Consider the following 72,089-nt stretch of genomic DNA (forward strand, 5'->3'; position numbering starts at 1 on the left):
GGAAAGGGGGAGCAGGTCCAGGGGGAGCAGGGCCCTGGAGAAGCAGAGAAAGGGGTTAAGGACCTGGGGAGCAGGGCCCAGGGAGGGAAGGGCCCAGGGGGAGCAGGGCTCAGAAGAGCAGGGCTCAGCAGGAACAGGGCCCAGCAGAGCAGGTCCAGGAGAAGCAGGCCCAGGAGAGCAGGGCCCAAGGGAGAAGGGCCCGAGGGAGCAAGGCCCAGGAAAGCAGGACCAGAGGGAGCAGGGCCTAGGTGAGCAGGGCCCAGGGGAGTAGGGCTAGGGGGAACATGGCCAGGGGGAGCAGGGCCAAAGGGAGCAGGGTCCAGTGAAGCAGGACCAGAAGGAGCAGGGTCAAAGGGGAGCAGGGCACAGATGGGGCAAAGCCTGGGGGAAGCAGGGCCAAGGGGAGCAGAGCCAGGAGTAGCAGGGCCTAGGGGGGGCAGGACCAGAGGGAGCATGGCCTAGGGGAGCTGGGCCAGGGTGTAGCAGGGCCCAGGAGAGCAGGGCCCAGGGGAGCAGGGCCAGGGGAAGCCAGACACAGGAGTAGCATGCCCCAGGGAGCAGGGCCAGAGAGAGAAGGGCCCAGGGGAGCAGGGCCCAGGGGAGCAGAGCCAGGGGGAGCAGGACCCAAGGAGAGCAGGAAAAGGGATTTAGGGCCAGGGAGAGCAGGGCCCATGGGGAGCAATGCCAGGGGGAGCAGCGCCCATGGAAGCAGGACCAGAGGGAGCAGGCCCCAGAGAGGAACAGGGCCCAGGGGATCAGGGCCAGGGGGAACAGGGCCAGGGGAACAGGACCAGAGGGAGCAGGGTACTATGAAGCAGGACAAGGGGGAGCAGGACCCAGGGTGTGCAGGGCCCAGGGGGAGTGGAGCACAAGGAGGAGCAGGGCCCAGGGGAGCAGGGCCAGAGGGGAGCAGGGCCCAGAAGGAGCAGCATGAGGGGGAGCAGTGCCCAGGGGAGCAGGGCTAGAGGGAGTAGGGCCCAGGGGAGCAGGGCCAGAGGGAGTGGGGTCTGGTGAAGCAGGACCAGGGGGAGCAGGTACAGGGGGAGGAGGACCAGAGGGAGCACGGCCCAGGAGAGCAGGGCCCACGGGAGCAGGGCCAGGGGGAGCAGGACACAGGGGTTGCAGGGACATGGGGAGCAGGGCCAGGGGGAGCAGGTCCCAGAGGAGCAGAGCTATGGGGAACAGTGCCCAGGAAAGCAGGACCAGAGGGAGCAGGGCCCAGGGAAGCTGGGCCCATGGGGAGCAGGGCCATGGGTAGCAGTAAAAGGTGGAGCAGGGCCCAAGGATAGCAGGACCAGGGGATTAGGGCCAGGGGAACAGAGCCCACGGGGAGAAATGCCATGGGGAGCAGCGCCCAGGAGAGCAGGACCAGAGGGAGCACAGCCCTGGGGAGAACACGGCCACGGGGAGGAAGGCCAGAGGGAGCGGGGACCGGGGAAGCAAAACCAGGGGGAGCAGAGCCAAGGGGGAGCAGGGCCCAGGGAGTGCTTAGCCCAGGGAAGAGCAGGGCTCAGGGGAGCAAGGCCAGGAGGAACATGGCCCAGGGGAGCAGGGCCGGGGGAGCAGTGCACAGGAAAGCAGGACCATGGGGAGCAGGGCCATGCAGAGCAGGACCAGGTGTAGTAGGGCCCAAGGAGAGCAGGACCAGGGGATTAGGGCCAGGGGGAGCAGCGCCCAGGAAAGCAGGACCAGAGGGAGCATGGCCCAGGGGAGCAGGGCCAGGCAGAGCAGGTCCCAGGGGAGCAGGTCCCAGGGGAGCAGAGCCAGGGAGAGCAGTGCCAGGAAAGCAGGACCAGAGGGAGCAGGGCCCATGGGAGCAGGGCCCATGGGAGCAGGGCCAGGAGGAGCAGTTTCAGAGGGAGCAGGGCCACAGTGAGCAGGGCCCGGGGAAGCAGGACCAGGGGGGGCAGGGCCAATGGGGAGCAGGGTCCAGGGAGAGCTGAGCTCAGGGAGGAGCAGGGCCCAGGGGAATAGGACCAGAAGGAGCAGGGCCCAAGGGACGCAGGACCAGAGGCAGTAAGGCCCAGGGGAGCAAGGCGGGAGGGAGTAGGGCCCAGGGGGAGTGGGGTCTAGGGAATCAGGGCCCAGGAGGAGCAGAACCAGGGGGAGAGGGCCCAGGGGAGCAGGACTGGAGGGAGTAAGGCCCAGGGGAGCAGGACCTGTGGAGAGCAGGACTAGGTGGAGCAGGGCCCAGGGAGAGGAGGACCATGGGGAGCAGGGCCCAGGAGAGCAGGGCTAAGGGAGCAGAGCCCACAGGGAGTAGGGCCAGGGGGAGCAGGGCTAGGGAAGCAGGGCCCATGGGGAGCAGGGCCAGGGAGAGAAGGGCTCAGGGGAACAGGGCCCAGGGGAGCAAGGCCAGGGGGAGTGGGGCCAGGGGGACCATGGCCATGGGGAGCATGGCCCAGGGGAGCAGGGGTTGGGGGAGCAGGGTCCAGGGAAGCAGGACTCAGGGGATCAGGACCAGGGGGAACAGGGCCCAGGGGGAGCAGAGCCCAGGGTGAAGCAGGGCCCGTGGGAGCATGGCAAGGAGGAGCAGAGCCCAGAGGGAGCAGGATCAGAGGGAGCATGGCCCAGGGGAGTAGGGCCAGGGGTAGCAGGACACAGGGGAAGCAGGGCAAGGGGATGCAGGGCCAGGGGGAGCAAATACTAGAGGAGCAGGGCCCAGGGGAGCAGAGCCAGTGGGAGCTGAGCCAGGGAGAAAAGGGCCAGGGGGAGCAGGGCTAGGTGGAGAAGGGCCCAAGGAGAGCGGAACCAGGGGGTACAGTGCCCGGGGGAGCTACCGAGGGGAAGCAGGGCAAGGGGATGAAGGGCCAGGGGGAGCAGGGCCCAGGAGAAAGAGGGACAGGGGGAGAAGGGCCTGGGGGAGCAGGGCCCATGGGGAGCAAGTCCAGGGGGAGCAGGGCTCAGGGAAAGAAGGGCCCAGTGGGAATAGGGCCCAGGAATACAGGGCCAGGGGTAACAGTGCCATGGGGAGCAAGGCCAAGGAGAGCAAGGCACAGGGAAGCAGGACCAGGGGGAGCAGGGCTGAGGGGGAGCTGGGCCCAGTGGGAGGGGAGCCCAGGGGGAGCAGAACCAAGGGGAGGAGGTCCTGGGGGAGCAGGACCAGAGGGGAGCAGGATGAGAGGGAGCAGGTCCTGGAGGAGAGGGTCCAGGGAATCAGGGCCAGGGGAGCTGTACCAGGGGAAGAGGTCCAGAGGAAGCAGGCCCAGGGAAGCAAGACCAGGTGGAGCAGGACCCAGGTGGATCAGGGCCCAGGGGGAGTGGGGTCCAGGGAAATCAGGGCCCAGGGGGTGAAGAACCAGGGAGAGCAGGGCCCAGGGATAGAGGACTGGGGGGAGTTGGTCCCAGGGGAGCAGGGCCAGGTGGAACAGGGTCCAGGAGAGCAGGACCGGGGGGAGCAGGGCCCAGGGAGAGGAGGATTGGGGGAGCAGGGCCCAGGAGATCAGGGCTAGGGGGTGCAGAGCCCACAGGGAGTAGGGCCAGGTGGAGGACCAGGGAAGCAGGGCTCATGGGGAGCAGGACCAGGGGGAGCAGGGCCCAGGGAAGCAGGGCCAGGAGGAGCAAGGCCCAGGGGAACAGGATCAGAGGGAGCAGGGCCAGGGGGAACAGGGCCATGGGGAGCAGGGCCTGGAAAACCAGGACCATGGAGAGCAGGGCCAAGGGGGAGCAGGACTCAGGGGGAGCGGAGCCCAGAGGGGAGCGGAGCCCAGGTTGGAGTAGGGCCCAGGAGAAGCAGGGCACATGAGAAGCAGGGATCAGGGGTAGCAGGGCCCGGGGTAGCACCACCCATGTGGAGCAAGCCCATGGGGAGCAGGGCCCACGGGGAGGAGGGACCAGGGGGAGCAGGGCCCAGGGTTGCAGGACCAGGGGAAGCAGGGACCAGGAGAGCAGGGCCCTGGGGAGCAGGGCCAGGGGGAGCAGGGCCAAGGGATTAGGGCCAGAAGGAGCAGGGCCTATGGGGAGCAGGGCATGGGGAGCAGGACCAGGTGGAGCAGGGCCCAAGGAGAGCAGGACCATGGGATCAGGGCCAGGAGGAGCAGGGCCCATGGGAAGCAGTGACAGGGGGATCAGGGACCAAGAAAGCAGGACCAGTGGGAGCAGGGTTAGAGGGAACACAGCCAGGGGGAGCAGGGCCAGAGGGGAGCAGGACTCAGGGAGAGCGAGGTCTAGGGGGACCAGGGCCCAGGAAGAGCAGAACCAAGGGTAGCAGGGCCCAGGGGAGCAAGACTTGAGGGAGCAGGGCCCAGATGAGCAGGGCTAGGGATAGCAGAGCCAACAGGGAGTAGGGCCAGGGGAGCAGGGCCCATGGGGAGCAGGGCCAGGGATAGCAGGGCCCAGAGGAGAAGGGCCCAGGGGAGCAGAGAACCCAGATTCCTAGGATTCCCACATGAATCCCAGCATTTCTGAGAGTACCTGACTCTCCCTGTGGAACCTACCTAACTTGGGTGTCCTGTAATCCTATAAACCCTGCTTCCCTGGATGTCCACATACAGTCTATCAAACTTGTGATACTTACCATTATAGAACATTCATTCCATTGGAATCAATGGCCCTGGGAATCTTACCATCATAAAATCCAATTTGCCTTGCTATTCACAAAAATCAAGCAGTTTTTAAAAACCCTGCCATCATCAAACTCCAGTTGTATTTATCTCCATGTGGATTCCAGGACCCCTGTGGGATGTCTTGTAATAGAATCAATTCCTATCTTTGAACAGAGAGAAAAACAGCCTTGTGAGTCCTCTGATTATATAACAATTGCTTGTGTATGAACATGGAGACAATCAGCACTGAGAGTCCTGCCACCTTCAAACTCCAGGTCATTCCGTCTCCAAATAGAGATTCCATCATAAAATCCCATTTTCTGGCTCTCCAAGTAGGACTGAGAAACATTGCAAGAACTACAATTGTGGAACTCATGTTCCCCAGATCTTCATAAGGATCCAAGTTTCTCTGGATTTCCTATTACTATAGAATCCAGTTGGTTTAGTCTCCTCAAAGTATTCAGCAAAACCAGAAGTTCTGCTCTTACAGAGCATCAATTATGTGGCTCCACAATGGCCAGTATCCCTACTTTGTTGTATCACAGCATGGTGTGTGAGGCTGGGTTGAGAGCATGGGAATGGGAAAAAAAAAAAAGGTCACATAGACATACACAAGCCCAGATAGTGGAGAGGGGAAATTACATAGAAGGGTGACTACAGCTATTAATAATGCACTATGTATTCAAAGGCAAGAAACTATTCTCAATTTATACCATAATATCAGTGAAAATTATTTCAGTTGAAAGGTGTAATTACTAATTAAAACACATACATGTACTTGCAAGGTTAAAGCATTACACATGTGTACAGATGCTGAATTTCTAGATACAATCTAACAGGCAACAAAGACACTTTACATGGGGTAATGTTTCTTTTAGTAATAATATGGAAGAAAGAGAAAAAGTAAAAGTGATAGGCAAGAAAGAAAGAGAAGAAACTACATTACCAGAATGAGAAGACACCAACACCTGAAACCATGTAGCAGGGGAGTCCTGGGGCAACTTTTCAGGGTCCTGATTGGAAAGTCCCAGACAGAGCATCTTCTCCACAGGTGAGACTCTGAGATCTTATTCCCAGTGGGGCTCTTTAAATACAAGTTAGAGCAAAGAAAACTCCATCCTAAAAACCTGCTTGACCTAGTGATCCCCTCAAGGATCCTTCATCACCACACAAGGACTGGCCAGATCCCTGAAGGAAGTTATATAGCCTTGAGAAGAGTGAATGACTGTTCTCATGAGTGAGCCAGAGCCAAACCCATAGAGGAGTCTGCATACTTTGAATGTTCCATGAAGGACATGCAAAGACCATGCAGGCATGTGGACAGGAACTATCTTTAAAATTTTTCTTAGCTATTTAATATTAAAACTTCCCTCTGAACCTCATAGTTAAAATTCTTACATGTCATGAGAGGACATGGTGGAGATGAGCATGAAAGCTCAAGGCATACCCCTTGAAATGAAGGAAAATGGCTGTGATAGCATAACTGAAAAAGAAATTCAAGGATCATACACATTACTACTTCCACAATCCTCACACATAAAATGTATCATCAGATTGCAATATTTATATATCCAAACCAATTTAAATGAATTTAATGTTCATGTATACTTTGTTGACCTAAAGGGTAACACATGGAGAAAATATAGGGTGATTTTTAGTGTTTTAGTTTTTGAACATGATTTGTATAGTCTAGTGGATCATTTGAATAAAAATTTTGTTTTTCTTTGTGTGCTGGCATGTGTTCCTCTAAGACCTAAAACAGAACAGGTTTAGATTATAGTACCTTATAAGGACTAAATTGTAGAGAAGTTTTGGGTGACTATGCCATACACTCTCAATTTGTACAGAATGCAAAAAGTATAAGAACTATTATAAATTATGAAACAAAATTAGAGGCATTGAAACTCAAAAAACATCTAATGAAATAAATTCTGTGGGCATTTTAAATGTCCTATGAGTATGTCCCCACCATTTTACACTTCTTTTGGTATAATTCCCTGCTGGGTGTCCAAAATTAAACAGGTGGCCCTCTGTTGGGATGTTTTTCTAAATTGTTGCAGGTCACTCAAGTCTCCTCAGGGGTTACTTAGGAAGTTTGTTCATGAGAAACTGCTTGGCTTCTTCAGCCTTCTTTTCTCTACCAACCGGACTTGCCAAGAGCCAGGATGGGTTAGTATCCTATTGACCACATGGCTTCCCACAGAAGCACAGAGAATATTTCCCTCTTCAATGTCCCTCCTTTTCACAGAACATGAACTGTTGGCTCCTAGTCACTGGGGTCTTCATAATTCCCATGATTGGAAGAACATATGATCTCCAGATTTGTAGGCTCCACAGGAGGACTCTCACTTTATGAGGTAAGTTGTTAAACTTGAAATTCAAGATATGGAAATCTGGTGCTTATTTTCATATCTCTTTATCATTCCTATAACTTTTGCAATTTCCCCACCATTACAAACAGAAAAAATCTAAAAAGACCTGATTTGTGCAAATAATACTTCCTAAATAAATTAAAGTGAGAATAAAATGTATAAAACAATTAACAGAGATGTTATGGCACTACTTATCCTATAGCATGTTTTAGTGTTTCACAGATCCTTTAATAAAATGAAACAGTATGGTATCTGTGACATGACATGATTCCTTATGTGACAGTGTCAACATTTTAACAAACATTCACTTTTATTTAGTTATAAATTGCATACACAATCTTAAGTAAAAATTCACTGTAAAGCTGTGCATGGTGGCCCATGCCTGTAATCCTTAGCCTATAATCCTTGGGAAGCTAAGGAAAGAACTTCACAAGTTCAGAGCTTGCCTCAGTGACTTGGCCTTCAACCCAGTGAGAGGGTCTCAAAATGAAAAATAATAAAGGGCTAGAGATGTGCCTCAGTGGTATGCATCCCTGAATTCAATACATGGTACCAAAAAAATGGAAATTAAAACATTAACATTCAGTACAAAATCCCCCCAAATAGATTCTTCTTAGATTTTCATGACAATATATTTTGACATAGTATACATACAGGGAGTATGATTTATGCTAATCAGTATCATTCTTGTGGTTTTCTATTATGATTAGATTCATTGTGACATATTCATATATGGATATAGGAAAATTCATTCTATTGTCTTTTCTATTCCCATCTGCTCTCCTTTCATTCACTGCCCTGTATAATCCACTGAACTTCTATTCTCCCTCCAACCCACTCATTGTTTTGTGTTAGCGTCCACATATCAAACAGAACACTCAAACTTTGGAATCCTGGGATAGGCTTATTTCACTTAGCATGATAATCTCCAGATCCATCCATTTACCTCCAAGAGTCATAAATTTATTCTTTATTATGACTAAGTAATGTCCCATTGTGCATACTATACCACATGTTCTTTACTTATTTGTCTGCTGAAGGTACCTAGGTTGGTTCCATAGCTTAACTATTGTGAGTTGAGATGTTATAAACATTGATGTGGCTGTACCACTGTAGTATGCTGATTTTAAGCCTTTGGGAAAATACCAAGGAGTGGAATAACTGGGTCGTGTTTTAGTCAGGTTTTTGTTTTGTTTTGTTTTTGGTTTTTTCTGCTGTGACTTTAAGATTTGACGAGCAATTTTCGAGGATAAAAGTTTATTTGGGTGGCTCACATTTTCAGAAGTCTCAAACTACAGATGGCAGGCTCTATTTCTTGGGGTTAGAGGTGAGGCAGAACATCATGGTGGAAGGATATGGTAGAGGGAAGAAGCTCACATGATGATCAACAGGCAGAGGCCCTGCTTGCCAGATGCAAACTTTATACCCCAAAGGAAAGCCCCCAATGACCCACCTCCTCCAGCCATATTCTACCCAACTTCACTTACCACTCACTGAATTACCATCAGGGGATTAATTCACTGATTGGGTTAAGGTTCTCAATCATTTCTCCTCTAAACTTTCTTGCATCATAATGAGCTTTTGGGGGATGCCTTATATCTAAACCATAACACTCGGCCCCTGACCCGCCAAAGCTCATGATCACCTCACAATGCAAAATACTTTTACTCCATTCCCAAGAGTCCCCATAGTCTCAACATCTTAAAGATTGCACAAAAGCTCAAGTCCAAGTCTCCTTTGAGACTCAGAGAAAGCTCACATCACAACACCTGTAAAATTCAGAAGCAACTTGTAAGTATCCAATATCTAAAGGCAGAGAGTAAACATTTCCATAACAAAAAATGAGGGCATAGGAAGAAGGGATGGGAACAAAGCAAGACCAAAAATCCAGCTGGGGAAACAAGTCCTGTAATTTTGTGTCCAGCATCTGGAGCACATCATGATGTTCTCTTAAAAGGGCTTGTGTAGCTCTGCCCCTGTGGCCTGGTTTGTTGTGGCTCAAGTGGCTTTTCTGTTGGTTTGTCCGCTTCACTCCTATAGCTTTCCACAGAGGATGTTCCATGGTTACTTACATTTCTTAATCTTGGGGGTCTCCATTGCAGCTTTGGTTTCCTCCTCACATCTGCATGCATGGCCCTCTTAGGGGGTACCTACAGGGACTCTGACCCTGCTACACTTTTCCTGACCTCACAGGCCTTCCTTTGAAATCTTGCAGGAAGCCTCCATATCCCCAACTTCAGGATCTTGCATTCCTGCACAACCAGAATGTGGTTGATGTCAAGTCTCCAGGCACCCTGGCTGCAGAAGCCTTGCAGTGCTGAGGTGGCCCATCAAATTGGAAAAAAAAAAAAAAATTCCTAGGACTCCTGGGGAAGAAGGGTGCCCCACTGGTCTCGTCTCAACAGAATTTTTATTTTTACTCCCTAGAGTCTAAGATGGCATGGTCATACCAATTCCTGAGATGCCCTCAAGCCATCTTTCTCAGAGTCTCTGGGCAAAGTCTTCAGCATTTCTTGAGTGGCAGTAAGGTCCTTAACAATTGCAACTTCCTTAGTCCCAGTTTTACTCCCTCCTTTAAAGCCGAAGTTTTTCAACTCTTTCTGCTCTTGAGTGTTACAATAAACTTGGCTAAAAGCCACAGCAATACCCATGCCACTTCCTAAATGCCACGCTCCTTAGTTTTTAGTTTGATACCATCCTATTTATTTTATTTCAAGATTTTACTTCTTACACTTTAGGAGTCTTTTTGAGAAATTCAGTTCCTAAGCAAACATTATGGATAGTTGAGCCTACATCTTTTTCTATTAGGAACAAGACTCTGGTCTATTGCACAGTCCCTAGGCATTAGATCCACTTTGACTTGTATACAAGGTGAGATGGAGGATAAATTTCATTAACCTACATATGGATTTCCAGTTTTCACAGCACGATTTGTTGGAAAGGTTATATTTTCTCCAATGTATGATTATGGTACCTTTGTCTAGTACGAGATAACTGTATTTATGTGGGTTTGTCTCTGTGCCTTCCATTCCTTTCCATTAGTCTTCATCTCTGTCTTGGTGCCAATACCATGCTGTTTTGTTACTATAGCTCTGTGGTATATTTTAAGGCCTGCTATTGTGACGTCACCTGCTTTGCTTCTTGCATGGAGGATTGCTTTAGCTATTCTGAGCCTCTTGTTCGTCCAGATGAGCTTCATAGCTGCTTTTTCTATGTGTATTAAGACGTCATTGGAATTTTAATAGGAATTGTATTCAATCTGTAGGGCTTTTGGTAGTATGGCCATTTTGACAAGATTAATTCTGCATACCCAAGAACATGCGTGAGGTTTCCATCTTCTAAGATCTTCAATTTCTTTCTTTCATGTTCTGTAGTTGTCATTGTAGAGGTCTTTCACCACTTTTGTTCGATTGCTTTTCTAATTTCTTTTTTTCACTTGACTCATCATTAATGTGCAAGAATACAGTTGATTTAAGTACTTTTTGTTTTCCCCGATTCCTTCTGCTAGTCATTGGTCATTCAATATCAGCCACCAGGTGTTAGAGTAGCTTCTGTTTTATCACTGATTTGTAATTTCATTCCATTATGATCTGACATGCTGCAAGGTATTGTCTCTATTTTTCTGTATTTGCTAAAAGAGTCCTTGTGGCCTAAGATTTGGTCTATTTTAGAGAAGGATGTGTGCTGGTGAAGAGAACGTGTGTTCAGTGATTTATGGATGAAGTGTTCTATATATGTCTAATAAATCTAAATTATTAATTTTCCTTTTTAGTTCTATAGTCTCCTTTAGTTTTTGTTTGGTGATCTATCCAGGGGTGAAAGAGGCATGTTAAAGTACCTAGTATTATTGTTGTGATCTATTTGAGTATTGAAATTGAGAAGGGTTTTTAATGCATGTAGATGCTCCATAATGTGAGGTATAAATATTTAGGTTTTTTTTTTTTTTTTGATGTATGATTCTCTTAAGCAGTATGAAATAAACTTATTTGCCCCTTCTGATTGACTTTTCCTTGAATCCCTTCATGTGATATGAGAACAGAAACCCCTGCTTACTGAAAAATCCATGTGAATGATATGCTTCTTCTTACCTTTTTACCTCCAGTCTATGGATGTCTTTGCATATGTGAGTCTCTTAAGAACAGCACATTGTTGCATCTTGTTTTTAACCAAATCAGACAGTCTATATCTTTTGATTGAGGCCATTTACATTCAATGGTATCAAGAAATCATTTTTATTGCCTGTCACTTTTTTCCTGTTATAACTTGAATGTTTCTCCTTTGATTGATATTCTTCTAGCACAGTCCTTCCCTTTGCCGCTTTTCAATCTTATTTTTCCATTTCTTCTTCATGAAGCATTTTACTGAATATGTTTTGTCATACAGGCTTTCTGGTTGTGAATTCTATTATTTTATCATAGAAGGTTTTTATTTCACTATCAATTCTAAAATTTAATTTTGCAGGGTATAGTATCCTTAGCTGGCATCCACTTCCTATCAGAGATTGGTAAATATTATTCCAAGACATGCTACCTTTAAGGATCTGGATTGAAAAATCAGCTGAGAGAATAACTGGCATCCCTCTAAATGTGACCTATTTTTCTCTGAAGGGGGTCTAAAATGTATCCATATGCTGTACATTAGGCATTTTTATAATAATGTGCTTTGGTGTGCTTCTGTTGTAATTTTGTATATTTTGGCTCTTCTATGACTTTTTTATTTGATTTTCCATTTGATCCTTGGAGTTTGAGAAAATTTCAGATTATTTGATTGAAAACATTGTATATTCTTTTCATTAGTATCTGTGATGATTCATGAATCCCAATAAATCTTACATTTAGTCTTTTCATGTTCTCCCATATTTCTTGGAAGTTCATCGTAGTCTTAACATCTTTTCTCCAGGGTCAACTTTATTTTCAAAATTTTATAGTTTGTCTTTTTTGCATGAAACTATCTTCCAAGTGGCCTATTCTGCTGGTGATGCTTTCCATTGAATTTTTAATTTGATTTATTGATTCCATAATTTTGAGAATTTCCTCATGTTTTTAGAATATCTATATCTTTATAGAAGTGATATTTTCACTTCCTGTGTTTTCTCTGATTTCACTCTTTACACTGTCCTATACCTCACAGATCAGTTTAACTATGAACACTCTAAACTCCTTGTCTGACATTTCTTCCACTCTGATATTGAAGAACTCTGCTATTATAATGTCATGCTTTGGGAAAGTTTGTCCCATGCCTTTTCATATTGTTTTGAGTCTCTACCATCGAACAGTACGGATCTGGGTCAGTTGAGTTTCTACACTGTGGACTTAGAGTGTCCCAGAAGGTTTCCAGTACCACATAGTTTAGAGGAAGACAAATAATAACAACCACTGCAAACAATATATAGCACTAAACCAAATATTTACTGCTATAACATCTAGAATGCTAACTGTCACAATAAACAGAAGTTATGTAATCAGTTGTCACCAACATTAAAAGTAGTAAGTTTGCAAAAAGGTTTACAATTTCAAGTGGTGAACAGGGAGGAAAAATTGAAAAAATGTGCAATGGAGTGAGTAGGAGGAAGGAAAGTAGAGAAAAGGAGAGAAAGTAGAAATAAAAAAGTAAAGATGAAAGAGAACTATAGAGTTTGAGAGCAGAAGAAAGGAGTCTCAATGGAAATAAGTAGAGAAAAATATGTAAAACAGAAATAGAAATAAAACTAAAGGAATACAAAACAAAACTGAAATAACTAAGCAAACATCTTAACCCTCAAAATACTTAACAATGAAAAATGACTGCCTTCTGAAATTGCTACAAGAAATAGAGACAACTATGTGTATGTAAAGTGTCAATGAAACACTCAGGTCACATTAAACAGAAAAGAAAAAAATTAAAAATACTTCAGTGGAATCAAAGAATTGTTTCCAATGTAGTTCAAAAAAGTGTTGGCTTTCCTTCTCTGCAGTGTTGGGTGGGGTGAGCTGTAGTGTGATCTTTGTTCCACAGACAAGGTGGGGTCACGGGAATATGAGAGTAGATCTAGAAGGCAGAGACCCTGAAGGTGGACTTTAGACAGAGGTAGAATCCTTGTTCTTTTTCAAATGCTCATTAATCTGAGGATTTTAAAATCAGTTCACCTCCAGGGCTCCAACAGTTGCCAGTCCATGATAGGGGACTGCATCCTAGAAATATCCCATTGGATCTATTTGTATGGCTAAGGAGCTAATCCTTTGTACCCTCTGACACCCACTGGCCCCATGTTTTCGGGGCTCTCAGGTTGGATCTCCATATTTAATCACTCTCACACCTACCCTTTTGAATTCCTGGCCAGATGAATCTCTCCCAGCTGGTCCTGTGAGCTGCTGGATTCAAGGAACAGGGAGAGCTGGGTAGGATTCCAAAACTTATACATATAAATATGGACTGTTATGGTTTAGATACAAGTTGTCTCTGAAATCTCATGTGAGACACTGTGAAAATGTTCAGAGGTAAATGATTCTAAAACTTAATTTTGCAGGGTATATTATCCTTCGCTGGCATTCTGTATTACCCTGTGTAAAGGCTTCTCCACATCTGATTTCGTTCTGGTCACTTAGGTACACTCTATGTCATGCAATGTGGGTTTTCCAGGCCTATATTTTAGGCCTATGTTGGGTTTGCCTGGAACTGGCTCCCCCAGGTGCCAGCCTCCAGTGGCACAGCTACAAAACGAATTATGTCACTGTCCTCTGCAGGCAGCTGGAGGGATGTGGCTTCTTTTCTGCACTAGGATATGGTGCAGCATACCTTTCAAGCTAGTCTAGAAGTGATTATGCTCCCTGATCTTTCTTTACCCAGACATGTCAGTTCTTTTAATGCCCTTATCCCTCCAATTTTCTCATAGAGGTTCTACTTCAGCTGGTGCTGGGAATTGTTTCCTTATTTTATTGCGTCCAACTTCCTGGGTCCTCTACCTCTTTTGAATGGCCAGTATTAATTCCCAGTAATATCCCTTGTTTTCATACTCCTTGCAGAGAAACTACCTTTCTTGGTTTCATGCATGGAACAACCAGAACAATTACCTTCTCTATTCTGACATCTGGAAATCTCCCCTCAAATATGATAATTCTGACATAAATTATGATAATCATGTTTTCTCCAGTTTTTAAAAGTGAGAGCATTTGGTAATGTTTGATTTAAACTACACTAATATGCTTTCAGTGTGGAACCTTATCTGCACGACACTGTTTCTGTATTTCATTGCTTCTATCACAATATAATAAAGTTTACTAAATCTTAAGCAAAACTTAAAACTTATTATCCTTTTCTTTATTAAAGTAATTTTTCTCAATAGCCTTCACATGCACCACGATATGTGCTATAGATAAGAACTTTAGTATACTTCTTATATTTGAAACGGATTTTTCTAAATTACGTTTTCTGTTATCTAAAGTATATATTTTGAACAAATGTCATTCCATATTAGCTTCCAAGAATGAGGCTTCATATTTTGAAGAAATTTTGAAAATTGATTAGTCTTAGACACATTACTTATATTTTTAGGATTTCTACAAAACTATAAATTCTCCAGGTTTTAGTAACGGTTGAACCATGGCTAAAAGCTTTGATAATTTTTCTTCTTTTTCTTTCCCTCCCTCCCTCCCTCCCCCTCTCTCTCTCTCTCTCTCTCTCTCTCTCTCTCTCTCTTGTATAAATTCTCGAGGGACTGAACAATATCTGAGTGAACAACTGTTGGAAACTTTGTCAATTTTTTTTTTACATTTCTATTTCTATCTGCTATGATTCCTCTGGTGTGGAGTAAGTGTTGAACCATTGTCAACTGTTGACAGTGGCACGTTTCACTTGTAGAGGTTCTCTCCAGTATGGATTCTCTGATGTAGTGTAAGGCATGGTTTTCAATCAAAACCTTTGACGTTATTTACAATGGTATGGCTTCTGTCCAGTATGAATTCTCTGGTGATCAATAAGGTATGACCTTTGGTTAAAACCTTTGCCACATTTTTCACATTTGTAGAGCTTCCCTCCAATATGAAATTTCTGGTGTTTGGCAAGGGTCGATCTGTGACAAAAAGCTTTGCTACATTCTTCACAGTTATAGGGCCTATCTCCAGTATGACTTTTCTGGTGTTGAGTAAAGATTGATATGTAATTAAAACTCTTGCCACATTCTTCACATGTGTAGGGCCACTCTCCAGTATGAATGCTCTGGTGGTCAGCAAGCTTAGCTCTTTGACTGAAAGCTTTGCCACATTCTTTACAATTGTATGGCTTCTCTCCAGTATGAATTCTCTGGTGCACTTTAAGTTGTGATGTTTGAGCGAAACCTTTGCTACATTCTTTACATTTGTAAGGCTTCTCTCCAGTATGAACTTTCTGATGGCTAGTAAGGCTTGATTTTCGACAAAAATCTTTGGCACATTCTTTACATTTGTAGGGCTTCTCTCCCGTATGAATTCTCTGGTGTATAATAAGATTTGATCTGTAATGAAAGCCTTTGCCACATTCTTCACATGTGTGGAGATTTTTTCCAGCGTGATTTTTCTGGTAATAAACAAGGTCTGATCTTTGATTAAAAGGTTTGCCACATCCTCCACATTTGTAGGGCTTCTCAACAGTATCAACACTGTGATGTGGAGGAAGGTTTTGAATTTCATTAAAAGTTTTGTTACATTCTTTACATTTGTAGGACTTTTCTCCAGTGTGAATTTTCTGGTGTTCATTAAGATGTGCTCCTTGCTTAAAACCTTTGCCACATTCTTTACATTTGTAGGGGTGCTCTCCAGTATGAATTCTCTGGTGTTGAGTAAGGCCTGCTCTGAAATAAAAGCTTTTGCCACATTCTTTACATTTGTAATGCCGCTCTCCAGTATGAACTCGCTGGTGTTCCTTAAGATATGATCTTTCTTTAAAATCTTTGCCACATTCTTCACATTTGTAGGGTCGCTCTCCAGTATGAATTCTCTGGTGTTGAGTAAGGCTTGATTTTTGACTAAAACCTTTGCCACATTTTTCACATTTGTATGGCCGCTCGCCAGTGTGAATTCTCTGGTGTATCTTAAAATATGATCTTTGTTGAAAACCCTTGCCACATTCTTCACATTTATAGGGCTTCTCTCCGGTATGAACTCTTTGGTGGTGAGTAAGGGTTGATCTTTGACTAAAACCTTTACCACATTCTTCACATGTGTAGGGCCTCTCTCCAGTATGAATTCTCTGGTGTTCAGCAAGCTTTGATCTTTGATAAAATCTTTTGCCACATTCTTCACATGTATAGGGCCGCTCTCCAGTATGAATTTTCTCATGCTGAGTAAGACTTGATCTTTGACTAAAACCTTTGCCACATTCATCACATTTGTAGGGCCGCTCTCCAGTATGACTTCTCTGGTGTGTTTTAAGTTGTGATGATTGATAAAAACCTTTGCCACATTCTTCACATTTGTAGGGACACTCCATTGTATGATTTCTCTTGTGTGCAGTAAGCAATAATCTCATATGAAAACCTTTGCCACATTCTTTACAGTTGTACTTCTTTCCATTATAAGAACCTTGGGGTTGAGTAAAGATTGAAAAATTCTTCAAGGATTTGGCATATTCTTCACACTTGTAGGATTTGTCTCCAGTACAAAGTAACTGGCATTGATTATCAAGTGAGCTTTTTGTTCTGTCACAGCTATGAAATCTGAGACGTTCAGAAAGGGTTGAGCAATTATTAATGGCTGTGACACATTCTTTACACTTGCATGGCTTCTCTCCAGCACAAATACTCTGATGCTTAACCGGGGGTGATCTTTGATTAAAACTTTTGCCACATTCTTTAAATTTGTAGGATTTATCACTGTCATGGTATCTGTGGGGTTTAGAAAGGGTTGAATGATTAAATGCTTTGATACATTCTTTGAACTCATAGGACTCCCTTCCAGTACGAATTCTCTTCTATTGAGTAAGTTTTGCAATTTAATTAAGTGCTTCTTCATATACCTTACACTTGCAAGTCTTGTATTGCCTGTGAATTATTTGGATGGATACTTAAGTTTTAAGCACTGAAGTAAGACTTCACATTGTTCATCTTTGGAAAGGTTCTTTGAAAAATGGAGCATATTAATGATTTATGGCATTGCAATCTATACTAAAATTTGAGTTTCTTTTTATTCACAATTTTTATCACCAATACAAACACACTAGTACTTAATTAGAGTAGTCACCTGGCTAAAGGTGTTTCACTACATATGTAGCATACTTTCTGGAAATCTATGTCTGAATTTCCATGAAGGAGTAAGAACCTCTCTACAATCATTGAAATTGTATGTATGGACACAAGGAGAAATTATTGCTTTATGGCAGAATAATGAACATTTGGAAAAGAAACTCTCAAAAGGACCACTTTTAGAAACTTGTCTTTCACTTTTAAATCTCTTTTCTCTACAAAAGTTTGACTAGAATTGGTCAAGTTAAAAATTGAAGCATGTACTAGGATCTCTTTTCAGATTTTCAACATTTCCTTTCAGAGGAAATGTATGTTTCAGAGACTGCTGTGGGGGCTAGGGTTGTGGCTCAGTGGCAGAGCACTTGCCTAGCATGTGTGAGGCACTGGGTTTGATTCTAAGTACCACATATAAATAAATAAAATAAATATCCATCAACAACTAGAAAAAAAAAAAAAAAGACTGCTGTGTACATATTTTTAAAGACATAGAAAGCCCCCAAAAAGTAACTGGCATAAGTGAATTCTTTTCTGAGATGTTAAATGTTCATAATATCTATTAGAAATGAAGTTTTCATTATGAAGTCACTGCTAATTTGTTTTGTCCTTTATAATATTATTTCTGACCTTCACTCTCACTTATAGTTTCCCATGTTTTTCTTAGTTGTAAGTAGTCAAAGTCCCAATTTCCATACCTTCCCTTCATCATTCTTTGAAACAAATATTTTATTCCCTGCTCTGGTGGAGATTCATGCATATGATGAGAAGTCCTGGCTGAAATAAACAAAAATAACAATTATTATACTTATTAAACTGGGATGAATAAATACATTTTGAAAACATAACATATAAAATTATACCCATGTCAGGACATCAGCAGGAAATCCAAGGCCATCATTACTCCAGAAATAAATAGACTAAGAAAAATGGAGAGATAGAAATACTCTGTGAGTACTGTCCAAAACCATCTTGGAGAACATAGGGTCCAAGATGAGTACATTACTAAGAAGAGTGATATAGTAGTGGGAAGGAAACTGTGTTACTTTTATCAACCAACCCTCCCCTCCCCCATAATATAGCATTGTGCAATTAGAAAAAAAATTATCAACTCCCTTCCCTCTAAGTATTATATGTGAAATATGAAGCACAAGCAAACATTTGTGGCTTTCTTGAGGACTGTCTAAAAACTGGTTTCTCTCTGCCATGACAGAGATCTAGAGAAAAGAGATTTTGAATGACAATACCACAAAGATGTTCAAGAAGGGTAAAAGCCAACAGAATCTCAAGAAAAAATACAGAGAAAATTCTTAGTATTGAAAAACACACACGCTTCAAAAAGATTCACCATTAAAAAAAGCTTGAGAGGCAATTAAAAACCTGGCACAGCCTATGACCATATTACCTGGAAGAAGCCAACACATGGTGATCAAGACATAGAGCTTGTATTTTACATTTTTAAATATTTGTTATTTATAGACTTATTTTATTGACAAATTAAGTTCTAAGTATATATGAAGTATGCCATGTATTTAAAAGTATACATGCATGGTGAAATGACTAAACCTAGTGAATTAATGCATGCATTATTTCATATAAATTATCAGTTTTGTGCTTAGAAATCATTACATTAATTCTATTAGCATTTATCAAGAGTACAATACATTATGCTTATCATGTAGTAAATACAACTATAACTATTGACCTGATGCACAATTAAAAAAAAAAAAATCACAGACTTTGACCAACACTGTGCCAATACTCCACAAATCCCAATACCTGGTGAACACAATTTTATTCTGCATTTCTAACTTCCAGATGCTTCTGCAGCAGACTTTCTGTGTCTGCCTTATTTAACTTAATGCAAATTGTGCATATTCATCTCAGGTCACCTCAAATGACACATTATCTCTTTTAAGGTTAAATATTAATCATGTAGAAATATCAAAGTTTTTCTCATTCAATCACTGATAGGTACATAAGGTAAATCCATATTTGACTATTGTGAACAATGTTTCCACTGAACTTGGCAGTGGAGTAATCTCCTCAACATGCTGATTTAATCTCTTGAGGATACATATTTAGTACTTGCATTTGGGGATACAGGGTCATTCAACTTCTAATCTTTTTATGTACAATGCTTCAGATTAAAGCCATGGGTGCTGCATCACTGAACTACAACACAGCCTATTAAAAATTGTTTATTTTGAGACATGGTGTCACTAAGTTGCTGTGATTTGCCTCAAACCTGAAATCTTCTTGCACAGCTTCCCAATTAGCTGGGATTACAAGCATGCAGCACTTTACTTGCCTCATTTTCATTTACTTAAAACTTCCATACTATTTTAAAAAATGAGTATATAATCTACTGTTGGTTGGTTTTTAAATGAACAAACCAATTAAAAAGACTACAGCACACAAAGAAAAACTTGGTTTTATAAAAGTAACAAAAAAAAATAGGAATTAAACATTAGGAAAATGGGAGTTATTAGTAATTACTAAATGACCTTTGAAAGAGGTTTAGTGAGCTAATCCAGAACACAGAGAATTGAATACAATTTAGACAAAATTTGTTAACAGAAACAAGCAGAAATTGTATACGTAAAGAGTTCCTTTAAAAAACTGTCTGAGAGAATCAGAGGAGGTTGTGCACAGCTGTGATCCCATCAACCTGAGAGTCTGGGCCAGGAGGCCATCCTTAGCAACATAATAAGGTCCTGTCAAAAATTTTACAAAATGAAAACAGCTGAAGATGTTATTGAGTTGTAAAGCACTGCTTAGTTCCATCCCTTATGCTAGTGAAAAAGTTTGAGATATTACAAATATCATAAACAAAACAAATCAAGATCCAAGAAGCTCAATTATCTTCAAGTGGGGGGGGGGGGCAATCTCAAGAATTATTTAATCAAAGTTTTAAAAATTTAGAAGAAATCTTGAGGACACCAAGAGAAAAAAAGATGTGTCTAACAATACTGAAAGGAATGAGGAATATTGCCAAAGGAGTAAAAGAATAAAACTACCAACCAAGATTATTATGTGCAGAAATACTAGATTTAAAAAATAAAGAATTTAAAGATATGTAAACACCCAAAAGTTTATCACCACTAGATCTATCCTCGAAAAAACTCTAAAGGGAATTCTTCATGCTGAAAAATAAATCTGCACAACAAGTCATATGAAACTGTAAAGTTTTCTTGGCAAACAAAAAGTCCCATACAATGCTACTTTACTATAATGATGGGTTATAAAAAAAATTAATTTTGCAATAAAATTTCAAAGACAAAAGTATAAAAATCAACATAAACCTGTTAATGGGAATGTGATATAAAACTGCAGTAACATAATTTTGAAATGATATATAAATATACGGGACTTTTATATTGAATTGAAGTTAATTTGTCACCAATTTAAAATATAATGTAAACTTTATAAAGTTTCAATGTAAATGACAAAATGAATCCCCATAGAATGTGTAAACAGAAGTAAGAGAGGAATGAAAACATGTCACCATGAAAAGCAATGAACCACAAATGAAACCATTAAGAAAAGTAGAAAAAACAATTATAAGAAATATAGAAAACTGCTTACAAAGTAGGAGTAGTGATTTCTAAATATTGAGAAATTTACTTGATTACAAATGCATTATTACCAAACCTCAATCAAAACAAAAAGCTTGAGTAACAGAATTAAAACTACAAAAATACAATGGTATGTAATCTACAGGAGACTCTATATCTAGGACTCAAAAAAAGTGAAAGCAAAAGAATATAAAAATGTTACATACAAAAGTGACCAAAAGAAAGCTGGGTCATTAAGCTATGGTATGCAAAACATAGTTGTAAACAAAAAGTTACATGAGATCAAAAAATAGACTTCAACTTAAAAAAATTAAAAAGAGGCAAAGTAGAATACTGTATAAAGATAAAAGGTACTTTTCCTTTGGATACTGCAATAAGAATAGATACACTTTTCACTCATTTAAATAATACTTCCCAGATAGAAAAGGGTAAGAATGAAAGAAGTGAATAAAGAAATAGAAAGCAACGCTATAAAACTAGGAGACACAAATTCCCATTTGCTGTGAAGTCCAACAAAATGGTAATCACAAAAGACTGAAAAATACTTTAAACCAATGTGACTTATATACTCAAAGGTATTACTAGCAAATGGACCATTATACTAGATAGACTAACTTACAGGGAATAAAATAAAGGTTAATTAGAGATGAAGATATTAAAACTATTTTGTAGACATCATAGAATAAAATTAGAAATCAAAAGTGGAAGGAAAGTTCAAAAATATGTGGCAGTGGATTGAATATACTCAAAGCTATCTGGAGACTCCACGTAATATCTATCAAACTCCCAATGTTATTTTTTGCAGAAACAACAAGTGAACACGGCAGCTTTTTTCAGTTGTTAATATTGACATCAAGTTAGACAAATAGGCATATAGAGTTCTGAGTGGGTGTGGTATAATAAGCCTTCCCATATATGGCAAATAAAGACATTTGCACACCAATGTTTGTTACGATATTACTCAACAGGACCATGATATGGAGGCAAACCAAATGTCCCTTGAAATGAGTAGATGGGGCAATTCAGATTATAGAAACTATAGAATATTTTAAAGTCAAAAAAGTAAGAAATTTTCTAAAATCTATAATAAGGATAAATCTTAAGTACATTATGTTACCTGAAATAAGTCACTACCAAAAAGACATATACTGCAGAACTGTACTGATATAAAATATTTAACCTAACAAACAAAAAGAAAACCCCTTTCTGAACAGAAATGAGAATAGTGTTTGTGATGAAGACAGAAATGAGGCCTTGTTTATTTTTTTTAGTATAATTTTACTTTATTATTGCTCCTAGAAAAATTTAATTACATGTTAAAAATTACATACGAAGCTTGCAAATGTGATTTTTATTATATCTCTATTAGACAGCACCGTTCTACAGATCACCCTGCTTTAACAGTGTGTTATTGAAAACCTCATCCTTTTGGAAAGGAGGGAAAGTATTAATGCAGAGGAGGTGACAGCAGTAGATGATGTGCAAAAGGGGGAGGTTAACTAGGACATGCACTTGTCCGTCCATTTGTCTTTTGTTTGTATGATTCACAAAAAAAAGAAAAAGAAAAAAAAAACCTCCTTGGCAAAATGAGTTTTTTCAGCTCTCTTCATCCCAGGTAAGTAGTATTCTGTAGCTTGCCCATCTCCAGGAAAAACCTGTTCTCAGATTTACTTTAGCTAATATACTGGAAAGGATCTGATAAGACAATTCACACCACATTGCAAATAGCTGGTAACTTTATGTTTACCCTCTCAGAGGGAATTTCCATTTTAAAAGGGAACAATCCCTGAACCCAAAGGAATCCCTAATGGTGGGGTTTCAGTCGTCAGTGACAGATGAGTGAGAAGTAGAATCTGGTTTTATGTGTGTGTTTATATGTATGGCTACACTCTGGATGTGGTTGAGAGTAGGGTCTTTGGATAGAAAGGTGATATGGCTGACCAACAAGCTGAGGAAAGAAGGTAGCAAATCCCCAGCTGGATCAGAAATGGGAAGGGCTCTCAGATACCAACCAGATTCAGTGCTGGCCCTCAAGGGTTTATTAAGTAATAGAATAACACAGTTGATGTCACCAAAGGGTAGGTATGAAGATGGTCTCCGTGGTAACTACTATGGAGTAGCAGAAAGACTCTCAGAGTAGGATTCAGGAGACTTGTTATTGCAGTCCACTGACTCACTGGCTTAACTCTGAGCAAGTCCTTTACCCCTTGGGTCTCATTTTCTTTCTCTGCTGCAAGTCAGAGAAGGGGATAGGCTCGCTGGCCAGCGCTTGGTGGGGCTAGCTGGTAAGAGATGGCAGCAGTGGCAGCTTCTTCCAATGGGTCAGGCTGCTGCTCAGCACAGCCAAGCCTGTGCTGTACTGCCTTGCCAGGTCCATGTACTCATGCTGCTCCATGCCCTGGGAGTCTGCAGCAGACACATCGATGATGTTGCTAGCTGGTTTTGCGAGGATGGAAGAGAGCAGGGCCTGCTCATCTGTGCGAGCAGAAGGCAGGCTGTGGTAGTTGGGCTCAGCTCCATTGAGGGCTTTGGTGGGGGGGCTACTAGGGTCCAATAGCAGCTTCCGCTCCTCTGGGTCCTGGTCCGAATCCTCATTTTCACTGCTGTAGCAGCACCCCATGGCCGGGGTTGGGCAGGGCGCTCAGGCCATGCGGAGGAGGGACCGAGGCCTTGTTTAGATGGGAATTAATTTTTTCTTTTTGAGATGTAAACTTTCTAGAGATATATTACATAATACTTTAAATTACCATTACTGAACAGTAAACTTGAAATGTTGGAGAAAACAAGTTTTGTTTTGTGGTTTTGATCAAAATTAAAATTTTAAACAATACATAAGATAAACAAAATTGCAAAATTTTTGAAAGCTATGGTCTTTATCCTATAAATAAGAACAAACTCATCAATATAAATTATGGGAATGCATGTAATCCCAGCTACTAGCAATTCTGAGTCAGAGAGATTATAAATTCAAAGCCATCCTCAACAACTTACTGAGAACATCTCTCCAAATATAAATAAAAAGGGGCTGGGATGTAGCTCATTACTAGCACACATTTGAATTCAGTCTCCATTACATTTATGTATAGGAAATTTCTATTACTATGCACATAGAAAGGATAAAAAACAAGTTCAGATAAAATATTAAAATCATTTTTTAAAAACAGGTGTAATATTTATACAATTAAGTTAAAGCACATTTAATTTTATTGGCAACAGAAACAATGTTCATGCATATTTCAACTTACATGGAATTTGTGAAGTAATGGAATTTTGCCATCTAATCACAAATAAAACAGTATTAACAGATGTGAATAAAATCTACTCTACAATGTGAAACTACTCTATAAAATGAAAGAAAAAAAGAGAAAATTCAACCAACAAAATTATAAATAACAACGGAAGTATTATTTTTAAAAACCTTTTTGTATAGCTACATTTATATCTGTGACTGCAGACCCAAAAAATAGCAGTCACTGTGAGAATCCTGACATTCATTACATGGCAGAAAATTTCACAGACAATCCATTGTAAGTATTCAGAAAGAGCTCTGATAAGGGAATTTTAATGAATAAATACATAAACAATATCAGAGAGACTGCTTTGTGACATTAACATATTACAATGGTTTGACCTGGAGGTCTCTGGAAATGTGCACAGCTTTCTTAGAGATCCACAAATAAGGAAGACCTGTCAGATCATGCAGACCCTCACAAGCAAAGGGAAGTGTTTTGGTGATTAACTGGAATGAACTGGGACCTCACTGGAAGAAAGCAGGAGACTTTACTGAAACTGAAAGCATAGGGAAGTACGTGTTCTTCTATGACAACAACAGAAAGAAACCTAAGCTTCTGAAAAATCTTTTCTGCTGGGATAACTTCTCAATCAACATTTTGAAGTCTGGCTTCCTCCTTGACTTTTGGGCCTTTCAACTGTGGCCTCTACTCTAAGTACAATTTATCTAGAGCAAAGGATATATATCACAACAAGAAAGGGAGAGATTAAAGATTTAAAAAAATGTAATTAATATTCTATCTATACCCAAAAATGCCCTATCTTTTTTCTTGAAAGCACAAATCTGAAATTCATTCTTGCAGAGAAGTTCCCCCAAAAAAGGAAGGAAATTAAATATTGATAATTAATTAGGAATTATGAAGGGAAGTCATCCTCACCCAGGAAGACCAAGTTTCTGTAGTTCTCTAACATCACATCTCTATATAAATTTCGCTGAGCAGAATCCAGGCATTCCCACTCCTCTTCAGAGAAATTAATGGCCACATCTCTGAATGCCAACAATTCCTGGAATGAGAATCAGTATATAAATAGCTGATTGACCACATGATATTTCAGAGTTTTTAATTAACCAAAGTTGAAATTAGAAATGGCTCTCATGTAGGTGAGAAACTTCTAGTATTTAATAAGATAATTTTAAACACAGTGATACTCTCTATAATCTAATTCTGAGGAAAAAGTGACATAAGTACAAAAAGTGTATATACCCTACTTTTGTGAAATAAAATATAAAATTATGGCATCAAAACAAGAATATACATTTTAATTGTTATTTTATCTATCATAAGATAAATTGTACACATAGGTGAGTTATCATGATTTAGAAGGGTAATTCTAAAATTGTAATTGTACAACCACGAATCAGAGATTTACTAAAATGTACACTCTTGATTCAGTAGTTCTGAGATGAAACCTGGTTGTCTAAATGTACAGCAAGCTCTCTAGTGATTCCAATAACAGTGGTATAAGAGAATTTTTGAATTGCAAGGAGCTAGACCACTAAATGAAACATTCATTGATGAGTCTACATTCAAATATTTTATGGGATTTATGCATGTTATTAAAATAGCAAATAGCAACAATCCTTTTTGATAATTTCAAATGTGTACATATCACTCTAAGAGGTTTTTCATATCTTAATTCATAAAAATGAAAATAATATGATAGCAGTAAGAGTATTCATCTTTTATAATATTTTATAAAGCATCCAATAAATGGTAATGCTTGACTTTTGCCCAAGTTTATTTGAACTGGAATTTAGAAGGAACATTCAAGTCAAAAGAAAGTGTGAATGTTACAAAGAATTTTCAGAGCAGGAAAGTTATTATAAATAAGAACAGTAATGGAAACATGTTAAGAAGACAACAAAATCAAATTGATTAAGTGATATTTATATTTTATATACACAGACATAAAAATGTCAACTTTTATGCATTAAAATAAATTTTCATGTAAATAAAAAGAAATATATTCAATTTTTTAAAAAATATTTGTTTCTTTTAGTTGTACACAATGCCTTTATTTTTATTTATTTATTTTTATGTGGTGCTGAGAATCGAATCCAGGGTCTTGCACATACCAGGCGAGCACTCTACCACTGAGCCACAACCCCATCCCTATATTCAATTTTTTTAACTTACAAATCAATTTGGGATAGCGAATTTTTAAAAAACACACTATTGACCCAATCACAGTGGCACATGTCTGTAATCCCTGAGGCTCAGAAGGTTGAAAGAAGCACATTCAAAGCTAGGCTCCACAATTTAGTGAGGCCCTAAACAACATAGTGAGACTCTGTCTCAAAATTTTTAAAAGGGGGCTGTGGATATTGGTCTGTTTTCAAGTACCCCTGAGTTCCATCCCTGTACCAAAACAAAAAAGACTAAATAACTCTATGGGTCAAAGTGACCCTGAGAAGAATGATCAATGTTATTATAAACAAGATTTTGTTTAAGGAGGTGATAACCTTCCCCAGAAGAAAAAAAAAAAATACCCCCTAAAAAAGGGAAAAATTGATAGGGATTTAAAGCCTCCTCTGTACAAGTTCTTAAAAGATGGATTCAGTTGATTTTGGCAAATACCTTGCAATACCCCAATCCTGCCTGTTTAACAAAGGAAAAAAACACACTGGTGACTACTAATTTGGGCAAGACCTGAGAGCTACAAATTACACTGTTTCAGATATTCATCCCACAGTACCTAATCCATACACCTTACTAATGGTGATGTCAGGTAACTGCCTGGTTCACAGTGCTAGAATTAAAAGGTGAGTTCTTTTGCAACCCTCTTAAAAAGAATTCCTAATCACTGCTTTTGAGTGACAGGACTTCAATACAAAAGTAACTATTCAGGATTGCCAGACTATCCTACATCAGGAATTTAAAATCTTTTGTGTTTTGTTTAATGGAAGGCTACCAAAAGAGTTAGCTGTGAGGGTTACAGCTGGATAAAGAAATCCTTTCATGACATAAGGATGATCTGCCTGTAGCCAACCCCAACTACAAACTCTGATTTTCAAATACTATTGCTGCGGGAAAACACCACCCCTCATGAGGTGTCCACTAAAATGACTTATTTTGTAAACAAGTCACCTACCTGGGACTCCTGATTAGCCAATGACTTAAATCTTGATGTCAGATTAAAAGCAAGCTAGCTTGAGCCTTAAAGAACTAGAGACAGATACATGGGTTCCCAGAAATGTCAGTGTTATGATCTAGATATTAGGTGTCCCCCAAAAGCTCACATGTGAGACTATGCAAGGTTTAGATATAAAGTGATTGGGTTATGACAGTCTTACCTATTCAGTGCATTAATCCCTGGTTCACAGTAAATGCAGGCAGGTAGGGTATAGCTGGAGAAGGTAACTCCCTGGGGTTTATATTTTGTCCCTGTTGAGCAAAGCTTTCTGTGCTTCCTGGCACTATATTCCCAACTGCTTTTCCCCACCACAGTCTTCTGCCATGATATTCTGACTCATCCCAGGCCTTGAGGAATGTAGTCAGCTACCTATGACTGAAACTGTAAACCCCCCTGAATAAACTTTTCCTCCTCTAAAATTGTTCTTGTTATTCGGAATTTTGGTCTCAGCACTGAAAAAATTGACTAAAACACTCAGCATGCTGCCATATTTGGGTCCCTAGTTTTTGGACTAACAGGTAAACTCCTGCATGAAGCCTTTTAAGGCTTCCTTTTAAGGAACAAATAAAACGTTTCACTTATACACCAGAATGCCAAGCTGTCTTTGAGAAGTTAAAACAAAGGTTCATGACAGCCCCTCCCTAGGCCTGTCTGACTCTATGTGAATGAGAAACAAAACACAGACCATGAAGTTCTCTTACACACACTGAAGGCATATTGCAACCAGTAGCCTATGTGAGACAAGGGCTTGACCACACAGTGAAAGGAGGGTACTCTGCCTTTGGGGTATGATTGACACTGGTGATTTACCACAAGAGGTTGAGAAACACACTCTAGAACTATCCATCACTGGGTTTGTTGCTCATCAAGTCCTATCCTACTAAAACAGAAGGATTGGTGTCAGCTGACTCCTAGGATGATAGGGAGATCACAGGTCATCCTATCTGACAATCCAAATGTCAACCTCAACAGAAACCATGCCACCTTAAATCAAAAAAAAACCTGTTACCAGTAGATGACATGACTACTGTGAGAACTTGGAGATCTATGGCAAGTGGGATTTGCTTGATTAGCCTATCACTGAGCCAGACGGAAACATCTTCATCTATAGAGGCAGGATCATGGCTGGATACTTGGCAGTCATGGCACAACAGAAATTAAAAACTGAGATTTGGGGGCTGGGGATGTGGCTCAAGCGGTAGGGTGCTCGCATGGCATGCGTGTGGCCCGGGTTCGATCCTCAGCACCATATACAAACAAAGATGTTGTGTCCACCGAAAACTAAAATAAATAAATATTTTTTTAAAAAAACTGAGATTTTGCTGTGAACAACATCAACCCAGAAAGCCAAGCTAATTTTTCTCACAAGAGCTCTGACTGACCAAAGGAAAGAAGGTAAGCATTTATACTGACTCAAAATATGCCTTCAAGATAGTACATACTCATGAAGTTATCTGGAAAGAAAGAGGACTCCTTGCAGCTAAGAACAAGGACATTAAGGTACCCTTGAAAATATTGCCAATAATATAGGCTACGTTCACACCATAGCAGGTGGCAATCATGCAATGTCCTGGCTGTCAGACAATTGATACCTATGTGGCCAGGAGAAAACAGGCTGCTGATGGGACAACCAAAAGGACCAGAAAAGACAAACTGTTTATCAGGGACCTAATACCTCAGCTTGAATCAAACCCATTCCAAATCTTTTTATACTAAAGAGAACAAGAAAAGGAGCGAAGAATGGAGCTTATTATCCAAAGATAACAGTGGGATAAAACTGATAAGTACAGATAGAAATCCTATGGGTTCATCCTTCCTCCTGAAGCATTCCCCTGTTCTTGATAAAAAATTCAAGAAGAGTGCTCATTAGAGGAAGGGTTCCTTGGTCAATTTCATCAAGCCCCCACTTGTGAGGGCCATGCCTCCAATGGATTTTTCAGTAAGCGATCAGAACTGCATCTTTTGCACTCAAAACAATTCAAGGACTAATATACAGTGTACCATTAAAAAAAAAAAAAAACTCAATTTGTAAAAATATAGCCTCTGATGATTGGTAAGTACATTTTACCCAAATGCCCTTTCATAGAAACCTGTAAATATTTGCTTGTACTTGTAGACACCTTCTCTGTGAGAGTCAGGCTTATTCTACCAGAAAAGACTTCAGAAATAACTAGTGTCCTCTTAAAGGAGCTGATCTCAAGATACTGGATCCTCTTAATGCAAAGTAACATAGACTGTATTTCATTGCAGAAGTGACCCCATGAGTGTGCAAAACACCGAATGGCTAATGGCAGTGATATGTATTCTGGAGACCCCAGTCTTTAAAAAAAAATATATATATATATATATATATATATATATATATATATATATATCTCAACCATACCTAAAGTATGCCAAGAAACCCACCTGCTTTGGGATGTTTTTGTCATATGCTCTCCTCAAAAGGGTATCTACAGAACAAGAATTAAATTGAGTCCACAAAAAAAAAAAAAAAATAGTATATTAAAGACCCTTCCTTATACCATGGTGGGACAGAGAAAAACTTGGCAAGAGCTAAATAAAAAATAAAAAATAAAAAAAAAAAACAGGTTAATACAATGTGAACAAAAATCAGTCAAACATTAACTGTTCTACAAGAGTCTGCTTCTTCCAGGTCACTACCAGGGCTGGAATTTCCTCTCCATCCCTTCTAGAAAAAATCCAAAAGAAAAAGTTACAACAGGGAAAACACTTCCATTCTAGGGACTCCTTCATCACCCAGTTTAAGCCTAAAAGAGCTTAGAAATGTAGACACCCATTTGTCCATAAAAATCGGCAGTGGGGGACATATAACAGGGGTTGTCCACTCCATGATTTGAACATAACCCTTGTTCTGCTACTGTGTCTTATTTTAAAACTGATGTCTTTTTTCCTTTCTTCCCCATCTCCCTAACCACAGGAAGAGCAAGATTCACCTTCCTGCCCTTGGCTAATTATTTCTCCTTCAGCTCCTGCACCATGGGAATGAAGAAATCAAGACTTCAAGGATGAAGGAAAAGGGGTGGGGAATAGGGAAAGGAAAGAGAGTGAAATGAATCAAAGTAATTTCTTATGTGCTTATATGAATACACCATAGTGAATCCTGCCATCATGTACATTCATAAGAATGGAGTCCTAACTTAAATAGGACAGATTCCATGCTTGTACAATTATATCAAAATGAGCTTTACTGTCATATGTAAATACATTTTTTAAAAAACTTAAAAATTAAAAGTTCAGGGCTGACAGCACAATATCTAAGAAATGGCTGTTCCTCAAGGATACAAATAAAATACAATTCCTGTACACCTACAGTGTACTCTTAGAATCACTTAATGAAAGACCCATTGTTCCCCAGGACAATTAGAATCACTACCTCTAGAAACAAAGGGATCCCCTGTTTGTTTTGCTAGCAAAGCAATAAAACTTCTTTTTCCATTTTCTCAAAACCTTGTCCTCATTATTGGATCAGCTTTGGGGACAAGGACAGAAAGCAAGTCATTCTGTGCCTAACCTTTGTGATGCTTACTTTTCCAGTAATTCAATTCATCTTTAAAATAAAGTTGCTTGTTACCCAAATCTGATATTGGAACATTTGACAGTATAGAAATAGCCCCACAACACCAAAAATTATACCCCCCAAAAGGTCATCAAGTTCCCCATTCCATCATACACATCTACATTTGGATCCCCAGTCTCGTGGTGCTCTGTGCGTCTCTCAGTGTAAAAGACCCCTTCCATGCTTGGTGGGAGCAGAATGTGACAGCAGCAGGGGAGCCTCCCAGAGAGAACTGGGCCTTCAACAATATCATTTTTATAGGTTCAAAGTTTGCCCTTAGTTTATATCTTTTGGGGGTAAAATCCATCCGTATCTTGCCTCTTAGAAAACATTTTCATATCTTTAAAATAGTACTGACAAAATACATAGTTTATGAAAAATGAGGATGAAATTGGTGAACATCTATTTTTTAAACTGACAAACCCAGAGAAGGGCACTGCTGACTGGAACACAAACATGACTGACTCAAGGGTCAAGTCAGGTTATCCAACCAAATGGGAAATTCTCCCATAAACATCCAGCTCATGTAAGGACTGGATGACCTTCTTCACGATGTGGCATTGTCCTGTGCCCTTGTATCTGCATGAAGTGAGTTTTGCCTTGGAAACATCCATAAGAATTCACTGGGATAATCTTCTGAGTTCTCTAGAATAGTTTAATCTCCTTTCACAACTCTGAGGACCTAGAGAAAAGGATCACCTTTGACTTTCTCTTCAATACTAGACCAAAAATGTGTCTGCAAGGATTAGAAACTAGAGTTGGGGGAAGATAATCCTAATGTCCAATCCATGATCTACTTTCATGAAACCTCTGCCAAAACATTCCTATGCTCCCCAGATTACTCAGTTGCTAGTACAAGAGGCTCCATTCCAGAAACTCAAGCTGCTCTGTAGGAGGAGCTGACTGAACAGGGGCTGATATCCTCTAGGAACACTAAGAGACACGGCAACTATGGGAACCTGTGTCAGTCTCCTGCAGGTCTTAAATGGAGAACCAGGAAAAGATATAGCAGTGACCGAGGACATATCATCCTATCATGTTTCCTAAGGGGAGACTCAAAAAGACATTCCAATAAGGCATCTGTGCCTCAGAAAGATAAATGGAGAAGAGATAAAAAGATATTTTACATCTGAGTGTCAGGTGATTATTCCCTGAATTCCTGTTATGTGGATAATCATAAACAAAAAAAAAAAAAAAAATTTAAATGCCATGAATAACTTAGTGAAAATGAATTAAAATACTCTGCCATTTGAAATGTAGCATGGGTACACATTTAATTATGTAGTGAACTGGAAGGAGGAATACAGCACTTAGAAAGACCATGCTTTCCACAGACTTGGAAAACAGTACAAAATAGGCAACCTCTGGGTAGGAATGAGTGACAAGGATTGCTACAGACCACAGATGCTCCCAACAGAAATCTTCTACATAAGTCAGGATTCTCCCATGATGACCATCCCTGTGTTCATGACCCATTCTGAGTCAGTGTAAGGTATAGGCAAGGAGCCGCACAAAGAGGGCTCCAGATCTCTCCAAGGTATCCAATCAGGCACAGGGTGAAGCAATCATGTGAGCCAGAAAGAACAGATATCAAGCTATACCTGTGCTGGAATGGAATTCACAGATTTAATATCTAACCTCAGGCCTAGGTCCCCCCAGTCAGTCTGGCTGCTTCAAAACAACCCTGAGACCCTGTTACACCACACCTAACCCTGGAGACTTACCATTTCCTGACTCCTGCTGTGTCCAGGCAACCTCTCTACAAATGCTCCAGCACAAGAAAAGTCAGAGTGACAGGGGCTGTGACACCCAGACATCAGGGAATCTGAAGATGGATTCAGAGCTTTGCTTGAGCCAGAGACAAAAATCTTTCAGATTAGAAAGTCTTATCTGCCTTTTATCCTTTTACCCCTCTTATCCACCTGTGCCTCTGATTGGATAATTCTCATCCCATCATCCCTGACTGGACAAAGCTCCAGGCTCAGATTCCTCTGGCCCTGAGTGACAGGTAAAGAAATTCAAAGCCTGGTAACAGAACACAAGATTGACAGGTTCCTGGCTACAACCCTTTTCAGAGAGAGCTTCCTACCTTGAGGAATAGCTGACCTTGCAAAGAAGACATTTGAATTTCACCTGGAATGTACAGTTGTATCAATTTATCAATATCAATAATGTGCATTCACGAATGTAAATAATACTGTGAGAATTACTTTAAATTTTCAGGTTTTATAACTTTCATGTTCTGGTTGTGCATGAGTGCGTGTGTGTGTGCACGCACATGTGTGCATGTTTGAATACAGGGGCACTTTGTCACTAAGCTTTATCCCCAGTCCTTATTAAGATTCATTTTGAGACAGAGTCTAAGTTGCTGAGACTGACCTCAAAATTGTGATCCTTCTGCCTCAGGAACCAAAGTGACTGGGATTATAGGTAAGAACCACCACTACCAGCACATCTGCTTATAATTTGAAAAGGCAGCTTGATCTTTGCAAGACAGACAACCCACTACAGCATCTTTACCCATAAAAATTAAATACGAGCCACATGTGTAACTTTGAAATTTTAGTGGTCACATAATAAATGAAAAGGAACAAGTGAAGTTAACTATAATAATTTATTTAACACAGTGTATCTGAAACCTTTCCAAGAATTGTTAATTATACATATTTTTGACACTAAACCTTTACAACTCCCTCTGTTTCAAGTTTCTAGCACTTCTCGATACAGACCACCCACATTCTAGGTGTGTGACATCATCAGGTGGCAAGTTGCAAGTGCTCCAGATTTCAGGGAAGTGAATGACCTGAAACCCCTTTTCCATCAGAGGTGAGGAAACATGACTTTCCTCCCAAGAACTACCCTTTGGCCCAAGTGGAGAAGAGATAGTGCCCTGAGAGAATTAAGTCCTCAAAGGTAAAACACTGCTCCCCAACTGCTGTTTGGCAGAGGCACATTCCCCTTTTCAGATATCAGTGAATAATGCATGATGTGGTCCTTGAAGGAATGAATCCCATATGGAGTTCAGGTCTGTCTTCACCTTGAACACCAGAATTTAGAGGGGAAGGGAGCAGACTAAAGACACACTTATTTTACATTTTAGCTTTAGCTCTATTCTTATGGTTGTCTATTTCATCTTTAGTATGCAGTACTGTGTGAATTTAGGCACTGTTAACATCTTCATGTCTACATGCATTTCTATGTCACTCAAAATGATCTAACAAGATAGTAAATATTAACTCAGAGGAACAGGAAGGTACCTATCACATGTCTACTGCTTGTCAGTTTACTTGAAATCAGCATGTCATTATTCCTGGCATCCTGCTTGCAGTGGGTGTGTGTACTGGATAGATATCAAGCATAACAGCCACCTCCAAGTTTAATAGCTTATGATTAAAATTGTTAAATCATGATTAAGAAAGACCATTTAGGCTGGGTTTATCTAGGCTATTCTTCTAGTCTCAGCTGGGCTCCATCAGGAATATGTTCTATTCTTTGACTTTGTATCTCTGCTTTTGGGAGAGAGTTGGCTGTCCCCTGGGACACTTTTTTCCTCCTTTGCTGGCATCTTATCCTTCATAAGTCTTCATGGAGTAGGTGGGGTTTGGAAAGGAAAAGCAGAAGCTTTCAAGATATTTTGGCCTAGGCCTAAAACTGGTACATTGTCCTATTCACTGCATTCTACTGGCAAAGTTAGACACAAAGCTTGGAAAGGAAATTCTGAATGTAAATGGGAACAATTGTTTAAAAAAAAAAAAAAACAATGCCAAGGGCATAGAAACTGACTGCATGAAGAAATGGAGCTGTTTTTTGCTATCTTTCATTCTGTTTTTTCTTTCAGATGAAGTTTATATATGATTTTTCCAAATTAAGAAAACTTTCCATACACCGTGTATGCTAACAGGCTTGTCTGAGGTGAAACTCAGAATTACTAGTGCCTAACTCCAAAACTCAAATACCTTTTGCTCAACCACCCTAATCATGCAGATTCTCTAGCATATCAAGGAAGTGAAGAGAAACTTCTCCAATAAATGCAGGAGTTCTTTCCCCTGAGTACTTATTATTAGAAACAAAAGTTTTGGAAAACCTGGAATAATATGAATAAATAGCTTAGAGCTATGTTTGAGAAATAAAATCTCAATGATATTTTTATTTCTTTAAATGAGTTAAATTTGAAAATGTATTTGCTGCACTCCATAAATTTGCAATGTTTTCCTTCCTTTTTGGTATTTGTAGGCCATTTATCATTCTTTAACCTAGACTCAATGAAACAACCTGGCAATGTGGAAGCAAGTGCCCAAGACCTGAGTAGTTTGGAAGTCATCCTTTGATTTTAACAGGGTAAAGTATCCTTGTAACCAAGCCTTTAATGCACTGTCCTTTGGGAAAGACTATTTAAACATAGCACCTGCATTGCCTAATTTCTATTCTTTGCACAAAGTCATTTTTGAGAGCCATGTTTTTTCTCATTGAAGTCAGTTTATATTTACTGAGATTACACTATGTACAAGACACTGGGGTTGGTACTTATGGGAAAAGGATTTTACTGAGAATCGATTCCCTTTTAATCCAAAGAAAGGTCAAGCTGGCTATAGTGGCACATGCTGTAATCCCAGAAACTCAGGAGACTGCAAATCAGACATTAGTGTCAGCAATTTGGAGAAAACCTCTTTCACAATTCTTTTGTGGTCGAAACTAGGGCAAGGTTTTTTCTTTTGACAAAACAGCATAGAGCCACTTTCAAAGCAAATACCTCCAGTATGGGAGGCTCCAGAACCCCTCTATATCCATTAAAGACCCCCCATTTTGAGAGGGATCCCATTTGGATCCCTCTCACTATCCCACTCTTTCATTATCATGCAAAATTGCCCTGTGGACCCAGATCTCCTAGATCTCTCGGTCTCCCTAGTGAGTTCCTGCTGAGAGCCATTGCCAAGTAGGAATGACGCATGGGAATTTCTTTGTCAGCCTACCCCATGTTGCTTAGAGGAAGGACTCTCCATTGTGGAAATGGGCTTGCCTTTGGACCCAGGTCATTTGCAGTGACACTGCATGTATGTTTGAGTAAGGTGACCCTGCTCAAGGACCAGGGTGGATCCGGGTTTAGGGAGGATCCTGCTGGATTAAGGGTGGATCCAGGTTTAGGGTGCATCCTGCTGGGATTAGGGAGTATCCTGCTCCTTGGGTTTAGGGCGGTTCCAGGTTTAAGGTGTACCCTGCTGGGAATAGGGCGTATCCTGCTGCCTCAGGCGCACCCGTTGAGCACCCGTTGAGTTCTCGAGGGATTCAGAGAGTATTTGGGATTCAGAGCCCGGTGGAGTACGTGGATTTTGCCCAGAACGCGTGTGTGTAAAGTGCCAGTGACATGATTCTATATTTAGAAGATCCAAAAATTCCACCAGAAAACTCCTAGAACTCAGCAAAGTAGCCAGACATAAAATCAATACCCATAAAACAAATGCATTTTCCTACATAAGTGATGAATCTACACTGCAAGAAAAATTAGAAAAACCACCCCATTCACAATATCCTCAAAAAAATAAAATAAAATACTTGGGAATCAGTCTAACAAAAGAGGTGAAAGACCTCTACAATGAAAACTACAGAACACTAAAATAAATCAAAGAAGAACTCAGAAGATGGAAAAATCTTTCATATCTTTGGTAAGCAGAATTAAAATAGTCAAAATGGCCATACTACCTTCAACAGATGAATGAATAAAGAAAATGTGGTACATATACACAATGGAATATTACTCAGCCTTAAAGAAGAATGAAATTATGGCATATGCAGATAAATGGATGGAACTAGAGAATACCATACTAAGTGAAATAAGCCAATCCCAAAAAACCAAAAGCCCAATGGTTTCTCTGATAAGCGGATGGTGATCTATAGTAGGGTAGAGGGATAGGGCATAATGCAGAAACTGTGGTTTGTGTAGAGGGGAGTGAGGGGAAGGGTAGAGTTATGGGGATGGGAAGGTTAGTAAACAGGACAGACATTATTACCCTATATACTCGTATGATTACACTACTGGAGTGACTCTGAACCATGTACAGCCAGAGGAATGAGAAGTTGTGCTCCATTTATGTACTATATGTTAAAATACATTCTATTATAAAATAAATTAATTTTTTAAAATTCCAGGAAAAAAATAAAACCTTCAAGGAAGAGAAGAATTTTACTTTATTCTATTCTATTCTATTTAATTTTATTTAGTAAAAGGAAAAGGAAGATTTATTGCTTTGCTAGCAAAGGAGAAACACAGGGGACTCCTCTTCCAGAGGCTGTGACTCTCCCCATCAGCAGGAACATTGGGCTTTTAAAAAGGTGATTCAAAGGCTACATTCCACATGTTTTCTGTTGGAGTTTGGATAACTTCATTCCTATGATGGGTGTGTACTCAAGAACAGATAAATCTGCCTAAAATGGGGAAGAAAGGTAATCTTTGTTTCCCCTGACATTAGGGAAGGGGAGAGATCAGGGAGGAGCATGGAGAGAGAAAAGGGAAAAACATGTCCATTTTAAAAATAATTTGCAAAGGCAGAGCAGTAAGGGCTATATTCACAGCCTAAAGTGGACCACTGTTGCATTTCCCCACTGTCAATTTCTCATTCCATTTCTGTGGAAAAATGGGTGATGACATCTCCAAACTGGAAGCAGATATTTTAGGGAATATGTCATTCACCAATTTATTTACCAGATGACTCTGAGAAAATATATTCATTTTTCTGAAGTCATAGGGAAGAGAGGTTTTCCCTATTTATTTTTCCTCGTAGAATTTATTTACCAGATGACTCTGAGAAAATATATTCATTTTTCTGAAGTCGTAGGGAAGAGAGGTTTTCCCTATTTATTTTTCCTCTTAGAATTTCCCTAGAATTCCATTTGAAATAGCCTCCAAAAATAGAACAGACAAGAAACCTACAATACACACTCAGGAGAAGAAAAACAGGCAAAGGCAAATAACCTTTTTATTTTTTTTTTTTTGGGGGGGGGGCGGGTTATAGGGGCACTCAACCACTGAACCATATACCCAGTCCTATTTTTTATTTTATTTATAGAGAGGGTCTCAGTGAGTTGCTTAGCACCTTGATTTTTGCTGAGGCTGGCTTTGAACTCATGATCCTCCTGTTTCAGCCTCCTGAACTGCTGGGATTACAGGTATGCACCACCATGCCCAGCTTCAAATAACATTTTTAATGATTAAAAGCAAAATAATTTTCTCCCTGGAATCCAACTCTATCCTGCCTCATTGGATGGTTTTTCTTATCTTTGAAGTCAGAAAACACAAAAGAAATGCAGGGTAAAGACTTAAACTGCCAATTCATATATGAGCTATCTCTGTTCAAAAAAAAAATCAACATCTTCAGACATTAGAGAAATGTAAAATAAAACCCCACAGTAGACAAAACTAAATAGTATAGATGAAGATGTGAAGCACATGAATTCCCATAAACTGAAGGAGTTTAAGTTGTTATTATCTATTTGTGGAAACTGTTTTGCTATTGAAGATACCTGATACTCCACCACCACAAACAGAGACTTAGGGAAATCACATATGCCCACGACAACATGAAGGAACACAGCTGTATTCATCCAAACATGGGAAACCCAGGTAGATGGTTCAGGAGAATGTACATTTTGGAAGAGATAAACAAGGAACTGTGGGGAAAATGGTTACTAGGGGCCAGCCACATTCTTGCTCATATCATATCCAGTTTTAAAATAGTACAAAGCACCACATTTAAGTTTTAAATAGGTGTCACCTGCATGTGGTACCTTCACATGTATACATGTTGAAAAATAAAATATGTAGAAATGATGAAAAAATAAACAAAAGCACATAAAAGAACCAATTACCCATCCCATGTGTAGATATAATAAAAATCATTACAAAGTTGACCATTTTCTCCAAAATTAATCTACAATATTTTCCCATCAAAGTTCCTATATCATAGTGAATTTCACTTTATGTGTATTTATAAAGCAGAAATTTTATTTAAAATCTACAAATAAATAGAAGAATAACCAGGAGAGGGCGAATGCGGAAGGCAGGAGGAGAGGGAAAAGGTAATTACTAGGGACTGAAATGGAGCAAATTATATTCCATGCCTGTTGGATTATGTCAAAATAAACCCCAGTAGTACGTATAACTGTAATGCACTGATTTTTAAAAATCAGCATGTTTTACTTTTAATAAAAGAAAGCAAAGCACAAAGTTCTAAAACACATCCACAGTTAAATATGTGTTGTTAGCCAAGAAACTTTTGAATTACAAGGGCAAAACAAGTAGCTAACATTACCTGACACATGTATATTAGACATTATGTGAAAAAAAAAAAAAAAAAAGCAAGGAATCACAATATAAACAAGTCCATACAGGAATCCAAGTGTATGTAAGAATTACATTCTTCATTACAATAGAAAAATCTCTATAAATGGAAGCATAACAAGGCCAACCTCAGCTACTTAGCTAGTCCCTGTCTCAAATAAATAAAGATAAAGAACCAGGACGTAGCTCGGTGGTAAAGCACCCCTGCGATCAGCCTCCAGGACCAAAAAGAACCAGGAGAGGAAGCTGCTAGCCCAGGGGAAAGCCAGGTCCCTAGACCGCAGCTCTCCCGCAGGGAAATCCAACGTGCAGGGCAACCCGGACGCCGTCCAATCACCGCGCGGTCAGGGAAGAGGCCGGCGCCCGCGCTCACGCCAGAACCGACCCGGGCCAGAGGCGGGACGCCTTGCGGCACAGAGCCGGCTGCGCGGCGGCCCCGCCCGGCTGGCCGGTGGGACTCACGGACACTGCCCTAGAGCGGGGCGCAGGCCCGCAGACCCCGGCGGCTGCCGGCTGCCTGCTGCCGGCGTACAGGCAGCCAGCTCCGCTCCTGCCGCAGCGACCCCGCGGCACCCAGGGTCTCCCTCCCCAGCCCCTCCGCAGGCTCCAGACGCCCCCGCACACTCACCATTTCCCGGCACTCTCGAGCCTGGCCGGCTCCCAGGGACCGTCAGCACCTGCAGGTAGAGAGGCGCGGGCCTCCCGAGCGCCGACAGGAGCCTCGAGCCGGAGGGCAGGAATGGCGGAGTCCGGGAAAAGCGCCTCGGCTGGATTGCGGAGCCCGCCCCCTCCTCGCCGGCCGTGAGCACGATTGGACAGCGCTCACTACACTACGCGCTCCTTATTGGACACGGCTGCAGACCTCGCCCCCTGAGTGTGAGCCCAGTGAGCCTGCCTTCTGAGTGACAGAAAAGGACAACCAATCCAGGCATGCATGAGGCCAGAATGACAGACTGCAGCTTTCTTTTTTTTTTTTTTTTTTCCTTTGAGATCTGGAAAGCACACTCCAGAGCTCCAGGCTGCAGTGATTTTTAAGGGAAATTTTCCTCCCAGAAGCAGGGTCAAGCCCAACCATCATAACATATGCACTTGCATATGAGGTCATCTCAACTTATGGATTGTATATGTTGCCATATTATTCATGAGTGAAAAGAATGTAATGACAGTTACTGTAAAATGTCATTTAACTTTTCTGCTCTCTGCTCTTGTGAGGAGACAGATTGAACTTTGAACTGGGAAGCAAACCGCTAAAGCAACAATATCCCATGAAAACCATATGCAAAGCACAGGTTTTTTCTAGTATTTATATCATAAAAGAAAAGAAACAGTTGAAATTGATTTTAATAACATAACCCAATATATCCAGAACATTACCTTTATGTGACTAAAGAAATACTACTAGTGAAGTATATGTTATTTGGAACAACACCCTCAAATCTCTCTCCAGCATATCTCAGTTCACAGCAGCCACGTTCCTGATTTGAGAGCCATGGGTGCCCTCCCTCCATTAGGGAGGTAAGGGGCCTAGGTCTAACCCTTTATATGCTAGCATTGAGGGATACAGTTGCTTACTAGTATTTCTTCTCAGGTCTAAAGAGCAGGAGATACAATGCCCTGAGTGAGAGCAAGGAGCTCCAACCAGGAAGTGTCCACTTGATGCTGGTCAGAGGTTCTTTACCATTGCAAAAATCAGACAGCAAACAGAGGAAAATGGGGTCCCAGGAGGTGAAGGACACATACCCTGCAATCTGTCCACAGCCTTGAATCCATAGTTTAAATACTGTAAATGCAAACTTCTAGTTTGGCAATTTGGCCTTAGACGTAATGGCCAGGCTGTGATATCTGTTTCCTCCTGTGGTCAGAGGCCCATGCTGATAAGCAGCTAGGCTGGTAATCCTGATGAGCTACATCTCATTCCAAAGCCAAAAATCCTTCACCAGACCACAAGGTTTATGCAATATTTCTTATTCTCTTCAGACTTGAAAAAGTGACAATTATTCAAATAACTGAATTTTTGAGAGATATAGGTGTGTATGTGTGTGTGTGTGTGTATTAGACACACACATATAATAGTACTATATATTACATATTGTAACACAAACAGAACCTTCTCATATGTCTGAGTCATCTTGGGGCTCCCATTCCAAGATCCAGGGAATCCTGGTTTGGTTTATATCAAAGGTAAACATTAGCTAGAATTAATCTCAGCCCACGTTTACACAACAAAATATAGGTTGATATTGAAAATGTTGTCCATTTAATCAGGGTTTATCAATTATAAACCAGGCTGATCTAGAGGGCTGTGAAAGACCACCAAGTCCTGTGTTTTTAAAACACAGAAAGCCTAGAGAAGACATCCCAGGAGGTCTCTTTGACTTAAGAGATACAATTGTTTGTCCTTCTTTTATGTTATGGAAAGTCTTCAGAAACAAAGCTTTGTCAGCCCAGGTTCCTCCTAGAGGCAAATGCTTGGAGACTACAGGGTGCAAAAAAGCACATAACGGGGCCCAGAACCTGAGGACAACTCTGGGGAGAAAAAGGCCAAATGACTGAGAATGAACTGAAAGTGACTCAAGTTTGTCAGTTGGGAAATTGGAAAAGAATGGAGCAGTGTGATTTTATTTGCCACATGGACAGGGAGATTAGCCAAACCAAAAAATTAAATAAATAAATGCCAACACCCAGGGAATCCTGGCTGCAGAGAAGCAGCTACAGTCAGAGATTTCTGGTAGCAATGTAACTTCTGCAGCTCTTTGTGATGTAATCTGACTGTGGCTATTAAAATGTTCCCTGTGCATATTTCTTCACTCAGTATTGCCTTTCCTGGGAGCCTGTCTTCAGCAGGAGACTGTTTTAGGTCATCAGCTGAATTGTGTCCTCTCCCCAAATCTCATATGTGGATGTTCTAAGTACCAGTGCCTCAGACTGTGACTCTATTTGAATATATGGCTCATGAAGACATGATCAGTGTTAATCCAGTTAGTTGGGGTGAGGTCTAATCCAATTAATATTTTCCCCTTATAGGAAATGGCAATAAGGATGAAGAGAAGCACAGGAAAATGTCATGCAAACATAGACAGAAGATGGCAATCTCGATGTCAAACAGTGGGCCTCAAAGGAAATCCTTCTAGCCAGCACCCTGATATGTAGTCTTGGGAATTAGGAAAAATAAACTTCTGTCCTAAACCCCCATCTGGGCATTGTCTTTTGATACCATATGGTACTGAGGCAGCCCACTAGGACACACATACTCTGTCCCTGCAGCGTGTCTGAATGAAGATGCAATTGAATCACATCACATTCCACCAGCACTGAAAGGCTGAACTGCTGCAAGAAATGACATTTCTCACTGGAACATTATGAAGGCAGGTTGAGGACACAGCTGCTGACCTGATGGGGCTTTAGAGATTTGTTTTGTGGTGTGGCACAGTCCTGAAAAACTCAGAGGGTACTTTTACCTCACTTGTTTGTGCAACCCTCACTCCTCTTTGTCCCAACCCTTTCCTGGCAAAGGTGTGAGTTTTTAAGTCTTGTAAAGGAGTGTAAGTACAGTGGAGATGACTAGCACATGGGCTACCTGGGGCAGGTAGCTAAAACAAAAACAGTAGCCACAAGAAAGGAACATTCAGGGCCCAGTAAACATTGAAAATGATGTGAAAATGTTTTCTCTGTTATTTCTACAAGTGTGCAATCTGGAGATTTACACCTATTCAATTGCCAGAGGGAGGAATGCAGTCTAGATTTCTTGGGCAATGGGAATGTAGGTCATTCAAGTGGTCAAGTCCTCAGACAGAGACTGGAGGAGTCCCCATGCTTGGCTATTTGTCCTAGATCTATCCTAGCCATCTCCCGTTCCTGCCATGGAGACCCTTCCCCAGTAGGCTCATCTAACCTCAGATCAGAGATATCATTGTTCATAATGTGGTGAACTTCCTCTTTCCCCAAGGAGACAGAATTAACCAGGAGCTGCATGGAACTCGCAAAGAGATTGTCTTACATGTAGGCCAAAAATTAATGCTGACCATCCTGGCTGACTCCACAGGGGATACTTTCATTGAAAATCTTTATACCCAGATCAGGTAAAAGTGAATATGTACATAGTCCTCCATACAGTGGTAACACTGGGTCATCTGGATAAATATTTGTGTAGCAAAACTAGGATTTAATACTTAATATCCACCCTACCAGGAATGTCCAGTGGTGCAAACATGAACATTCTGCCAGTTTCAACATGAGATACCCTATTCCTGTCATTGTAGGTCGCCTAGTCTCCCCCACCACAGGGAGAGGGAGAGGGAGAAGGAGAGGGAGAGAGAGAGAGAGAGAGAGAGAGAGAGAGAGAGAGAGAGAGAGAGAGAGAGAAGGCCAAAGGACTTCCCAGGGGTGATCACAGGACTGGCCTGGATTGGTCCTCTCTGGGCTGCTCTTTTACCCGTGGGTGCCTCCTGATAAGCGGCCACAAGGGTGTTGGGTCAGGGCTGAGTCAACATGTGAAAATGCTCCCACTCTAAACTTTTGGGGCCTAGAACCTTGGAAGGTTTGCACACATCAAGAAAACATCTTGGGCTGGGGTTGTGGCTCAGTGGGAGAGCACTCATCCAGCACATGCGAAGCTCTGTGTTTGATCCTCAGCACCACATAAAAATAAATAAATAAATGTCCACCTACAACTAAAAAAAAAAAAAAAAAAAATCCTGCTCTGTTGTGCATCTCCCTTCACGTGAGCTGAATAGGGAACTGACTGTCTCTAGAATGCATGTGCCTGGTCACCAGAGTTCTATGTTCTGTTGGGTCCTAATGCCGAGAAATTGAGATCGCTTCCTCAAAGTGAAATGACCTGGACCTCTTCTTGTACTAAGACCTCCCTAAAGTGTCCTTTGGGATGCTGACTTGTCATCTGCTTCTCCATGCAAAATTGTACAAACAGAAATGGCCTTTCTGCCCCTTGGGAAGCTGTCAGTATGTCGCTGCCCACCTCGGTGGAGGCTCATAGCAGGCCTGGCAGATGCCCTGGAGAAGACTCAGACCTGGATGGCAACATGAGAACCGGATTAAACTCCAACCGAGTTTAATCCATATCTTGAGTCTGCTGCATTCTGTCTGGAGGCAGAAAACCGCCATCAGCACAGAAGAGTAAAACCCGCCATGTACCAATGTAAAACCCAGCTGGGCCTGGGCTCCCTGACTCACTGCTAGGCCACTTTTGAAGAGAAATGCCTGTGATGGCCACATGAGGACAGCCTTGCACAAACTGAGGCCAACCTTAGAGCTCTCCCTGGTTCCCGCCAGTCACAGGGATCCCAGGCAGTGGGTGCACACCTGCCTTTCTAAAAAACCCTAGAGACCCTGCCCAGCGTGCATCCTTAATTGCAGCTGGACACTCTGCACTTTACAAGAGAAAACACAGCATCATGCACTGCCCACCCCTGCCTGTCTTAATGCAAACAGAGCTGGTCTGTGTCAAAGGGAGCTGTGTGCTGCCTTGCTCCCCAAATATCAGTGCTGCAAAAAGTCACATAACACAGAGAAGATGTATCATCAAGAGGGGCACAAGGGTCTCTAACTTAAGAAAAAAATATTTGACTTTCAATATGAGTCCAGGAAAGCTGATTCCAGACTTTCCTAATTTTGTAAATAATCCCATAGACATGCCAATAGATAAAGTTATAAAGACTCACTAATCCACTAAAATGCACCCTGCTTCTCTTTGCCCTAGTTAAATATGGGAGACCTTGAGACACCCTACTCCCTGGGGTCCCTTCATATTGGATGATGCAGCTGGGCCTGGGGTCCTTTCTGCTCCTCTGTGCTGCACCCTGAACCTCTACCTTCCTCTCAGTCTCTGACACCTTTGGCAGCCTCCACTATGGGAGAGATTCAGAAAATACTGGAGTGTATTTAGAGACATTTCATCATCAGGCTATGATGCCTTCAATTTTGTTCCTTGTTACTTTTCAGTTTTTGTTTTTGTTTTTGTTTTTGATTTGTACCAGGGAGTGAACTCAGGGGTACTCAACCACTGAGCCACATATCCAGCCTTATTTGGTATTTTATTTAGAGACAAGGTCTCACTGAGTTGCTTAGCACCTCACCACTTCTGAGGCTGGCTTTGAACTCATGACTCTTCTGTCTCAGCTGAGCCACTGGGATTACAGGCGTCCACCACCACGACTGGCCCTTTTCAATAATTTTTAAATTTTGTTTGTCAGTAACAGCATGTTAACCAATGCATTTTGGGGATCAGTTTGCCCCATTTATGAAATGGGAACAATGTTTCTCTTGAAGCATTGACTGGGAAACTTAAGGCACATGCCCAGGATTCATGGATGCCCAGTACACAGTACACCCTTGATGATGAGAAAAATGGATATGGGGTGAGAAGAGGGAAGGGAGCTAGAGGGCAGAACAGAAAATGCGCCTGCCCTCATGAAGTGTAGGCTAACAGGAGCTAGGCATGGTCCTTGGGTCTTGGTGAGAGGAATGGGCACTTCCCTAACTAAGGCCAATTCCCTGAAGGCCATTTCCCCCAGCTAAGCCAAGCTCAGACTGGTAACAAATGTGTCCAATATCCTTCAAGCCTCGGCATGCCATGTACCTCTGGGAGTCACAACTTGAGGTCTTGGCTTATTGAGATTCAATCAATGTAGTCATCTCTTCTGGGCACATTGGGCTGGGTGGTTAGCACAGACTCTTGGCATGGCAGACATGGCCTGCTCTGTCCTAGGATTTTTTGGACAGTGCAAGTAGCAGTCTCAACAAGAAGCAATGACAATAGGGAACCAGGCTCTAGTTTCATCCTAGTGTTAACAACAGCACATCAACATATGGCCTTAAACAGGTGCTGATGAAGGAACTCCCTGGTGGGGTCCTGATGAGGGGTCAGGCAGCAGAGATACAGAAAGAGGCTCAGAGAACTATGGCAGTAGCTGGCAGCATGATCTGGTGCCCTTACAATGCTAGAAGAGCAGCCAAAAGCAAAGCGTTCACTTGTAAATATTCACCCTGGATGGTAAATTCCCTAAGATCAGGGTCAGGGCTCAATGTCCAGGCAACATTGACACATTCAGCCCCATAGGAATGTCCAAGCCTGAATATTTAAGGGGAAAACCCTCAAGATCACTTGGACTTTGCAAAATCCAGAGCCATTCTTCTTGGCATGGCAACTTCCAAAAGGCAGGACATGCTGAACACACATGGATGAGCTTTCTAGCCCAAGTTCTCAGTGACAGCTGGGCAGGGCCTGCAGGAAAGAGTTAGGCTTGGGTGTCCAGGCAGCTCTGAGGCTCTGAGTGGGAACAGGGACTGTAATTGGATCATATCTTTCTATATTTTTACACACCATCCCAGAAGTTCACTAGCACCACTGTAGTTGTATATGCTTCGAGACCTTTAGCTCAAGAAGTGCAGCCTCAAAGAGCACAGTAGTAATTTCATCATACACACAATGCACTGTTTTTTTTTTTTAACATTTAAGCATTATCTGAGGTACTGAACCATCCATATTTTTCAACCATCATTCTTAATTCGGCATAAGAGCTTGTAGAAAAGATGTACCATGGTTGATCAAGCCATATTGCTCCTCTTGAATATTGAGGTTCCTACGAGTTTTTAGCCAGTATAAAAATAATCTGTAAAATGTAAAGCTCTTACCCCAAATAGTAAAAACAGAGTGGGGGTAGAGGAAGTGTTTTTGAATGGGGGAGGATTTTGGTTTTCTCCCATCCCTTTCCCTTAAGACAGACTTCCTTGGATCCTGTCTCCTTGACACAAGCCCTGCCCTTGAATGATCTGTGTCCCCTTAGCCTCTTTGTGTCTCTTGCCCCTATTCAGCGCTCTTCCTGGGGTAGTTGTGCTGAATGAAGGAGGTGGGAAGCAGCGCCCCCTCCTGGTCATCCACCATTAGAACTGGGAGAGGAACCAGCGATGGCCAGACCAAAGTTCAGTTGTGAAATAGAGCTGAGAAGCAGGGAGCACCCCTTTATGAGAGAAAAGAGCCCAGGCCACAGCCTGGCTCCTGGAAGACACAACGACTCCATGTTCCTTTCTGAGAGAGGTGAAATTTAGTCTATGTGCAGCATCTGGTTTAAGAAGTCAAGTGAACCCTTCCCCATCCACAGGGTGGAAAGTCTTGGAGTCTTCAGGATGAGGGTGGGGTGGGGTGGGGCTGTTGGGAATCGTTTGAGGTGACCCAAGCCTCTGATGTCTATTTCTATAGGATTATTAGAGTCTAGCAGGTAAAGTGGTTCATCTACCATGTGAGAGAATGTCATTGTTGACTGCAAAACCATACCATAGGGACTAGATTATTCTAGAGTGAGGGGTTTGCATTCTCTGTCCTAGGAGCTAGAAGCTCAATGTAATTTGAGGTGGAAACAGTCTCAGCTGAATAAAAACTGAACTTGTGCCAGGAGTCAAGGGACAATGATCCAATATAGCTCTGCCCCAGCTGGTTGTGCAGGGTGGGAGACAGGGCCCCCCATGGCTGGCTTCCCTCTGTGTGTGTAAGGGGCTTCTCCTGCAGGCTCTCATGTTGCCTTTGGAGTTGGTGGCTCCTCTGTCTTTCCATGGAGATTAGTCTCTGGCAGACATTTGTGCAGCAGCTAGACAGAAAGACAGTGGGCAAATATGTGACTGTGCTCAGCCTAGAACAGACTGGCTTTCTGGGGACACTATGCAAAATTGTTTTCTTCTTCCCAGAGCACTTACTCAGAAATAATCACAGAAGAGTTATGTTGGGAGTTATGACATGACTCAGTGATCAGGCAAGAAGGTGCTGGAAGGGACCACAGCCCCAAATAAGATCATATGTCTGCAAGGGTATGTGTTGGGAAACTAAGGATGCAGTGGCCAGGACGGAGTCTGGTGATGGGATGTGTGCACTTGGCCACATTTGGGGTAGAACATCCTGATCTCCTGGCTGAGAGGAGCTGGGACCTCCCTCACCTTGCTCTCAGAGTGCAAGGGAGATTGCAGGCATGCCTGGAAAACTGCATGTGGCAGAGGAGCAGAGGGGTCATTTGGGTTCTAGTGTGACCTAGTAGCTCTAATTCTCCATACTGAGTCTGAACACCCTGCCTCAGATGTGAGATGATTTTGAATGGTGTGCTCTAACTTCCAATAACTGCTCTAGTAGTTCTATGGAATTTTGAAGTTAATTGAGGCAAATGGAACTCATTTTGATTGACAATTGTTATAAACAGTTCAGGTTTTAAATACATTTTTGTAAGTATAACAGGCAAGAGATTTTGTAAGTATAGCTTAAGAAAAATAAGCAAACAAAAAAGTAATACAAGTGGCAAAATTGCTAAGGTGATGTGCAAAAAATATGTATGGAAACTTCTAGAAGATATGAGCAGGCAGGAAGCCTCCCAAATTCAGCAACAAACTGACCAATACAAAGCCTCTGTGAGGACCTGTCAGGGAGTCTTCATCCTTCCTGCTTTCCTGCTTTCTCCTTTAGATCTGTTAATCTTCTTGGACCTGAGGGAGACTAACAGTGAGATGGGAGGCTAAGACTGATTCAAAACACACCTTTGGAGACTGGATTTGGTTTCTGTCACGAGTAGGCAAAATTGCAACATATGCAGTCAATGGGAGAAATAAAGAATGTCCATGCACTTCTGTCCCTTTCAATGCTTTATTCACTCAAATTACTCAATACAATTTTACTCTATAGGTTCTTAATCAAGAAAATGACAATCCTTAATGCTAGGCACTGCAATAGACATAATCAATTCACAGCAAACAATTCTAGATTAATTCTAAGCACTGCAAAACACACTTAATCATGATAGGCTAATGACAGACATTCGCTCTGCAGGCTAAGTTCAAAAGTCTCAAGCCTTAGGCTTTAGTCCAGCAGATGCACACTCACTTAGACTTCAGTGATCAGGTCCAGAACCAAGGCAGGCTTTTCCTGGCGTGGAGTGGACGACCGGTTGAGGAGAGGGTCGTAGGGAGAAGTCGCAGCTCTCACCAAGGTCCAGATGAGGCGGTAGAGTTTGAGAGTTGTGAGGATCACACAGAGGATCAGGCATGATGACAAGTGATGGGATGTCAGGACCTCATCAGGCTCTCCAGCTGAGTGCATCCTTGTTTCCGCTGGCTGAATCCCTGTTCATCAGCTCTATTATTTGTACTAAATTTTGGGGCTTTTGACCCCCCTTTCAGTCCTTATCAGCTACCACTGGATTTCTCCATAACATCATTTACCCTGGGGTCAGAAACTCTGGTGGTCTCCACCCTGATCTTCTCGCCTTTCCCTCTTATCAGGCAGGGCAGCCTGCCAGGGGCTTCACTCTGTTTATCAGGGTGAGGGGAAGTAACTTGTCTGAGGCCACACTGGATGGCTCTGCGGGTGTGCCTGGTGAGACTGCAGGTTTCAAACTGGAGTTTTTAAAATGGAGTTGCTTAGGCTCAGGCCTAAGGCCATCCTTACAGCTTCATATTCTGGCTCTACCACTTTCAAGGCCAGTGGCCTTGGGCAGGAAGTTTATTGAACTCCTTCTGAGCCCTGGTCTCCTCATCTATGAAGTGGGGATGTCCTGGTCCCTGGGTGCTTGGTCAGTGCCATGAGCTGACATAAACAGGGACTTCCCAGCTCTGTGGTGTAGCCAGCTGTTCCCCTGCAGATCAGAGGGGAGTCTGCCCAGAGGGTGTTATCTGTCTCCAGTGTCTGTTTTCTCTTCCAGGAGTAGCTCCTGATTTTTTTCTGGAATCCCCCTCTGCATTTCACCCAATGTGGGCTGGTGACCAGGCCTAAGAAGTCACAGCATGGAGGCCCCTGAACAAGGAGGCACATAGCCTGCCAAGTTGGGTTGGGCTGGTCCAGACAGACTGTTCCAGAGGCCCACAAATAACTGCAGGAAGCAAGAATGGAAAACTTACCACCATCTTGTGACTACAAGGGAGGCCAGAAAATGGAATAGAAATGGAGAGACGAAGACAATAAATCACTGAAACCAGCTGTGCCTGCATTTAAAACTACCCCCAGGGTTTTTACTTGTAAAAGAAAACAACCCCCCCCCAACCTTTTCCTCTGTTAGTTTGAGTTGATTTTGTCCCTTGAAACCAGGAGTACTGACTGACCTCTTGTTTTTCTCAATTCCATTTCTTTTGTAGGAATGGAGAGACAAGAGAATGGTAACAAAGAACAGCAGAAGATTAAATCTCAAAAAAGTCCAATAACACAATTAATAAATGGGCAAATGAATTAAAAAGACATTTCTCAAAAGAAGAAATTCAAATGGCCAAAAACTATATTAAAAAATTCAACATCATTACCAATTAAGTAAATGCAAATCATACTAAACTGAGATCTCACTCCAGTCAGAATGGCAGTCATCAAGAATACAAATAATAATAGATGCTGGAAAGGATGTGGAAAAACAGGAACACTTTGACACTCTTGTTGGGACTGTAAATTAGTGCAACTGCTATGGAAATCAGTATGGAGGCTTCTCAAAAGACTAGGCATGGAACCACCATATGACCCAGCTAGACCAATCCTCAGTATTTTTCATGAAGAATTGAAGTCATCATACTACAGGGATACATGGATACCCATGTTTATACCAGCACAATTCGCAATTGTTAAACTATGGAACCAGCCTAGGTGCCCATCAATGGATGCATGGATAAAGAAAATGTGGTAGGGATACACAATGGAGTTTTATTTGGCCATAAAGAAAAATGAAATTGTGTCATGATGTTAAGTGAAATAAGTCAAACTCAGAAGCTTAAGTGTTGTGTGTCTCTCTAGGAAAGCTAAAGAGGAAAAAGAAAAACAAAGCTGGGGGTGGATCTCCTAAAAACCAAAGGGTATCAGTAGAGGAAAGGGACAAAGGGGTGGGACCAAGTGAGGAGGGAAGGAATAGAGAAGTAATAAGGAGTGATATTGGCTAAATTATATTGCTTTATTGTGTGCATGTACAAATATGTAACAACAAAATCCAAGCGGTATGTTCAACTATAAGACACAAATAAAAATGGGGAGGAGAGATTAAATTTATTCAAGCCTTGAGAAGGATCTAATTCTGGCCACCGGTTGGAGCATGGCTTTCCAGAGACTTGCTTCTACCTTTACGGGCTCCTCAATGGGCAAAGAAGGTTAAAAGTTACATTTTGCTACTGGGCTGGTTTGAAGATGAATATAATCCAGGACAGACAGGCAGGTGGAGTTGTTCTTGTGGACATAGATATTTGTAGGCCACAATCATCTTTTACTATTGACAGGTTTTCTCCACTATGATGTTGCACCAAGGCAGTCTTGCATTTCTGTATGTGCAAGTTCGACACCTGTGTTCATTGCCCTTATATGTTCTGCAATGGCCATCAGGAGCCATGCACAAAACTGAAGCAGGACATTGGCAAGGGTCTCAAGAACTCCAAGGATGCTTCAAGGAATTAATGTGGATTCATCTCCCATAATGCAGAACGTGTGTACTTGGATATTCTGTCCATCAGGCTGAAGTCTGGTCAAGTCTTTAAATTACAGGCACAGATGTGCAATTGACCAAATTGTTATATTGTGTACCTGAACAAAAATGCACAACCAAATTCTAATGTTATATATTAGAATAATGCACCTATAAAAATATATGAATACTGTTTTTAAAAGTTACAACAGAGGCCAGGCATGATGCCTGGACTTTAGGTTCTGTATTATTCTCTATGTTATATTTTTCTATTGCTTTATTGTGTGCATGCACAAATATGTAACAACATATTGGTGGTTCTGTGAATAGCAACATGGTTATAGCAACATGATGGAAAGCAGAAGCATTCCATCCAAGGAGGCTGTTTTAAGGAACCCCCAAAATCCAAGTTCCTGGGTTCAGAATTAGTGACTGCAGATTTAGATCACCATGCTTCCAACAGGAGGAGGCGGAAGTCAAACTTCTTAGACCAAGTTAATATGTGCTTCAGCTCATCTTGTTAGGTTTCTGGGCCCCATGATCTCTAAATCAGTTTCATGTGTTAAGACACTTTGAAATAGAGTGCCAGATCTACTCATTGCCACCTTGTGAATTATTTTCATGGAAATCTGATCTATGTGTGTTTCAAAAGAAGGGTAGACATAATTTTGCATGCAGACTGAGAGGTTAGACAAATTCTTTGTTTTGCAATTGAGCATTAGGGCCTGGGATTCATAGCGAGAATCTTGTGGGTATCCATAAAAGACACTTCTCTTGTAAAGGCTGGTGGGCACTTTTGTGTTTATATTGGTCTGCTAATTCTGGACAATGTTTTCGAAAAATACTTTAAGATGCAATCAACACTCAACACAGAAAACTAATCCATAAAATAGTAGGAAAAGAAAAATATTTTGTTACTCAATTAAAAAGTATGTGGGGGTTGGGGTTGAGGCTCAGTGGCAGAGTGCTTGCCTGGCACATTTGAGGCAGGGTTTGATACTCAGCACCACATAAAAATAAAGTTATGTATAACTAAAAAATATTTTTTAAAAAGTATGTGGTGTGGATTACCAAAAAAATCCATAAAATAATTGCAAAGACAAAAAATACTGTTGTTTTATATAAGCAAACACATTCAAATGTTGCATGCATGTTTTCAATGTAAATTATAACTGACTCTAAGTACGCGTAGACTTGGTAGCATCATGTATCATGTATTGTTCAAAAATTTACCCAGCAGTTTTCAAAAGTATTTGCTATTTGGCTTTATTTATTTATTTTTTTAAAGAGAGAGAGGAGAGAGAGAGAGAGAATTTTTAATGTTTATTTGTTTATTTATTTATTTAGTTTTCAGCGGACACAACATCTTTGTTTGTATGTGGTGCTGAGGATCGAACCTGGGCCGGACGCATGCCAGGCGAGCGCACTACCGCTTGAGCCACATCCCCAGCCCTAATTGGCTTTATTTAAGTGAAAAAAAAAATGTACATTTCTGACAGGTCAGTGGTGGCGACTTGGTGGTGACTTAGTGGCAACTTGGAACAAAGCAGTCTGTGTGGGAAAAGAACATCAATCAGGTGCCGGTAGAAACGCCTGTCAATCAGCCAGATCTCCTGACTAACGTCTGTCAATCAGCAGGACCCCCTGGCCAATCCTGGAGTTCAGCCAACTCCCCTGACCAACTCCAGCAGGAAAAGGGACCCTAAAAACACCTTTTCCGGTCCCAAGCCCTTCCCTTCTTGCTGTAAGCCCTATAAAAGTCCAGTCCGGTCGAGCTTCCACATGGTTTCTCCTCAGACCCTTCACCTGTCCACTCTGTGGGTCTGATCAAGTTCCGCCCCTGAGTGATATCTCAATAAAGCCTCCTTCAGCGGCCCTTTTAAATCTGCCTCCTTTGGTTGCTGCCCGCCTCGCCTGATCTGACAATTTCTACTAAAAAAGGGTAGTTTTGTGTCTCTGAGATAGCCGCCTGCTGAAGTTAGGTTATATACCTGCAACTCAACCTAGATAAATTTTAATCTTCTTTGAAATTTATATTTGAAGAAGATGGATCTCAGATGCTGAAAATAGATTTCTTGGATAAAAAGAAAGAAAGAAAAAAAAAACTATGCCAAAAGTTTTATTTCACTTATAAAAGTGTTCATACATGAATTAAAAGCTCAGATAAAGAATTTACAACTAAAATTTTCTGAAGTGTTCTAAAAATGTTAAAGATAAAAAGCCCTTCCTATAACTTAAAAGTGGGAGCAGTGGCCCCCCAACATGATTTCTGAGGAGGTAGCCTTGTTTTGCAAGAAGTAGCCAAGCCGTTGTCAACACACTTGAGCATGATATGGCAGGGTGAGTGAACTGCCCTCAGCACCTGTTCCACCTGAAAGTGCCCAGTCCTTGGAGACCTAGGAGAGGTGTGGATCACAGGAAGCTGTGTGGTGTCGTAGCCTGCAGGTAGGGCAAATGTCTCCTTTCCTGGGAGAACCAGAGTCCCACCAGCCGAGACCCTGGCCTGACCCATATTGGATAAAACTCACAAGAACCCATCTGTCCTCATGTTTACTGACATCAGTCTCTGGGGACAATTGTGATGTGTAGAAATTAGAACAATCAACCAGCTTTTACTGTGTGTATCTCAGGGAATACGACCAGGAATTATGGTATAGATCTGAAGGCACTCTCAGCACAAGATTGATTTGAAAATTTTAAACTCCCTCAAATGGAGCATGGTCCAGTGATCTGTGGGAAGAGTGAGTGAGTTCACTTAGCAGTGATGCCATGGACATGTATCACTGACACAGAAAGGAAGTCACAAACAGGGTCAAGAAGCACAGCAGACCTATGTTCAGAGATTAGACTTTGATGTTTTTCAGATTAATGTACTTATTTTCTATGAGTTGTGGTACAAGATGGAGTCCCTCTTTATGCATTAACTTATTTCACTTCTTTGAAGTGAATAAAAGCATTTGTATTTCAACATTTCATTGAATCTTAGAAAGTGGTATCTTAAGCATTTACTATTCATCATAAAAATTAAGTTTAGTGTTTAAATTAACATGATTTTTCCCTGTTGGAGGAGTTTCAAGATTTTTAATCTAAAGTATATTTATGAAAGTTTTGATACATCATTATTACAGTGCCAGTTAATAGATAAACATGAAATATCTTTGAGGAGGAGTTAATATTTTGGCAGTTTTTTAATGCAAACTAACTCCCTTTGTTTAATGACCAACACTAACTTTCCTATATTTCTTAAGTCATATTATTTGCCCAAATTGAATTAGGATGATATATACAATTTAAACAGACCAATATCAAGTGATGAAATAGAAGACTCCATCAGAATCCTATCAACCAAGAAAAGCCCAGAACCAGATGGATACAAAGCTGAGTTCTAAAAGACCTTTAAAGAAGAAATAATATAAATACTCTTCTATTTATTTCAGGAAATAGAAAAAGAGGGAGCACTTTCAAACTCATTCTATGAGGCCAATATCACCCTGATTCCAAAACCAGACAAAGACATATCAAAGAAAGAAAACTTCAAACCAATATCTCTAATGAACATAGATGCAAAAATTCTCAATAAAATTCTGGCAAAATATATAAAAAAGATAGTGAACCATGATCAAGTGGGATTCATCCCAGGGTGCAAGGTTGGTTAAACATATGGAAATCAATAAATGTAATTCATCACATCAATAGACTCAAAGATAAAAATCATATGATAATCTCAATAGATGCAGAAAAAGCATTTGACAAAGTACAACACCCCTTCATATTCAAAACACTAGAAAAATTAGGGATAACAGGAACATATCTCAATATTGTAAAGGCTATCTATGCTAAGCCCCAGGCCAACATCATTCTAAATGAAGAAAAATTGAAGACATTCCCACTAAAAACTGGAACAAGACAGAGATGCCCTCTTTCACCACTTCTATTTAACATAGTTCTTGAAACACTGGCCAGAGCAATTAGACAGATGAAAGAAATTAAAAGGATACACATAGGAAAAGAAGAACTCAAATTAGCACTGTTTGCTGATGATATGATTCTATACCTAGAAGACCCAAAAAAGTTCCACCAGAAAACTTCTAGAACTAGTAAATGAATTCAGCAAAATCAACACCCATAAATCAAAGGCATTTCTGTATATCGTTGACAAATCCTCCGAGAGGGAAATGAGGAAAACCACGCCATTTACAATAGCCTCAAAAAAAAAAAAACTTGGGATTCAACTATAGGTGAAAGACCTATTCAATGAAAACTACAGAACCCTAAAGAAAGAAATCAAAGAAAACCTTAGAAGATGTAAAGATCTACCTTGCTCTTGGATAGGCAGAATTAATATTATCAAAATGACCATGCTACCAAAAGCACTATACAGATTTAATGCAATTCTGATCAAAATCTCAATGGCATTCCTCATAGAAATAGAAAAGGCAATCATGAAATACATCTGGAAAAATAAGAGACCCAGAATAGCTAAAGCAATCCTTAGCAGAAAGAGTGAAGCAGGAGGCATCACAATACCATACCTTAAACTATACTACAGAGCAATAGTAACAAAAACAGCACAGTATGGGCACCAAAACAGACGGACTGACCAATGGTACAGAATAGAGGACATAGAGACTAACCCACAAAATTACAATTATCTTATATTAGACAAAGACACCAAAAATATACATTGGAGAAAAGATAGCCTTTTCAACAAATGGTGCTGAGAAAACTGGAAACCCATATACAACAAAATGAAATTAAACCCCTAACTCTCACCATGCACAAAACTCAACTCAAAGTGGATCAAGGACCTTGGAATAAAACCAGAGATCCTACGTCTAATAGAAGGAAAAGTAGGCCCTAATCTCCATCATGTTGGATTAGGCCCCAACTTCCTTAATAAGACTTCTATAACACAAGAATTACAATCAAGAATCAATAAGTGGGATGGATTCAAACTAAAATGTTTTTTTTCTCAGCAAAAGAAACAATCTGTGAGGTGAATAGAGAGCCTTCATCTTGGGAGCAAATTTTTACTCCTCGCATATCAGATAGAGCGCTAATCTCTAGGGTGTATAAAGAACTCAAAAAGCTAAACACCCCCCCCCCTCAAAAAAAGAAAAAACCAAATAACCCAATCATAAATGGGCCAAGAACATGAAGAGACAATTCTCAGAAGATGACATACAATCAATAAACAAATATATTTTTTAAAGTTCATCATCTCTAGCAATTAGAGAAATACAAATCAAAACTACTCTAAGATTTCATCTCACTCAAGTCAGAATGGTAGCTATTAAGAATACAAACAACAATAAGAATTGGCCAGGATGTGGGGGAAAAGGCATACTCATACATTGCTGATGGGATTGCAAATTGGTGCAGCCAATATGGAAAGCACTATGGAGATTCCTTGGAAAACTAAGAATTGAACCACCATTTGACCCAGCTATCCCTCTCCTCAGTTTATACTCAAAGGACTTAAAAACAGTATATACTGTGGGGACACACCACATCAATGTTTATAGCAGCACAATTCAAAATAGCTAAATTGTGGAACCAACCTAGATGCCCTTCAGTAGATGAACGGATAAAAAAATGTGGCATATATAAACAATGGAATATTACTCAGCAATAAAAGAGAATAAAATCATGGTATTTGCAGGTAAATGGATGGAGTTAGAGAAGATAATGCTAAGTGAAGTTAGCCAATCCCATAAAACCAAATGCCGAATGTTTTCTCTGATATAAGGAGGCTGATTCATAGTGGGGTAAGGAGGGGGAGCATGGGAGGAATAGATGAACTCTAGATAGGACAGAGGGGTGGGAGGGGAAAGGAGGGGGCATGGGGTTAGAAATGATGGTGGAATGTGATAGACATCATTATCCAAAGTACAAGTATGAAGACATGAATTGGTGTGAATATACTTTGTATACCACTAGAGATATGAAAAATTGTCCTCTATATGTAGTATGAATTGTAATGCATTCCATCATCATATATCAATAAAAAATAATAATTATAAAAGCCACTCACCACAATAAGAGGGAGGGGCAGGGAAGAATACAGTTACTTGGAAAATGTAGAGGGGGTGAAGGGAGGACAGGGTACATGGGTAGGAAGGATGAATCAGACATTATTATCCCTATATACATATATGACTAGATGATCAGTGTGATTCTACATCATGTACAACCAGAAGAATGAGAACTCATATTCCATTTATGTAAATGGAGTAAAAAATTATGTAAAATTTTATGTAAAGAAAAATAATTTCAAAAGCAATAAAATATACATACTCTTATAAAAAAATGTACATTACAAAAGAAAGCCAGTCACCACATGTGATTCCACAATAGGTCAGGCTATAGAAAATGGGTGTAGACTCAAGGTTTCCATGGACTGGAGCATGTGGGGAAGTGAGAAGCGACCAGTTAAACTGGAAGCTTTTAGTGGAGATAAAAATGCTGTAAAATTTCATAGTTATAATAGTTGCGCCATTCTGTGAATACACAATAAATTGCATTCTTTATTTTTAATATAATTTAAAAATGCTTTTCTGGTAGTTGGAATTGAACCCAGGGCTTTGCTTATTGTCTTCCTCCCCCTCCTGAGTGGCTGGGAGTACAGGAATGAACCACCTTGCCTGGCTCTGAATTGTACACTTTAAAATGGTTATTCTGGTGATGCACAAATTACATGTCAATTTAAAAGAAGAAAGACACTATGAGTGTGGGTTGGGAGACATCAGTGGAGTTCCAGGAGTGCTCACATTGCAGTGCCTGCTGCCAGCCCCCAGTGAAGGGATTCCTGGGTTGTTTTCAGGGCTTTTGGTTGTGGATGTCTTGTTTTTGCTATCTGAGATAACGGTACAATGAACATCATTGAACATGGATGAAAGTCATTCAGGCAAGTCTTGAGTGCTCCCAAGTGGCCTCAGATTTGACATATGTCAGTCAGTGGGGCACTGGTGTGGAAAGGGCCAGTTGTACCAACACCAACATACGGAGATTGCCTGGAGCCCTCGCACTGTTTCTCAGTACATGAAAAGTCCCTGAGGAGCTCTACTTTTTGCTACCCTATTCTTGCCCACGTCCCATGTGGGCAGTGGAATTTGGGTTTCCTCTACATGTAACCGGCTGGCTGTGAAATAAAGCTAAGAAAGAGAAAATGGTGAAGAAACCACGGGACATGGGAAGTAATTTTTAAATGGGGGGGGGGGGGGTGGGGGGTGGGGAGGATGGCTCTCTGATCTTAGGGATCAAACTTCCACACTGGGAAGAGAGAGAACCAGAGATCCCACACTTGCTTGATTTATATGGGGGGAAGCATCAAAGGTTTTCCATGGAATGTTCTTTGCCAAATAAGGTAGGAGGTGAGCAGTCCAGTTTCCAATGGGTTACACCCCACTCTGGAGCTACAGAGCGGTCTCCCTGCCAAGCGGAGACAGAGGTCCCATGCACTGTGCAGTCCATTGAGTGGGAGGGGCCACAAAGTAGTTTGCAATGCCAAACCTAAGTTTCCCTGGCTTCAGGCCAAGAGAAGACCTCAAATAAGCTCCAATAATTCAGAGGTGGTGGCATCCCACATGCTATCACTCAATCAGCTATTCTAAAAATTATAATAAATCTGCCCTGTATTACCTTGAAGAGGCAAGCCAAATTCAGGGGAGCTGGAGTTTAGATCAGGGGTCATCAAATTAAGGGCCAAATTATGTCTGTGTATCAGCTAAGACTGGTTTTTACAGATGCATGTGTGCCACCAGTTGGATACCAGGAAACATGAGCTATGACCACTGAATTAAGCAACATCACCTAAAAATGCTGCACTCTGGGGCTGAGTGTGGACCTCAGAAGAAGAGCGTCTGCCTAGTGCATAAAGGGCCCTTGGTTCCATCCCCAGGATGGTCCCCAAAATATAAATGAAGATAAACATACTATATGCAATTATTGTTACTATATTTTAATTCCACCAGTTAAAATCTCTTGGAAATTTGTATTTTTCTCTCCTTTTATAAGTGCTCACATAATAATGATTTTTTCCCCTCAGCTCACAAAACCTAAAACAGTATCTAATACATTCCAGAAAAAAGGTTGTCTCTGGTGTGGAATACAGAAGGATTTGGAAATAACATTGAAAAAAATAGTTCTGTATGAAAGTGAAATAAACTCAAATTACAATTGTTTCTCAAAAAATAACACCGCATGGATATGATAGAAATTTCAATCAAATTAACCAGGTCTCAAAGTGTTTTTCACGTATTCCACATTTTAGTTTAGAGTAGTTAAGAGAGAAGCATAAAACCTTGTTTGTATCAGCTGTAATAAGAAAGAAAAATGAATGGAAAATAAAAGGAAAAGGAATTAATAGGAAAATATGCATGCTTTTTTGAATTGATGATAAAATAATGATATAAGAATAAAGACACTACACAGCCCTGTATTCAAGCACTGAATCAACACTTCATGCTAGTAGATAGAAGGTCTAAATGCAGAACCCTGACATGACTTGTGTCATGTGGCTTAGTGCTTCATCCACAGCCCTGGAGCAGCAAACATGACTGTGGAAGACATCCAGGTGACATCACCAACCCTCCAGACAACCACAGACAGGTGCCCAGACCTGGAAAGAAGAGGAAGGTTGTTTACTTCCTGGAGCTAAATATGTGTAAATGAAGCATACAATTGGGTCAAAAATGTGTCAGTGTGACAAGAGCTAAGAATCTGTTTGGGATGGAAGATCAGGCAATGATTTGTGCCACTTATGAATACTTCTGTCATGGTCTTTGCAATTGCCATCATGAGGTGGCTGCAGAGTGATCTGCAGCAAGAGGCTGCTGGAGGTGCCTGTTGGGGCTGGGGCATGCAACTGGAGCTCTTGGCTCAGGGCAGAAGGGAAAGCAAATGCTCCTCAGCATTTGTCATAATTGCTCCTAAGGTAATAACCAACTGAGCTTAGGAAAAATACCTTTCATCATAGAAGTAATAATAGTAGGTGACATGTATGGAATATTTACCAAGTGCCAAGTATTAGTCTACATCTCTCTCATTTTAATTATTTAACCCTCACAGCAAATTGTATGACATGAGTTTTATCAATTTCATCATTTTGTAAAAAGGCGACTGACATGTGGAGATGTAAGCCACTTGCTGAAGCTCCCAGCTAAGAAGCAGGAGAGCAGTGCTTCTGAATCCATGTGCTTTGGCTCTAGAACTTCTGGTCTTAATCACAAGATGGATAAGTGCCAGGGGTCCAAATCAGAGCTGGAGTCACAAGTTAAGAGTTGAAGACAAAAGCAGAATTATTCATGAAATGAAGAGAGAATTTTTGTTGTTCACATAAGAAAAGGGGAAGAGAGAATAATCAAAGATGGGGGAAAACTATGAGAACTCCTAGAGAGGGAAAGCCTAAAATAGGGCTTTGAAGAACAGGAAAGTCTGGAATTAATGTTTATCAACAGCCTTATTGAGGCATAATTTAAGAAAATAAATGGTATGTACTTAAAGGGTGCAATTTTGTGTGTTGAAAAAATCCAGAAACCCCAGTCACATGGTCACCACTCATATTCTATTTGTTACTACAGATTCACTTATATTTTTTAGATATATATATATATATATATATATATATATATGGAATCATATAGTATATATTATTTTTTTTTAATTTAGTTGTAAATGGATACAATACCTTTATTTTATTTATTTATTTTTACGCAGTGCCAAGGATCAAACCCAGTACTTCACACATGCTAGGTGAGTACTCTACCATTGAGCTACAAACCCAGCCTTGTATAGGTGGTTGTCTACACAGAAACTGACCAGGATCCCAGTTCTTGGGACCTAGGAGACATTTCATCTTGTTGGCAGTGCCTGCTGCTCAGTGTGGGTCATTGATCATGGTGCTCTCCACTTCATAATGAGGGCATTATGCCCAGTGAGGGCAGTAGATCCCTGCATCCTCCACCCCATGAGGGGAGTAGATCCCTGTACCCTCCACTTGACACAAGGAGTAGATCCTTACATTCTCCACCCATTGAGGGGAGTACATTCCAGTGCCTTCCATTCAGTCTGGGGAGTGGATCCCCGTGCCCTCTGCTGCACAGGGGAGTTGATCTCCATGCTTTCCACCCCATGAGAGAAGTAGGTCCCCATGTGCTTCACCCATAAGGGGAGTAGATCCCTATGCCCTCTAGCTAGTGGGAGGAGTACAATCAGGTATCCTCCACCTGGAGTTAATCTCTATATCCTCTATCTGATGAGTTCCCATTCTAGAACATTTCAGTTCAACCCCAGAAGTATGGAACTGGAGAAGACATTGAAGAATCCTGCCTTTTCTAACCTGTGATTAGTATTCTTCTGCCCCATTTAGTACTTCGTTCTTTCTTTCTTTTTTTAACTGAGTGGTATTTTTTTTTTTTTTTTTTTTTTTTTTTAGTTTTTTATGGACCTTTATTTTTTTATTTATATTTGGTGCTGAGAGTCAGACTCAGTGCCTCAGATGTGCTAGGCAAGTGCTCCACCACTGAGCCACAATCTCAGCCCTTTTGTTATTTCTGATGCCAGGGCATTCCTAAACCAAGATTGACCTCTGTTCATCTCTGCTCTCTAGTAAAAATGGCCACAAATAAGAAGACGAGGTGTGTCTCATGTCACATCACACTGCCTTCGTCTGCATTCTCTAGTAATTTTTTGTTATTGTTTTCTGATTCTTCTCTTCTGTTTGGCCTTTTCACCAACTTGTTTTTTCCGTTTTTTTGTTTTTTTTTTTTTTTCCTGGTCAAATATTTATTGACTGACTTCAATAAGTATTAGAGGTGGAGGCAGAAATACCATGGCCTTTGTCCTCTGGTATTTGTCATTTAAATAAGAAATGAAAACCTACAGCCAAGGATCCTTACAGCCTCTCTGAGCACAGTGTCTGAGGGCACTTTGGACTGTGTGACTGAATGCATGGGAGTCTGGTGGTCTCAGAGGGTGGAAGGCTGGAGCAGCCTCAGGCGGGAGGTGGGACCTGGGTGTTAGACTTAGATGAACATGGCAGACAGGCAGGGGCCTTCCCTTCTGCTGTGCGATGACCAGAGCCTGGATGGGCCTAGCATGCTTGTGCTGGCCTGTGCTCCAGGACAGGAGGCCATGGAGCCTCTGCTCCACCTCTGGCATGTGGTGGCTCTGCTGACTTACCTAGTGAACTCCTGGCCAAGGTCGCACCAGGAGCAAAGGCAGAGTCAGGACTCAGGGCTGCAGAGGCTGAGTCAAGGGAAATCTCAGAGAAGGCTGATCTTGCTTTCTTGCGTCCCCCTCTTAATCACCTTCTTCCCCATTTTGCTCCTTCCCTCCTGGTTTAAGGAAAGGCTTCCAGACCTTTCTTTAAGCATCAGAACTTTTCCTTACCCCAGAGTTACAGAAAGCTGCTGTGTCTGTGACTAGAAATGGAGGTGGAGGCCAGAGTCTTTCCACCTTCACTGTCCATCTTCCTGGCCTCGCTGAGGGCCTCGTAGGGCACCATGAAGTTCATCTTCCCTCCTAAGGGAAGTGTTTGTGCCCAAAGTGACAGCATGTGGCCTGCACTGCACTTCTGCGCCCTACCTGTTTGCCACCCCATATCCTGCAGCCCTGGAAATGGCTGGAGGAGAAGCAGCAACACTGCAAACCAAGCACCTTGTCCTGAATGTGAACACCCTTCTCAGCTACCCCACAGGGAGCTTTTGTTCTGCTGTCTTAAGGCCACCAGGACACCTCCTGCGCAGTGAACTCTGATCATGGTTGTGTCTTTCTCTTGGAGACTTGACGTTCTTTTGAGAGACAGCTTCTCCCACTGTAGGATGTCACCTAGAGAGGCAGTTTTCAGTTGATGACATCACCCACCAGCAGTTTCCTCATTGCTGATTGTGAGGCTAATACATAAGTCTGTAGGATCACAAAGAGCAGTTTACTGTTTAAGTAATTCTTATTTTGTTCTGAAGTTCCTTGTAATCCTTGTAATATGTTATTATTGATCAAATGGTCTTATGAAGTAGAATATTAATTATTTGTACATCAATGATAAACTCTGTTGTTTTATGCAGAAAGAAAACAGATCTCTTAATCACTTTAAGAACTGTGAGACACTGACTTATCTTTTCATTTTCTTAAAGTCCTAAGTTTGTGTTTTAACCAAGTAAAATTAATTTTTTTTCTTTTCCATTAAAAAATCCACTTGCCAGAAGTGGCAAACCAATATTTTTTCTCTTGGACTTACCCAGTAGCTTTGTCCATTCACAGTAAGCATTAGTTCAAGTTGGGGTTGTTGTATTTGGAGTTTCTACTGTCAGACATAACCTCCTGGCTCTGCCTCCTTGATGCTAGCCAACTGGTACTGAGCCATTGGTGGTAACTTGGGAATTTCTATTGTTGAACTTGTCCACTGGTGGTGGCCAGAAGCTTCATACCTCTCTTAGGGCTTGGAAGTAGCTTGTCTAATCTGTCATTTTGCCAGAACTAGAGCTAACCTATGTTTTTTACTTACCAAAATACCACGAGCATTTTACTGTCTGATTAAATGTCCTTTTCAAACATGAGGCTATTCTGAAATCCATATGGTATGCCATCTTTTGCAATTTACTGTACTTTATTTGCCCAGTCTCCCATTTTAGAACATTTAAATTGGCACAAATGTATTGCCATTACAAGTAAAACTACTACAGTGAACACCTTTATATTACGTTTTTACATTGAGTTATTTCAGAATATTTCTAGAATTGAAGTGGCACCCCCTTTCTCCACAGAAAAGCCCTCTTCACCATGGCTGATTTTGGGACTGTCAGCAAAAGAGTCTCTGCAAAACAGTCCATTGTAGATAAACTTTCTATTTTCAGGTTGCCCTATTTACTTGGCCACTGGCCGAGAAGATACCAGCACTCCAGGTGCTGGATACCCCCTTACTAGTTTTTCACAAATGTATCCAGTATAGTACTTTGAAGATATGTGTAAACAAGGCCTCTGGCCTTGAGCTGGGCTTCACAGAGATATCTACATTTTTAAAATAAGTTACTAATGGGCCCATGGTAACAGCTGGCAGGGGGAGGAAAGAAAAGGGAGATGAAGCTCTCCCCCTCTCAGGTATTGTCCTTGAAGAGTTAACTTGTCCAGAACAGTGAAAGAAAAAGTTGCTTTTATGTGAACTTCTGAGCCCCTCCCCTTACATGCTGGGTATAAAATTCTGAAACTCCCTGAACTCAGGGTTCAGGGGATTAATTGATTACAGCAAAAGCTATGCCCTCTGAACCTGGCTGCAGCCAAATAAAACTGTTTCCTGCTATCTTCAGTGCCTTGCCTCATTTGTCCCTCCAACAGAACTACATTTGGGAGATAAAAGAATGTACATTTTTATAGCTTACATATTGTCAGTTTCCTTAAAGGAAATAATATCAACATTTTTTTTCAGTTTTAAGAGGTCATATTTCTTTTTTTATTCTCTTTATTGGTATATTTTAATTATACATAATAGTGGGAATCAGGCTGGGCATGGTGGTACATGCCTGTAATCCCAGCAGCTCAGCAGCCTGAGGCAGGAGGATTGCAAGTTCAAAGCCAGCCTTAGCAATTTAGTGAGGACTTAAGTAACTCAGTGAGACCCTGTCTCTAAATAAAATTCAAAAAAGGCCTGGGAGTGTGGCTCAGTGGTTATGTGCCCCTGGATTCAATTCCCAGTACAAAAAAAAAGGGGGGTGGTGTTCTGGGATTGTGGCTCAGTGGTAGAGCACTTGCCTAGCATGTGTGAAGCCCTGGGTTCGATTTTCAGCACCACATATAAATTTTTTAAAAAATAGTGGGAATTATTGTGATATATGTGTACATGTACATAATGTAAGTTTGGTCAGTTTCATTCCTCACTACCTCCCCTTCCCCTCTAATAGCTACTTTCTGTTGAGCTAACTCTTAAGATAGACTTTAGATATCAATTAACTCATCTTCACAAAGATCTTAGGAAGTAACTCAATCTTTATTTTAAAAATAAGGACTCAGGCATGGTGGCACTGTCTGTAATCCCAGCAGCCCAGGAGGCTGAGGTAGGAGAATCGAAAGTTGAATGTCACCCTGCTCAATTTATCAAGACCCTGTGTCAAAATAAAAAATAAAAAGGACTGGGAGTATATCTCAGTGGTAGAGCACCCCTGGGTTCAATCCCTGGTACTGCAAAAAAAGAAAGGGATACATGGTTCTTTCTCAGATCATATAAATCTTTCACCTTTTATTTTTTAAAAAACAACACAGAATGATTGTATAAGTTCAAAGTTGAATTTGAAACCCATCTGTCTAACTCCAAAGTTCATGTATCATGTGAACTTGCTAGTATTTCAACTAGCAGTGTGTGAGAATGCTTGAATTTAAAATAAAAACAATGTTTTTTAACTGGGTCAAAGAAGTTTTGTCCAACATCATTACTTTTCCATGAGAAAACAGCCCTTGATGAAGGTAGAGACCAAGTCACAAAAGTCATGCACAATTTTAGTGAACCTCTGTTTAATTCTACCTCCCTGCCAGGCCTTGCATCAATTCCTCGAAATGGAGCTGTGGGGTCTCTGGTTTAGCTCTAATAACTGCTGCTAACCTATGTTGACAACTCTCCTCAAAGGTTTGATTGTTGCTGTACCAGAACTGCAGTGAGAAAGCTAAGCAAAGATGCTCTGGTCCTTTTTCCAGGAAAAGGAAGATTTCCACTCCTGCAACCATGAGTTAGGGACCCACAGGCAGGATCAATGCCACCCTAGGAGCAGAGCCATGCCCTAGGCTGTCTTACAGTGCAGTTCTGAACTAGAGAAGACCTGAGTGTCAGATGAGTCCCTGGGATCAGCAACTCAAGCTGACTGAAGAAAGCAGGCCAGGCAGAGGAGACTGGTGTTCTAGAGATGCCAGAGACCCATCAGAACCCCTCAGACAGGCAGAGACAGGCAGCAGGTTTGGCTACTCAACAGAAACAGACATAGGACAACCACAAGCAGGTGCATACACATGTCCACATGCACATCTCCTGCTCCCAAAGTCTAGCCTGGGCCCTTGGGCTTTGGTGGCCCTCTGAAGCGGGAGCTTATCCTGAAGAAGGTTAGTTGTCAAGCAGTCAGAAATTTGAATGCAGCTTCCTGTCATAGGCATGTGGGGGAATAGAGGACCCTCAGCAACTTCTGGGGAGCCATTTAAATTTAAAACAATCCTTTATAAGGACTGGGGGTGTAGCTCAGTGGTACAGCACTTCCTAGCATACCCAAGGCCCTGTGTTCTATCCCTAGCATTGCAAGAGGTTAAAAATTCTAACATTTTTGATCCCTCAGTTCATAAGTATGATGATTGGGTGTTCACCCTATTGTGTGAGATGTGCCTCCCTCTAAACCTTGCTATGACATCAGCACATTAATCATTTACTCACATGCTAGGCAAGCACTTTATCTCTGAGCCACAACCCCAGCCCCATCTACAACTATTTAAAAAAAATTCTAGGGGCTATTTTTTATATTTATTTTTTAGTTATAGCAGTAGAGTGCTCGCCTCAAACGTGCGAGACCCTGGGTTCGATCCTCAGCACCACATAAAAAAAGTGAAATAAAGGTGTCGTGTCCAACTACAACTAAAAAATAAATTTAAAAAAAAAATAACATTTTAATTTACTCTATGTCCATAAAGAGAACATCAGATTCTATCACCAAACCTTGGTTATTTCCTTTTTTCAAAAGGAAATTAAGGGCTGGGGTTATGGCTCATTGGTAGAGGACTTGCCTGGCATGAGTGAGGCCCTGGGCTTGATCCTCAGCACTGTATATAAATAAATAAAATAAAGGTCCATTGACAACTAAAAAGTAATTAGAAAATAAAAGGACTTAAAAATTAGTACACTGTGTAGTTTTCTTGTGTTGCTCTTTAATCTTGAGTGAATGTATTTTAAATAGAGAATGCAGGCTCTAAGTAGCACAGATTCTGCTCTAAATGTGCTCCTTTCTCACCCTTACCTTTGTTGCATCTACAATAGTGAAAGAAAATATACACCATTATTAGGAAAAAATGAGAATGTTACTTTTAAATTTACCTGAACTGAAATATTTATTCCCCTGGAACCATATCTGCACATTTTTAGTATTACTTTGAAAACTAGAATTCAGGAAAGATGATTACTTTGAAGGTACACTCTGACCTGTGAGGGTCAGTGAAGGGTATTCCTCCAGCCACCTTACTTCAGATGGGAAAGGGGTGGAGCTCCCCTGGCCCTGCTGACTTCCTGGAGCAAAGCTGGCTCTCTAGGGTACCATGAATGCTCCTGATTAACTTGCTTTCCTTCTTCAAAGTGTTTTCAAGACTATCAAACACTGAGTAGCTGTTTTAAAGATTGGAAGCAATGGGCTGGGGCTGTAACACAGTGGCAGAGCACTTGTCTAGTACATGTGAGGCACTGGGTTTGATCCTTAGCACCACATAAAAAAATAAATAAAATAAAGTTATGCTGTCCATCTACAACTATTTTTTATATTTATTTTTTAGTTATAGGTGGACACAATATCTTTATTTTATTTCATGTGCCCTCGCATGCTAGGCGAGCACTTTACCTCTGAGCCACAACCCCAGCCCCATCTACACCTATTTAAAAAAAAAAAAAAAGATTGGGAGCAATGATTGGGAAGGCTCCCTGTGAGGTTTTATATAACTTCACCTGGAATTAGGAGTGAAGGAAAGAAAAAGAGTACTTGCCCCACCAGGGGAAGTGCTGGGTGGGGATATTAGACCTACCAAATATCACAGAGAAACTCCTGCTTACATATTTTTAAGTTATGAAAATAACTTGAAGCGGCCGTGTTTGGGGTGGCAGGGCCTGTGTACTGTCTGTGAGAGAGAGCGTTTACCAGCAGGTGGACCTCCTCCAAGGTTGGCCTCTCTCTGCCGGTGTGGGAATTCCCATCTCTCTGAGGGTGATCTCAGCTCCTGTCCTCTGCAAGAATTAACAGCCTGGGCACTTTGCTTCTGGTCCTTGATTCCAAGCTTGTGTAGGACGCATAGGTCGTGCCGTGATCTCGTTCCAGAGGGGAAAGGTCAACAAACTCAAAATGCAGAATGGGATTAGAGAGCCTACTGGGCATTTTTTTCTTGGAGAAAAGTCTTTAACAGGGGCAGTGCCCCTTCCTGGGAGGTCCCAGCCTGCATTTCTCTAGGGGCCTCCCCTGCATCCAGAAGAGTTTGCTCAAAGCTTGGGCTGGCTCAGCAGCCTCCCACCCCCAGGCAGCGCTGGGGCTCCGCCCACTGTGAAGGTGCTGCGGCCACTTGGGGCGGCACCTGTCATAAACTGCATCGTGGTGGGCAGGGTGCAGTCCCCCGGGCTAGCACTTGTCATAAATGGCACTGTGGTGGGCAGGGTGCTGCTTCACTGTGGAGAGAGACTTTCACTTTCTTTGTATTGATGTGGATATTTTAAATGTTTTAAATCTGCATGTCATTGCATTTTTTGGAGCTTTTTCTCACAGAAGGACACATTTTACTGGTATTTGAGCTTTCATGATTTAAGGACGGCAGTAAGGACTTTTCTGTCCCCTGTGGAGCAGGTGCCACTGAACCCCCCAGGTCCTGGCTTCTCAAGGATCCCCCTTGAGGTGAGCCAGCAGCTGCTTCCTTCCCTATTTTTTATTACTCGTCTTGGAGTAGAAAAAGACTCCAAATGTGAATGACATGCGCACTTGCTCTGGTCAGATCTCAGCCTTTTTCCATTTTATACATGACATGGGCAGAGTGTGGTCAGGTGCAGGGTGGCCTTCAGTGCCTCCCAATCCTGTCGGTCAGCATTTTATGACCAGCCTCCCAACAGAAAGATCTCTGCACAAAAACCAGGTAGTGCTTTAGGCAATGTGAGGATTCACTTTGACTTTTATGGTCGAATTCTAAAAAAGGTTAGCCTAACTAAACTTCATAGTTGCTATTCCTATTTATTTAAAGTTGCCTCCCTTTGGTATATAAAAGCTTGAAAATTGGTGGTTATTTTGGATAGTTTTCAGGTATCTGCTACTTACGTATGAAGTTTTTGCTAATCAAGAACATTATAGAAAAGAAGTCTCTTTCCGTTTCTTTGGCTCAGTAACACTCTGATCTCTGCTGCCTAACACTGCCCCCTTTTGTATAGCAAAATAGGACAAGAATATTCAATAAAAGTTTTGTGATCTTAGTGACATGCACACAGGTTAAGTTCTGAAGCATGTCTATCCATGTAGCAGATTGTGACCCCCTATTGGACTCTAAGACCTACCTTCCTTTCCTAAATTTGAGAGTTGCGTTAAAGCACATAGAAGCAGAGGGACAGAAGGGTGATGACCCCAGCCCTTATCCACTTGCCCACATCTAGCCATCAGGTGAGCTCAGTGCTCCCTGCAGGAGTGACAAAGCAATGTCCCCGTGGACAGCACTCACTTACCCTTAAACCTCTGAGGCTCTTCACATTTTGGAGCAGTAGCCGCTCAGCAAGGTCTGTAGAGTTTAATTTGATGTTGGATATGTCAAATTACTGTGTTTCTCAATTGGGAAAAAATTTTTCTAGTAACTTTTTATTGTCATTTTATTTCATGTTGCATCAAAGTCTTATTGTCTTTGGGAAGGCTCCAGAATTAGAACATTAGCATTTTACCTGACAAATATTATTTTACCAAAGGTTAGTCTGCTTGAAATTAAAATAGAAAAAATAAAAAAGTAACAGTAATCTATTATTCTTATGAAGCATTGGATTTGCAGATGGTTTAAAGCAGGAAGTCGCAGGTACACTTGACTAAGCCCTTTTGTGACTAAAGAGAGGGCAGCACAAGCTGTCAGGTGTATTGTGTGTGGTACCATGTCCCCACAAATGAAAAGGAGTTGCTGTCTACCTGAAATGTGTAGCAGCCCAGGTATGCTGGTTGTGAAGTCAACGAAACTGGCACTGCTGGCTGACTTCCTACACAGTGATGAGTGTTATGTGGCACTGTGCTAGGTGACAGACTTAGGAGTGACTACCTGGTTATTTGCTAGATCCACACATTATTTTGCTGCAGCTTAGCAAATTTATCATAGACTCAGCCAGCAGTGAGGTCCCATGCTCACGCTCACCACTGATGAATAGGAATGGCTGCAGAAAACTTCTGAAATATGGTGAAGCCGAGAAGGGCCACCGCTACTGTGTCGAGCCAGCTCTGCTTGTTTACTGCAGTTTCAACGCCTGACCTTCAAAGGCGCTCACTGTTCCCATTTGGCCCCACTCTTCCCAGGGCAGAGCGAACCACAGTGGATAATTGAACGTATCCATTTTATCCTATCATTTCTGTGAGCTGCTCCCAGAGATAGAAAACTCTGTGAGGGGTGATTTTTTTTTTTCCTAATGTTTTGGACATCTTTGAGCAAATGATGCAGTGCTTCTGAACAAACCATGCCCTCCAAATACTAATGAGCTCCTCTTGTTAAAAACTCAATCTAAGGCTTTTTCCAAAGCATTTTTAAGTTGATTTAATCTTCCTTAAGTTTGCTTGAACAGAGATGATTTTGTATTGAGTTTTAGTAGGAAGCAGTAGTTCTCAAAGTACTTTTTTTAGTAAATGCTAATGTTTGTCAAGTTTGCAACCTAGATTTATTTTTGTTCCCCTCTGATTTGAAAGACCAAACTGGAGACTAGAGCTCTGTAAACTGACTGCGTTCAGGCACAGCTCTCTTGGCTCCTGGGGCTGCAGGATGCCTGTGAGCGGTGCTGGCTGTGTGGGAGTGAATCCTGATGTGCTGTCCTGAGGACATTCAGTTTCAGTGTCACTGCACCACAATGGTCCTTTGAAGCCCGGCATGGCCCAGTGCCCCAGAACAGTCTGTCTTTCCCTTAGATCCGCCAGGGCCGGATGGAGAGCCGAGGGATCGGTTACATCAACGTCTTCCGTGCTGGCTGCAGGGAAGCTGTTAACAGGAGACAAAACCTTCGGAGTTTCTGCAGTCTTCCCGGTGCTGACTGCGCATTCGCAGTTGTTGAAAAGTAACGACCAAGCCCCGTAGGCCTGTGGGGCAGCCTGAAGAGGCTGCCTTGCAGGTAGACCGTTCCCAGTCTCCTACTCACCACCCAAGGAAGCGCAACTTTAGATGAAGCTCTAGGACCCCTGGCTCCCACTCAAGGTCCCTTGGGGAGTTGACTGCACAGAGCGCATGGTGGACAAGTGCCCGGGGTTATCTGGTCCAAGGGGTACTCCAGGTCCAGCAGTGGCTGAAGCTTCCTTGTAGGCGGTGGAGCCCTCTCCACTCCCAAGTGGCATCTCTAGCAAAAAGGCCTTTGCAGGACCCAAGAGCTTCCATCCTGATACTGAAGGGAAAAAAAAGAAAAGCCTAGCTAGCAAAGGAGAGTCTTCATGAGCACCCAGTTCTCACAGATCAGAAATGGTACTAAGGAAACTGCTCCTGCTCAGCTCACGAAGGCTCCTGAACACTTATGGATATGTTTCTTCTATTTATTTATCTATCTACCTATTTATCTACTTTTTTATTTATGGGAACCAGGGACACTGAACCACTGAGCCACAATCCCAGCCCTATTTTGTATTTTATTTAGAGACAGGGTCTCACTGAGTTGCTTAGTGCCTCACTTTTGCTGAGGCTGGCTTTGAACTAGTGATCCTCCTGTCTCAGCCTCTGGAGGTGCTGGGATTACAG

General features: G+C 41.6%; 1 protein-coding gene, 1 non-coding gene and 1 pseudogene across 2 annotated transcripts; 1 reads left to right on the forward strand and 2 right to left on the reverse strand.

Moving 5' to 3' along the window:
- Positions 1-14,598: 14,598 nt before the first annotated feature.
- Positions 14,599-39,759, reverse strand: LOC139702149 (zinc finger protein 420-like). Its single transcript, XM_071602471.1, has 4 exons — positions 39,647-39,759; positions 24,850-24,976; positions 17,801-17,879; positions 14,599-16,751 (listed from the first exon to the last, which is right to left on the reverse strand). Exons 1-4 carry the CDS (start codon positions 39,647-39,649, stop codon positions 14,819-14,821), a joined length of 2,142 nt encoding a protein of 713 aa, XP_071458572.1. The 5' UTR covers positions 39,650-39,759; the 3' UTR covers positions 14,599-14,818.
- Positions 22,089-24,842, reverse strand: LOC114079154 (ragulator complex protein LAMTOR1 pseudogene; annotated as a pseudogene).
- A 26,974-nt stretch (positions 39,760-66,733) lies between the features above and the next one.
- LOC114079157 (small nucleolar RNA U13) lies at positions 66,734-66,834 on the forward strand. The gene has a single exon (XR_003580447.2). It is a non-coding gene; the product is annotated as a small nucleolar RNA U13 (small nucleolar RNA).
- Positions 66,835-72,089: the final 5,255 nt, after the last annotated feature.

This window comes from Marmota flaviventris, chromosome 16, assembly GCF_047511675.1.
Source record: "Marmota flaviventris isolate mMarFla1 chromosome 16, mMarFla1.hap1, whole genome shotgun sequence".
NCBI classification, from domain to species: domain Eukaryota; kingdom Metazoa; phylum Chordata; class Mammalia; order Rodentia; family Sciuridae; genus Marmota; species Marmota flaviventris.

What these genes read in the sequence shown, in the direction of transcription:
- LOC139702149 (XM_071602471.1), bottom strand. An exon ending in CAGAAACTTGGTCTTCCTGG is followed by an intron (nt 17,880 to 24,849) that starts GTGAGGATGACT and finishes TGTTTATTTCAG; the next exon opens with CCAGGACTTCTCATCATATG. An exon ending in CAAAGAATGATGAAGGGAAG is followed by an intron (nt 16,752 to 17,800) that starts GTATGGAAATTG and finishes TAAACCCCACAG; the next exon opens with ATACCATGACAGTGATAAAT.